This window comes from Nuphar pumila, chromosome 12 (genome assembly GCF_984573655.1).
Source record: "Nuphar pumila chromosome 12, dmNupPumi1.hap1.1, whole genome shotgun sequence".
Classification (NCBI taxonomy): Eukaryota; Viridiplantae; Streptophyta; class Magnoliopsida; order Nymphaeales; family Nymphaeaceae; genus Nuphar; species Nuphar pumila.
This window is the reverse complement of record NC_143260.1, coordinates 6841489-6913577: the sequence shown is the minus strand read 5'-3', so window position 1 is coordinate 6913577 and position 72089 is coordinate 6841489. Positions and strand designations below refer to the sequence as shown.

The following is a 72089-nucleotide window of genomic DNA, read 5'->3' as shown; positions in this document are numbered from 1 at the left end:
GACAAAAATAAATGAAAAATGATTGTACTGCACAACAAAAATGATGCATTTAAAAAAAAAACTCTACAATTTTTTACAATCTACCCCATGTCCAAAACCACAACTTTTTTTTTGTAAAATGACCTTTTCACCCTTCACACATAAGAATTTCCTTCATATATGTGAACTTTCCTCTCAAATATTCAAATATGTGAATTTTATCCTTTATTTACGATTATTCTCTCAAATATTTTCTCTTATACATTTGCAAATTTTCTCTCAAATTATGAGAATATGTGAATGTCCTCCCAAATATGCATATTTTATTCCAAAATATGTGAATGTCTTATTGTATTTTACAATTTTTCTTCTAAATACACGCTTTTGAAGCAGCACTAAAGGCTTTAACAATGCTTTTGAAGTGTTGCTAAAGGCCCATCACACTTTTGAAGAATCAATAAAGTCTTTAGTGATGCTTTTAAAGTGTCACTAAATATCCATCATGCTTTTAAAATGTCACTAAAGGATTTATTGGTGCTTTTGAAATGTCATTGGATGCTATCATGCTTTTGAAGTGGTGCTAAAGGCTTTAGTGGCACTTTTATAATGTCAGTAAATGCCATTGCGCTTTCAAACTGTCAATTTTTTTCAACAAACTTCTTTTACTAAAAATCGCATAAGGAGCACATGCAGGAGGACGTTCGCAAATGTATGAGAATATTCATAAATACGGAAGCATGTAGGAGGACATTCACAAATGTGTGAGAGAAAATTAGCAAATACGAAGGAAATTCACATATTTAGATATTTAAGAGGGAAATTCGCATGTGAAAAAGGTAAAAAGGTCCTTTTATAGCAAAAAATTTATGGTTTTGGATTCAGACGGATTTTCAAAAATTATAGGGTTTTTCGAAAAATACATTATTTTTGTTATACAGTATGGTCATTCTTAAAAAAACTAAAGTCATTTGTTTATTTCAGTCTCTCTTTATCACCAATTATTTTTTAAATTTAAGACCAGTGTAGCATATGTAGGGGTGGCAATGTGTCGGGTTTGGTTCAGACCCTAGTAGAACCAGATTTTCGGGTATGGTATTGGGTTTGTATCTGAGTCTAATCAGGTATGCTATAAGAGAAATCATACCCAAACCCGATATAAACTACATGAACCAGACCCAGACCATACCTGGTAAAATAATATTTATCATTTTTACATTGAAAATTTGTGGGTCTTAATTGGAACTCGGGTCGGGCCCGAGTCTGGTATAAAATTTCAGAAACTATACCTGGGTTCATGTATTAATCAGACCTTCGAGTCCGAACCTAAGTTGTAAGACCCACAAAATTTTAAAAAAGGAATTGTTGTGTTCAGCGCAAAATTTTTTATTTTTCCTGTTTAATTGACCAACATGAATGATTTGTGTTAAATTCCTAAGTTTCATGTTTAACTTAGATATAGTTGACATTTAATGTAATTATTAATTTATTGGTTGAATAAATTAAATTAGTGGGTAATTATCTTGTTAAATTATAATTAATTATACAAGTTAATTAAACCATGGTTAGTGGAAAATTAATGCCAATTATTGAATAAATAAAGTTAATTGGACTTATTGGGTTTAGATTGGACCCAATTGAATTTGGATCCAATTGGAGATCCAATATGTAGTTGACTTTGTGTGAGAGTTTCAAAATCAAATAAAATATGAATAAAGAAATCTAATAAATAAATAATAATATATGAAAATAAGGTATTGCAGTTAGTTTTGAACTAGACCAACCCAAATCCCTAAGGCTGGTCGGCTTTCATTAGGGAGGCACCTTGGAAACTGCATGAGGGGGTTGGAATCCAAGGATCCTTCCCTCATTCGAATTCTAAGGTGGATCAAAAGGGAATCCCAAGGTTAGTTCTAAAATGGATAACTCCTTTTGAACCTCCACTTAGCATATTTTTATTTATGTGAAAAAATGAAAAAAGAAGGATTATGGGAAGGAAAAAAAGATGCATCTTCTTGAAAATCGATTTTTGAAGAGGAGGGTATGACCTCATCTAAGCCCTTCATCTTCCTCGATCACTCTCATCCACTCATCTCACTCTAACCCTAAATCAACCCTATAAAGGGTCCGCAAAAAGTGAAAGGAGGTCATAACTCTAAAAAAAAATTGAAAATCCCTCTTTTCTCTCATCTCTTCCCTATATCTCCCTCTTCACCAATTTTGTCACTTTGAGTTTTTGGAGTTCTAATCCTTGGAGGTGTGCTGTGTGGATTCATTGCCATTACATTCATTGGTGTAGGGTGAGGTATCTAGTGGGACTTCATCCTACACATTTTTTAAGAAGAAGTACCTTGTTTCTTTGTATTTTTTTGTCTCCTAAGAAGCAAGTGCAATCACTAGCATTTTGTTATAATGGTTAAGACGTTCATCCACTATATGCACATGTGTTTTTGTAATACATGTATGTATGAGTGTTAATATGCATGAAAAAATTCATTAATATATTTTTAAATATTTTTAATAATCTTTTGTAAACTTGGAGGCATTTATAATGGTAGTCTTTATTATTAATGTTTGTTTAATGGTTAAGTTTCCACATAAATGCATTTGAGTGGATGATCTCTATTAGTAATGTTTCTCTAATGGTTAAGTTTTTGTATAGGTGTATTTTGATGGTTAATCTCTATTTGTAATGCATGTCTAATGACTAAGTTTTCATATAGATGCATTTTAAATGGTTAGTCTCTACTTTCAACGTATGATGTATTTTTTCCTAAAATGCAAGTGTGGTTTAGCTTTTTTATATATCCAAATGCATCTATGTGGCTCCTTTTTATTTTAATGCATTTTTATGAAAATTTTCCCCTAATGCAAATATGTGTTTGTGGTTTAGTCCAATGATTGTTATATATATACATTTGCTTAAATGACCCTCCATGAGCATTTCAAAGTATATGTATATATTGTGGGTTTTTTTTCAAATCTGGTATGCAATATGGTTAAAAAAAGGGGGTGCATATGCAAGCGTGTTCAGACCAAGGTCTGAACTATTGTGCATTCAGATCAAGGTCTGAACCATGCTCGGTGGGTTTACCCCACTTGAAATGGCACACCTTCTGTGGGTGCGTATGCCAGTGTGTTCAGACCAAGGTTTGAACCATTGTGCATTAAGACCATGGTTTGAACCATGCTCAGTGGGTTCACTCCACCTGAAACGACGCACCTTCTATGGGTATGTATGCTAACGTGCAAGGCTTGAACCATTGTGCATCCATACCAAGGTCTGAACCATGCTCAATAGGTTCACCCAACTTGAACTGGTGCACCTTGCGTATACAGTTCAAACAAAACTATATATACATATCTGCCACCATGTGCGTGCAGCCTAGCTGTTTCGTGTGCATGCGCAAGTAGGTTCAAACCAAGGTTTGAACCATCACATATCTAGCCAGGGTCAGAACAATGCATTTATGGGTTCAACCTAAATCTGAATTAGTGAACATGGCATGTTTTATTTCAACTTTTTATCAGAAATAATGTTGTGATTTATGTTGTTTCCAACATGGATTTTTGTTCATATATATATATATAATACAATTTTGGAAATATATATATATATATACACACAATATCTATGTGTACATTAATTATGGGTTTAGCCTGACTGGTTCAGGCTAAGGATTGAATCGTGTGCCTATTGAGTTCGGTCAGTGGAGCCATTCATGCTTGTGACCAGTTCGAGCTGAACCGAGTACTTGGGTTGGGTTCAATTTGACACGAATGGATGTGTTCAAATTTGACCATGGAACCTCAAGCATACTATTTAAAAAATATACATATTTGCATATATATATTTCAAAGTTGTGCTTATGCGCTATTAGAGGTATGTAAGCAGTTCAAGAATCTCTCTCTCTCTCTCTCTCTCTCTCTCTATATATATATATATATATATATATATATATAATTCAAAAATATGCATATTTGATGTGGTTGGGTAGTTTTAAAAATATATACATAATTACAATTTTAAGAAATACTCATGTATGCAGTCTTTAAAAGTATATACATGTATATACATAAGTTACTAATAGTATATACATATGTCTGATTCTAATTATAGTTATCAGAGGCAATGAGATGATGTATGACATAAATGCAAGAACTAAGTATGCAATAAGATGATGTATGCCATAAGGGAATGAATTAATTATGCAATGAGATGATGTATGACATGAATGCAAAATATATATAATGTTTTATGTATGAGATACATGTTTGCACTATTATTGCATGTGTTGAGCATATGGTTCAAGCAACCTTCGCAGTATCATTGGACATACTTGTGTGGTTGAATTTAACTTTGTTATGCATATGTGCCATGCTATATATTTGATAGCTCGAGTATGATAAAAACCCACGAGGTGCACAAGAAAGTATCATACCTCGTATATTACATGCATACATTCACACCCTAACTTGTTATACTTGTCTTTATCGGTGAAGTGTTCATATGGGCTAAAGGCACCAGAGCAATACAGAGAATGAGTTTGGGTACATATAAATGCGTCATGACATGATTATTGCCCTAGAAAGGTACTTGGGCTATTAAGTCATGTTATGTCTTATAGATCAAGGTACATGAAATGATAAGTCATTTAATTAAGAAAACCATGCAACTCATTCATACTCATAATCTACCATGAAGAAGGTAGGTGATTCAGCCTCGAGTGACACAAACACGTGTAGATTCATCTCCATGTTGTATTGAATGTTTTATGGGAGAAATGATGTCCCTTTGGTCTCTAGTTACTCAGAGTTAGGGAGACTGGGCATATTCAAGTGTCCTAAGTAATATATCCCTATTGTTGCAATTAGTCATAGATGTATTCTTACTGAATGTCTAGCCTTTGTAGGAATTCTCTCAGCCATAAGTTGCCCACTTTGGATATCTGATATGTTTGGCACTTCGAGAAAATGAGTTATATAGCATAATTAACACCTGTTGTGACCTAATCAAATATGAAGATGAATGAGTTATATAACGAGGATGTTAATTAAGAAAAACTTGATATGCATTAACACAATGAATGTTATTTATCCTCTAATGATGAGATGTGTGTTTTCTATTTGCACTGATGTTGAGATACATGATTGTTATTTACCTTGATGTTAAGATACATATTTGTTCTTTATTTTGCATCAATTATATTATGATATATTAAATTGTTGAATTGTTATATCATGTTTGTGATAAATGTTCTAACACGTGCAATCTTAATGTTAGTAGTATAAATTTATCAGTTTTCATAAGTGTGACCCTGTTTCATGGGGATTACAGGTAATAAATGATATGCAGTGTGGTGGCGCGATATAGGGACGATGCCAGTGGGCCATGTTTTTATTATTTTGTCGATCCTAAGATATTTGTGTCTTTTTGGATCTCAGTTAGACTAAGATATTTTTGGCTCTTATGTCTGAACATATCTTCGGTGTAAAGGATGATTGATACATTATAATTTATGTTAGAATGATATTGCATTTATTTCAATTCATATTGTCAGATTCTTGATGAAATTTTTTAGTGTGCAAACATGAATTTAAGTCCAAATAAGAATTGGATTCAGTCTGGTGTAGAGTTGTTAGTTTCTTTAACTCCCAAGGTTTATCCAATTAAAAAACTAAAACTATTTTCGTTGTGTGTCGATTCTCTCCTTTGAATTGGATTATAATAAAAAAAAATGGTTAAAAATTTCCACTTATTTTAAATTAAAATTTTTGGAGCGTTACACGAGTCTTAATTGGGTCTTCTTATTTGTCACCATACCCGGACCCTATAGGGTTTGGTCTGGGTAAACCCGACCCGTTGACACCCCTAAACATATGACACGCATTGACTATGTCAATAAAATACATGTCAAACTACATATCATACACGTGTCACAGTGATATAGAACAAAAGACACTTTTTAAAAAAAATGAGTGTATTTTACAACAAAATTGTTGCATTTCTAGAAAAAACCCTATAATTTTCGAAAAACCAAAACTTTTTTATTATAAAAGGATGTTTTTATCCTTCACACATGCAAATTTCCTTTGATATGCTAACTTCCTTCTCAAATATTCAAATATGTGAATTTCCTCCCATATTTCATACATTTGCGAATATCCTTCAATATATTTTCACATTTGCGAATGTTCTTACACATTTGTGAATACCCTCCTGCCTATGCACTTTATGCGACTTTTAGTAAAATTAGTTTGTTTGAAAAAACTTACACTTCAAAAGTGATGGACATTTAGTGACACTTCAAAAGCATGGTGGGCATTAAGCGTCACTTCAAAAGTACCACTAAATCCTTTAGTGACACTTCAAAAGCATAATGTACATTCAGCACCACTAAAGCCTTTAGCGGTGCTCCAAAAGTGCAATGGCCCTTTAGCAACCCTTCAAAAGCACTGCTAAAGCCTTTAGTATCGCTTCAAAAGCATGTATTTGGGAGTAAAATCATAAAATATGATACAATATTTGTATATTTTTTGAGAAAATCACATATTTGAGAGAACATTCACATATTTTTATTGTAACGCCCCAAAATTTTAAACTTGTGAACCTTTCAGAAAATAGGCAAGAGATTAGAAGAAAATCTCTTTCCTTTCAGAGTTTGTTTATGTAATCAGCGGAAGATAATTCTTTTGTTGAATTTAGAAAGGCAAGCTATCAACTTTGGGCACGTTAGCTAAAAGAACCAAAACTCACTATACATGTTATTTGCAAAACACTTGGAAACGCCACTTTCATTTAAAGAAGTTCTCAAATAATACAAAATACAGATATCCCAAAGAAAATTCATGACAAAACCCAAAAATGTCTAGGACGCGAGCTAAAAGTAGGAAAAGAAAACTTGAAGTTATATTGCAATCGCGCCATCGCCCGTGGTGTACCTAATCATCACATGTACCCATAGAATGTGTTAGTTTCGCGAACAACTAGTAGGTGCACAAGAGAGACTACAGAAATCTAAATTAAGAGCATTTAATTCAGCATGCTAAGCAGTTTAAAGCAGATCAACAGTTAAACAAGTAAGCAGTTCAAAGCAAGTAAGCAGTTCAAAGCAGGTAAGCAGTTCAAAACTCGATTGAACAAAATGTATGTGTGATTAAGCTTTTGTCTTCGCAAGAGTTTATACTGAGCCATAAAAAGGGTTTAGCAGAGACTATAAGAATGTTATCTTCTACTTTATTTGACACGGATAAAGAGACACAATGAGACATTGCTCTAGCTTATTTTCGTTCCTTTAACAGGGTCTTTATATTTAATCATTATCAGGTCATCGTTTGTCGCTCTCACTATTTCTAACAAACTCTTTGTCTTGAACAACCTTAATTTATTTCCATTTCTCAAGGCCTTGCGCGGCCAACTATCACCTGTTATGACTCACTTAAGGCGTCATATTTTCTCAGAAAAACTCACCCTTTCATAGAAGGTCCAAAACATGATCTAAAGTCAATAAAGATCTGATTCTCACATCTAGGTTAAGCATATAATCATGCTAAAACAGAAAACAAAATCTACAGATTCATAATTGACTATTTCAATCAAACTCAGAAGATCATCACAGCTCACCATAACTTTTTATGGTAATCAAAATTCACAAGTTCCACATCAGATCACCTGGTCTGAGAAATATACGACCTTATAAGGAATTGCCACCCTAGATGGTATACCTGGTCGTGGACAATACACTTCCTCACAGGATTTCACCATCTTTGCGGCTACTCGCTCTTTGACAATGTACTTCCTTACAGAGATTCTACTGCACTAGCCGATTACCATATCTTGATCATACATACCCTCATAGAGAATCCTTTGAGAACCCGGTCCTCAATAAATGCTATATTCAATAAAAATTATTGTGATACACGCATCAACACAAATAACCGCTCTCAGGGTCGATAACCACTATTATAATTAACAAGATCAACGCCGGATCACCTGGTCTGGGAAATGTACAACCTCACAAGGAATTACCACCCTAGATGGTATACCTGGTATTGGACCATACACTTCCTCACAGGAGTTTGCCGTATTTGCGACTACCCGCTATTGGACAATGTACATTCTCATAGAGATCTACCACTCTAGTCGGGTCACCTGATCTTGAACTTACACACCCTCACAGATAATCCTTTGGAGACTAGGTCCTCAAGAGATACCATACTCAGTGATACATGCATCAATATAATCGACTGCTTTGAATAATTGACCGCTCTTGGGGTCAGTAGCCACCAATATGGGCACAAGCATGTATACCAACAATATGCATCGTATCACTTCACATGGTAAATCAAATCACAAAATTACACATTCCTCCTATAAGGTTCCATGAACCATGAACATTTATCGCATGCTTTCAACATTTCTTATCACGTGGCATTTCAATCACATCATACATAAGCATATTATACCACGCATCGCAACATTGCCACAAGGAACATTGCATTCCTCAAATAGGACCTCAAAGCATGCAAAATTAAAGCATGAGTTCTATACATATGAGAACACATACATAATATATTATAAATCAACTAAACTTCAACATACATAACTCATATGTAGTTCAATAAATTCACATAAGATTCAAGTTATATGTGCAAAAATTCAGATCATTGCATCATCATATGCATTAACAATTCTTATATCAAAGCACATCACATTCGACCTTTCTAGCGTGTAACTCACACACATATCTTCAAGGCATTTTAATCAAATATTCATGATACTTATCAATCATGTTATACAAATATGATATATTCACACAAACAATCATAATGCAATCTTCTACAATACAACTATGTAGGCGTGAAACATCATTCAAAAACTAATTGTTTATAGTCGTGAGGTGTCATTCACCTAAATGGTCAAACTAATCATTTGTCGGCGTGATGTGTCATCCACCTAATAAGTCAGAACTAATCATTTATAGGGGTGACATGTCATTTACCTGCATAAGCATAATAATTACAAGAATCTCGGAGACACCAAAGTCATACGTAATTTTATCGATAAGCTTTTACTTGACAAAAAATACGTACCCAAACACATGAAAGTCTTATGACCATCAACCAGTGTGAACAGACTTATGTTTCGATATTACTGGCATGTAGATATGTGCAGATGAATCGTAGAAACAACTGAGACTAGTTCGGGCATCTGTTATTCTATGTATCTTTAATAACCCAAATAGCTAGTTGAGTTCGCTCCTAAAAGAACGACTTTCAACCGAGAAAGGATTCCCCAAAGGCAGTTACTTGACAACGAATGCATCCAACTTCTGCAGAAGTTCATGAGATCTACCACCTAGGATAATGTTTGTTAGTCCCTTCCCCTAACCCCGATGACTGAGGATGTTGGATCTTTGCCCGTGGGGTGATTGTTAACAACCCATCCATTAGAGTTTTTGTACCGATCCATCATCTCCATTCACAAAAACCAAAGGGCGAATGGGTGCGTTATGCGTTGCTTAACTAACGACCCATTCTACATGTTGTGGTCTTTCAGCCACTCGAGCATATTGCCTGTGAAGGCAATCCCATTTTTATGTGTTTACAATATTGTGCATTTAACATTGTTCGAGGTTGTATGACTGTCTCATCCGATCATCGCAGTACTAGTGTGCAGTGCACGACTACAAATACTCTAGGACGAAAGGGATATAGTTTCTCAATAGGAACCTCAACAGAAGTGTTTAACAAAGATGTAATACTTCTCAAACTTTACTTTTGACATTATTTATCTTTGAAACAACCAACAACTTGTGCAAACAGTTGTCATGCGATTTTCTAGAATCTCATGTGCTATTGTGATATCTATATGCCTCGCATGACTCGATACTGACCTCGATAAACAAGATACGAGTTTCTCAACATAAACCTCGCTAAGAAGTTCGCCCAAGCTCCAATTCGAAGTTACCCGAGATATGTCAGATAGACAAACAGAACCAACCAATCATATCCTTTCAAATACTTTAATTTGGGTAGTCTTTGATGTTTTTGCGCAACTTCCTAAATTCTCAAGTCTACTTTGCAGGACTGCTCATTCGAAAAGCCAGGATCCCTCGCTAGGGATCCATCTCCTTAGACGATGATGAATCGTTAAGCTCCCAATTCAACTCTAATTACAAGAGAGAGAGAGAGCGATAAATACCTCTTGTATCTTCCACGAGGATGCCTTTATAACGCATGCAATGAACAAAAACTTGAGCGTCATCTGCAATGACAAGGCAATAACGAAACATTTGCAAAAGCAGGAGCCTGGGTGCAAAGCGCGATGACAAAGTAAAGACTATAAGCAGGAGTGCAAACGCAAGGCCTCAGCGTAAAGCGCGACAACAAAAGAAAGACTGAAAGCAGGAATGCGTAAGTGAAACATAGGCACAAAGCGCGACGACAAACAAAAGATATGACAAAAAGTAAAGGACAAGGATCACAAAACCGCATCCTTAAGTTAAATGCGTACTCATATAAATATATATGTACATATATATATTTATTTAATTATCTTTTGTAGTTAATTGAACTCAATTCAATTGTTCAAGTCCTCCGTGCAATATTTCTCTACCTTGGGGAGTTGCGAGATTGCTGGCATCTATGAGTGTAAGCGATTGATGGCTCGGGATGCAGGGCATGAGCGAGATTCATCGTACGAGCTGCAAAAATGAGACATCAACATGCTATCTCAATCAGAAAGGTAGAGAGGACAGGGGCGTTGCCGCTGTCCTAACGTGAAAGAAGTAGATGCATGGGTATCGTGCCCCTGGGAACCTGCTGAACGCGAAAAATGGGGAAGCATGGGGGTTGCACCCCTGCCTAACAATGGTTCATATAGAGGCAGGGGTTGTGCCCCTGCCTTCCGAAAAATCAAACAGAGGCAGAAGCTATGCTTCTGCCTTCCAAAAGAGAGAGTAGGTAGGGATTGTGCCCCTACCTAAGAAGGTGGAAGAGATGAGGGGTAACACCCTTGCCTAACAAAAACAAGGGATGCAAGGAGATTCACCTCGGCTTGCTGAAGGAGCAAGGAGGCAGGGGCGAGACCCCTACCCGTCGATCACAAAGGGGGAGGCAGGGGGCTTCACCCCTGCATGCCGAAGTTAGTAGAGGCAGGAGCGACGCCTCTGCCTACTAAAAGAAGAAGTTAGTAGAGGCCCTGCCTGCAAAACGAGTGCACAGGGAGGGGCTTGGCCCCATCCCTGCCAAAGGGTACGCAGGGAAGGGGCTCAATCCCTCCCTTGCATACAGGGGGTACAGGGAGGAGAGCTCTGCCCCTTCCTTGTCTCTGGAGGGTACAAAGAGCAGGGAGGGGGTTCGACCCCTCCCCGACCATCAAAGGGAGTAGGCTGGGCCCCTCCCATGCTAAAGGTGGTGCAGGGAGGGGGTTCGACCCCTCCCTTGACCGTAGGAAGCACAAGGAGGGCTCGACCCCTCCCCTACCAAAAGGAGACGCAGGGGAGGGGGCTAGGGGTAAGCCTTCAAAGTTTTATGCTGCCAGGACAACGATTTTAAGTGCGGCAAGCAAAGCGAGCGCGACTAGGTCTATGATCATAAGAAAAACGTCAAGTCGATAATTACCATGATACAAGATGAATACATAAGTGGTGTATGAAGCCATTGTATGAAAACGAGTGCCAAAAAAGTAGCATGAAGAAGTGTGAAGTAGATTTATTTTGGAAGCAATCGTGGGAATGCATGAGAAGTGAAAAAAGAAACATGTATGATGCCAAAAATAATAAATAGTAACATAAGAAAACGTAAAAAGAATAGCGGGGGTTGGGATGGGGAGAAGTAAGTGAAAAGTGAGAAATGTTGTTTGAGAAGCGTGTTTCCTATAACATAAGAAAACTGCTTCCTACAAAAGAGAAGTTTCTTCGCTCTTCTCTTTTTTTTTCATGAAAACATGGCGCTTCCCGCTTCCCATTCATACAAGACGCTTCGGATGATTATGATGCTACCCATTGTTGTAATTGGTCTGGTTACAATGCTGTACCTCTGGTAAACGAGCCAAGCTTGAGCTGTTCGGGATCGGCTCGTTAAGGATATTTTCCAACTTGAGCTTGGTTTGTGAGCTCATCATGAGCTGAGCCCCAGCTCATTACGAGTCAAGCTTGGTGGGGCTGATCACGAGTTGGCTTGTTTTCTTTAAATTTTAAGTGTTTTAAGCTTGATAATATATAAAAGTATATATAATTAATAAAATAGATTATATATATATATATATATATATATATATAGAGAGAGAGAGAGAGAGAGAGAGAGAGAGAGAACACATATGATATGTATATTATATATAATATATGTATAATATGCCGAGCTGAGCTTGTCATGTTAACAAGCTGGCTTGTAGCTCGGATCGCTGAGCTAGCCGGCTGCTCCTCTCATTTTCCAGCCCTAGCTGTACCATGGACATGGACCTTTTTTTTTGGATAACCGAAAAAACCACCGCATTCACTCGCAAATCCATGCACATGTTGGTTTCGAGCTCATGACATCCCTTCAACCAAGTAAGTGTCCTCCAATTTCTCAGTTCCGATCAGTAACAGTTAAATACACGAAAGAATCGGATCCGAAATAGAAAAGAATTGCAAAACCCTCATCCTGGATTCAACCCATTTGCATTCACACCCAATTAGGGGTATAAACGGGTCGGGTTTGGTTTGAACCCATATAAAACGAGGCCTGGCCTCTATTTTTGGGCATGGTATTGGGTCCAGACCAAGGTCTAATTGGACCTACTATAAGATAAACCATACCGGGATATGATAAAAACTACATGAGCCAGACCTATGCCGTACCCAGTAAAATAATATATATATATTTTTTTATCATTTTTACATTGAAATTTGTGGGTCTTACCTCAGGTCTGTCTGGTATAAAATCTCACAAATTATACCCGACTCCATGTATTAATTGACCCGTGACCCGGGATTTAATCAGGTCTTCTTATTTATCATCATACCCGTACCCGTACCCATACCCAGACCCTACCCAGCCCTATAGAGTTTGGCACAGATCGAATCTGGCTAAACTCTTGACACCCTACACCCAATGTTGTAAGAATCTCTCGGACCGAATCGATTCTCACATCGATAAAGGGAATTGGGCAATTCCAATTGGGTGGGGTGGGGTGGGGTGGGGAATCGAACCTAGTCGGCTAATTTTTATTTTTAACACAAAAAAGACACATGTCACAAAAATATTAAAATAGTATAAAAACTATTTTGACCATTTTTTATTTATTTAAAATAAGCCACTTCAGGTCGGTTTCGTATCGATTTTTTGTCGATACGAAAACGAATCGTCCAATTCGCAATGATACGAGACAACATTGTTGGAATGGCACCTACCAAAGCATGAGCGGAGCCTTCGTGGCCGGGCAAGGGCATTTTCGTAAATGAGTTTCGCCTTTCTTATTCTTTACCGGCTATAGCCGGTCACCGGAACCAGTTCCCCGCGCTAAAACCATTAGGGCAAAGTTAGGGTTTTCTCCGATTCGGAGGCCTCCTTCTCTACTTCTCTTCTCTCCCTCCCCAGACCAAACAAAAGAGGTGGTTAGGGTTTCGCCTCCACGTTTCTTCGGGTACAATCTTTTTTTTTTTTGAAAAAAATTTCCTCATTTATCCGATTGCTTTGTTTGCCTTCTTCCTTTTCGTCTGTATCGATCAGTAAGAGAGGAATCACAGGATTTTCATTCAGGATTTTTTTGTATTTTTTTTGCTTGTTTAGAATCGCGTTTGGACGTGTTTCGGATTTCTCAACGCCTGAGGTTTTTGGTTTTCTTCATCGTTTTTCTTTTTCCCCTTTCTTTTTTGAACCCTAACAATCGGTTTTGTGTGTTGAAACGGGAGCTTTCGGAAGAGAAGTTAGGGTTCTTGCGTTATTCGTAAAGAAGTTTTTTTGGGTGTTAGGTATAAGGTTTTTATGTAAAATTTACCTTCGAATCGAACGTGGCGAATCGTGTATGGAGAAGAAGTTGGTTGGAAACGAGCCTTCATCTGTGAAGATCTATGCTTATCTGTTTAGTTTTGCAATTTGTTTTTCTTCTTGCTTTCTCTTTTTGAGAATTTCTTTGCTCGTCCTTTTTTTCTTTTTCCTTCTAGTCTTTTAGAAATTGACAACAGCAAAGGTTTTGGAAAAAAGGGGAAGAACTTGGGCGGAATAGACTTAATACGTGGGTTCATTTTGGGGGTGCGACTAAGTCGTGGAGCTGTCTGTGAATCTTTACTCGATATGTTTGAAGAAACTTGTCTCACTTCGTTTAGTTTTGCTTATTAAGAGCATTTTTTCCTGGGCCCAAAATGAGAATCGTTCTCTCACAATCGTGAGGGAACGATTCTCATTTGTCCCATTTCTCATGTGCATGAAAACATGAGAAAACGGGGCAGGGGGGGTATGAGAAATCACACTGGGTCCCGTTTTACTCCTCATGTTATTTGTAATAACATTGTCCATCATGTGATTTAGGATCCCATGAGTTTGAAACTCGTGTGATTTCGAATCGCATAGGATGCAAGCAAACATCCATAAGGGTGATCCATTGGCAATCATTTATGCTTTTGACTATCTGATGCATTTCAAATGTATGTTCCTATCCATGTCACATGGACACAAACACATACATAGATTTGACAAGGGTACGATACACAACACCATTTTTTTGAGAACCAGGACACGAGCACAATTTTTTTTTGTTATTGAAATATTTATGTAGAAACTATTACAAAATTTATAAAATAATGTTTGAACATGTCATTAGCGTGTCATGTTGTGTCCCACAGAGATAGGCCTGATATAATGCACTGCTGTAACATAGATTCCTATGCGAAAGGTTGAGGTTGAAAGAAAAAGCGCTATAAGTCCTATGGTTTAGATGAAGTTTTTAGAATGCTTCAATTATTCTGTTGTTTGAGAAAATATGAGTCTTTTGGCTTTTAAAAACCTCACGGTTTGTTCTTGGTGATACTATATTCATAAGCACTGCTAGATTAATGATTTTACCTGTTATCATTTGTTGTTTTTTATTATTTGTATGGTATGGTACACTGAGCCTGAAGGCTGGGCTGCTGAGTCAAGTCAGATGAGTCAAACTTCATTTGATTTCCTACAGTGAGGGATATGAAAGCAAGCTGATTCTGTGAAACAGTTTTTTTGGACAAAAGAAAACAAACTGCTGCATGGATTCTTGGTGCAGTGGAACACTCTTTGGCATTTTGCTGCAGGAGATTATATGCATCAGTTGAAAAAACAGAACTAATAGAGCAGTGTTTTCTTGGTCTCCTTCGTGAAACTTATGCTCCAACATGGCATAATAACAATTTTCTAACTTTCTATGGATTTGCTTTTTTTTTCACCATTTTCTCTTTTTTTGGTTGTAGATTTTCTTGATCATGATTGTGTTTTTCCCCCCACCAAAAAGTGTTCAATGCTCGGATAGAGAAGTATTCTCTGGGGGGGAAAGACATAGCATCATTTGTGGCAATCATGATTTTTGTGTTTTTTTTTACCAAAGTCGATCTTTTGTTGTTGATATCTGTATATGTGAATATGCTCTGCAGTTTCTCAGGTTTAGCTGCCAGCATAAGTATCAACATGTCAGGAAGAAATCGTGTGCAACCCCATTCTAACAAAGCTGCTCCACGTGGATTGCCACCACTTCATGATTTACCATATGGCCGAGGCCCTGGTCCAATGCCTCATCCGATGCTTCTTGAAGACATTAGGGACGTTCCATTCGGACGGGGCCCTGCACCACTGCTCCCTCATCCAGTTCTGATAGAAGAGAGGCTTGCAGCCCAACACCAAGAAATTCAAGGTCTCCTTGTGGACAATCAGAGGTTAGCTGCAACTCATGTAGCCTTGAAGCAGGAATTAGCTGCTGCCCAACAAGAGCTGCACCATATGTCTCATGCAGCTGGTAGATTGCAGGCTGAGAAGGATCTTCAACTGAGAGAAGCATATGAAAAGTCAATGAAATTGGAAGCAGATTTGCATGCAACAGAGCCTATGAGGGCTGAGCTTATGCAAGTCCATGCTGATATTCAGAAGCTGATTGCTGCCAGGAAAGAGCTAACTGGCCAGATCCAAGCACTTACTCAAGATCTGGCTCGTGCATCTTCTGATCTGCAACAGGCCCCTGCATTAAAATCTGAAATTGAAACCATGAAGCAGGAATTGCAGCGGGCAAGGTAACATGGCTCCCTTGAGCACAATGATGCATGCACATGCATGAATTCAAAGATATGTATAAAAGTAAACACATCTGTGTGCATGTGTATTTCTTGTGTGTTTTATCTATCATTTATGCACTACATGAGTTATCATTATTTTGCTGACTTTTGTATCCTATGTGTTTTTTTGGATATCTTGTGGTGGAATGATAGGGCTGCCATCGAGTATGAGAAAAAGAACAATGCTGAATGTCATGAACAGGGTCAGGCAATGGAAAAGAATTTGATCTCAATGGCTCGTGAAGTGGAGAAATTACGTGCTGAGGTTGTTAATGCAGAGAAAAGAGTTCATGCTTCTGCTGCTGCTACTACTGGTGGAAATCCAGGTATATTGAAGTTATTGTATACCTGGCCATGTGGATCTTATAGTCTTGGGCAGTAAAGTCACTAATTGTTGTTATTAATATTATGACTTTTAATTGTCTTCTTGTTATTTGGTTATGTGTAGGTAGCGGTTATGGTGGAAGCTATGGGAACCCTGAAATTGGTTACGGAGGGAACTCCTATCCTGCTGGTTATGGAATGAATCCTGTATGCTATTTCTTAAACATTTAATCTTCTTAACTCAATGTTTTTCTCATTTTTTTGGTTTGATTGTGAAAATGTGTTGTTCTCCCTATTAAGCTGTGCCATGTAGTGAAAATCTGTTTCCCATGCTTCATTTCAGGTTCAGGGTGGTCAAGAAAGTGGTCCCCAGTATGGATCTGGCCCTGGTTCATGGGGTGCATATGACGTGCAACGTGCTTATACTCGTCGATAAATGTGCGATGGAATGTTTCTTTTGCAGTTTCTGGTGTTGCTTATCTGCAATGGTATTTAAGGCTGCAATTTACAATTTACATCAGTCAGGGTTTGAAGTTGCTTGTCATGAACACCATCTTGGAGAAGAAATGCTTATTGCAGCTACTTTCGGCATTTTGAATGATGTTACTTGCACATATTAGTATTTTAATGATTACTGACATGTATGAGAGAAAATCTGGCATCACTATCTGAAGAATTTACTTCAATCCTCATTATGTTCATGGTCTATTTTCCTGGATTCTATCGTTTTCTTTTTATGATGCTTGCTTTTACAGTTTTAAGCCTCCCAGAAGCTGAAGATATAAAAATTGGGTTCTGTAGTTTTTAGGTTTTCTTGGGTTGTCGCCTCACCATGTTTTGTTGCTTAAGAATTCCAAGTAAAGAATAGTAAGCTTGCTGCCGTATTTGTCAATATATTTTTGAAATGGAAAACCAAATACTTCCAGTGAAGAACTGAGTCTCCAGATTCTGGAATACATGCATTGGTCCCTTTTCTATGTGGATGTATGAATGTGGCTGTTCTTGGATACTTCTGTTTTTATAAGTTTGTTGTAATCTCCACTTCACTGGGGCTATGGTGTATCATTCTTGAAGGATTTCTTGACGAGCTATTGTGTGCACCTGGCAAATTGCAGTCTACTTGTCTCCATCAGTCTCAATGGAAACACAAACATGTTTTTTCCACTTCCCTGGGCCTATGGTGTATCATTCTTGAAGGATTTCTTGACGAGCTATTGTGTGCACCTGGCAAATTGCAGTCTACTTGTCTCCATCAGTCTCAATGGAAACACAAACATGTTTTTTCCTTTGGTGCTTGCTTCTGAGCTTCTCAGCAGCTGAACAATACAACCTATTTTGCTTTTTTTAGGATAGTTCTCCTTGTATTGTCATGGATTACTTGGGGGTGTCTTTTTGGTTGTCAATGTGATCGTCAATGTATTTTTAAAGAGAAAAAGCCAAACACTTCCATTGGAAAAATAAGTGTCCGGTTTCATCTGAAATGCACACTTAGGAGTCTTTCCTACACATGCATGAAGGGATGACTTGTAATTGAATATAACTTCTGTTGCTGAAGTCTTGGAGGTTTGCTATGATCTCCATTTCCACAGGGATATGGTACCATTTTGAATGCCTTTCCTGATGGGCTAGTTATATTGCTTGTGGTGCACACTTGGCAAATTTAATCTATTATCTGTCTCTTTCCATCAGTCTACACCCAATCTCCACTAGGAATGCTCTTTGAATATTGGTAATAACTGAATGTGATAGCAGCTCCATATGCATAAAAACTCGGGAAATGTGTAGGTATCCAGTATCCACCTCCTAAATAACTCATAGAGGTCACTGAACCAACAGCAATCGACAAATAGGGGGTCACATATATGCTGGGTATGTAGACTGTGTAGTGTGGATTATTGATGTCATGTATGAAACCATTCTTGTTATGGAAGGAAGGTTGAAGTGAGCTGAAAGAGTGTAGCATGATCATGTTCCTAGCACAGACCAATTTAAAGTAACTGGAAGTTACTGATCTATTTTTTATTATCAGGATGAGATTAATTCCACCCTCTGCCTCATTTTTTCTGGTAATTGTTGGGGTTAAATTAAGATTTGTTTCCGTCATTTCTACCATTACTTTTAGATGTATTTCACCTGCACAGTTTCACTGACAAGATGGGGAACTTCTTCTGGCACTCTTTTGGCTTGTTATACTCAGCAGGGGAGGTTGATTAAATCATTTTTGCCTCATTTCACAGAAGCAGAGCTTGCACATTGTTGTCAATGTTAGATATCACCATACACTAGAATATTGGTGGGAGGTAGTATGCAACATGTATGAAAAACCCTTAGGCTTAGATGAATTGGATTGATTTTAGCATCTGCAGCAAGTTCTCTGATGCAACTTGTCTATTTGTTTACCGAATCTTGATATTAGTTGTTTGTTGGCTCATGCCATATTCACTTTTTGCTGTACTAGAGTCAATGGTTTGTGTAGGTAATGTTCATCCTGTTGGCTGAATGTGTAAGGCAAAGTGTTTTTATTTTATCTAGGACATACTGAGTGCGTTTTTCTTTAGAATATGGTTCTTTCTGGTAGAGTTTCTAGCTTCTTGTGGTGCCTACAGGCCCAAGTTTGTTTCTTTTTGGATTCGGAGCCAAATGTGCTTCCCAATGTGTCCTGTTTGGTTACAAAGGCATTTGGTTTTGGTTTCAGCCCTAGTACATGGTTTGGTTGGTTGGTTGGTTACTCATACTAGAGCTTAATGGAATCAGCCATGCTGGTGGCTGAAGAACATGTTAGCTTGGTCTTGCTGTTCCTCAGCAGGTTTGCTGTTGGTAGCAAATAGGTTGGTTAATAGCTGACTCCTTGCATGCGAGGAAGGTCATATGTCAAACTCATAGATACCAACATATAGAAACTTATGGGATGGGATTATGGGTATGAGAATGCAGTGGAGATCTCATCCCATAGACCAGCAAGTGATGGGAACATCTTGTCCACAGAAATGTAAAGGGAAAATTGGTCTTTGATGAAGCATGAGCGCTGCTGCAGCCAACTGGATGAGTTAAGTGGTCAAGTAAGTGCTGTTACTTTTCTGAATCTGTTGTATGTTCTACTTTAGTTAAACCATTGAGTTATTGTACTTGAGAGTCCATGTAATGTCTTCATGCCATTTTTTCAACCTGGTAGCAGTAGTTGTTGGACTTCTTTTTTGTAGTAGTCTACTGGTGCTGTAACCAGCTGGTCAATAATGGTTTTAAGAAAGAAATCTCTTATTTGAAAGTTTTGTTCCATGTTATACTATGTCTTGCTAGTTGTTATATTAGCCCATTATCTAGGTTAAATATTGCTGGCTATTTGGCCATTCTAAGTTTTGTAGTGTTTCACATTTTCATGTGTCAGTCAAGTTGAGCTCTCATTATAGCCATATAACAGTATCACCTGTATATAAGGAAAAAATGATATATAGCAATAAAATTTAAAACATATCTGATACAAATTATATAGGTAAAAAAATTATCACGATGCATAAAGTATGACTTCCAGTCTTCCACATATTTTTGCTGTTATTTTACCTATTTCAAAATTCTATTGATATTTCATAAAATTGAGCCATCAAACTCAATTAGTTTCTAAGGATTTTAATTGATAATTAATTTATTTAGCTTTAGATATATGATTTGACTATTATAACTTAAGGGGCCTTTTCTAGGTTTTGGTTCTGATCCAAATAGGTATAGGCGTAAATCTTAGTACAGAACCATGCTTTATTTTATTTGTAATATTAAAAGTTGGTAATATTAATCACATAATATTGTTGTTCTTGTTTGGAACAAGTACTAAATATATTTTTGTTCTCTACCTATAAATTATTAATAACTGTTAAGTTACTGATAATTTAGCATGATAATACATAGGTGATACCAATATTGATAGCGAATGATATGTTGCCTATATATTGGCTTGTGGCCAGGATTATAATACATGCTGATTGTAATTGGTACAAGACTTTCATGTTGTTAACCTGGAGTGCCTTGATTAAACCTCATGTTTTCTGTATTTTTAAGTCCTTTATGATGTGCTTAATTTTATTCTCTTGCCTTATTCCTTATGAAAGAATAAGTGCTTATTGACGGTCAAGCTCTGATGGGATTTCATCATCAGTTCTCAACTTTTTCATAAGCTAAAATGATTTGGGTCTGCTTATCTCTATTTTGCTTGTCGTTCTTCTCCTGTCCAGCGAGTGCATGGCAGCCCAACATTGCATGTCTTAGTTTTTCTCTTGCTTTCTAGGGGTATTCCTTTTTATCTCTATTTAGTTTTCCTCTTGCTTTCTAGGGGTATTCCTTTTTATCTCTATTTCCTTTTGTTTTATATCAGGTTGGTCTGGGAAAAATTATATCACCCTAATTGAGTTTTTGGCGGGCTAAGTCAAGAACTGCTTTAAGAAGTAAATCTCTTATTTGAAAGTTTTGTTCCATGTCTTACTATGTCTTGGTAGTTGTTTTATTACTAGCCCACTATCTAGGTTGAAGATGACTGGTTATTTGGTCGTTCTAAGTTTTCTGTGTTTCACATTTTCATGCTTTAAAATCTCATTATAACACATGCTGATTGAAATTGTTAGAGGATCCTTCATCGTGTTGACCTGGAATGCCTTGATTAAGCCTTTTTTTTCATATCTCTATGCCCTATATCATGTGTTTAATGTAGTTCCCTTCTTACCTTTACTTATTCCTTATGCAAGAATAAGTGCATATTGACAGTCGAGCTCTGATGGGATTTCATCATTAGTCCTCAACTTTATAATAAGCTAAACTGATTTGGGTTTGCCTTGTTTCTGTTTTGCTTTTGGTTCTTTTCCTATGTAGCTAGTGCATGGCAGTCCAACCTTGAATGTCTTAGTCTTTCTTTTGCTTTTTAAGGGTGTTCTTTTTTATTTTTTGTTTGATACTCTGAATTCTGAATAAAATTTTATAACCTGACAGATCAGCTTGGTTTGGCCATGAATCAGATTGATCTTGGAAAGAACAAGGTCACCCTAGTTGAGTTTTTTGACCAGCTATTCAAGAATGGATTTATGAAGGAAATCTCTTATTTGAAAGTTCTGTTCCATGTCTTACTATGTCTTGGTAGTTGTTTTATTATTAGCCCACTATTTAGGTTGAAGATCACTGGCTATTTGGTCGTTCTAAGCTTTCTGTGTTTCTCATGCGTTTGTCAAGTTGAAATCTCTTTATAACACATGCTGATTGAAATTGGTAGAGGATCCTTCATGGGGTCGACCTGGAATGCCTTGATTAAGCCTTATTTTTTTGTATTTCTAAGCAATGTTGGTATTGGCCCTGAATCGTTTGGCTCACGATTCAGGTGAATCGGCCGATACTGATTCTCAAGTGAATCGTTCTGAATAAAAATAATAGAAAAGGTATTTCGTGTCAATCAAAACATGAAACATGTTAAAACCATTAAAATAATATTAGAATAATATTAAAAAAATTAATTTTAAGCATTTTTTTACATTTATTAAAAAATAGCGGATTCAGGTTAGTATCATATCGATTTTCTGCCGATACAATATGTATCAGCCGATACAGGCCGATACTGACAACATTGTTTCTAAGTCCTATATGTTGTGCTTAATTTTATTCTCTTTTTACCTTTACTTATTAAAGAATAAGTGCTTATTGACGGTCGAGATCTGATGGGATTTCGTCATCAGTTCTCAACTTTATCATAGGCTAAAATGATTTGTGTCTGCTTGTCTCTATTTTGCTTGTCATTCTTCTCCTCATCCAGCGAGTGCATGGCAGCCCAACATTGCGTATCTTAGTTTTTCTTTTGCTTTCTAGGGTTTTTCCTTCTTATCTGTATTTCCTTTTGTTTTATACTCTGAGTTCTGAATAAAATTTTACAACCTGATAGACCAGCTTGGTTTGGCCATGAATCAGGTTGGTCTGGGAAAAAATTAGGTCACCCTAATTGAGTTTTTGATCAGCCAAGTCAAGAACGACTCTAAGAATGAAATCTCTTATTTGAAAGTTTTGTTCCATGTCTTACTATGTCTTGGTAGTTGTTTTATCAGCCCACTATCTAGGTTGAAGATGACTGGTTATTTGGTCGTTCTAAGTTTTCTGTGTTTCACATTTTCATGCTTTAAAATCTCATTATAACACATGCCGATTGAAATTAGTAGACGTTCCTTCATGGTGTTGACCTGGAATGCCTTGATTAAGCCTAATTTTTTCCACATCTCTATGCCCTATATCATGTGTTTAATTTATTTCTCTTTTTACCTTAACTTATTCCGTATGGAAGAATAAGTACAGAATAAGTGCTTATTGACGGTCGAGCTCTGATGGGATTTCATCATCAGTCCTCAACTTTATCATAAGCTAAAATGATTTAGGTTTGCCTTGTCTCTCTTTTGCTTTGGTTCTTTTCCTGATCTAGCAAGTACATGGCAGCCTGACATTGCATGTCTTAGTTTTTCTTATGCTTTGACCTCTATTTCCTTTTGTTTGATACTCTGAATTCTGAGTGAAGTTTTATAACCTGACAGATCAGCTTGGTTTGGCCATGAATCAGGTTGGTCTGGGGATGACTTTAAGAATGAAATCTCTTATTTGAAAGTTTTGTTCCATGTCTTGGTAGTTGTTTTATCAGTCCACTATCTAGGTTGAAGATGACTGGTTATTTGGTCGTTCTAAGTTTTCTGTGTTTCACATTTTCATGCTTTAAAATCTCATTATAACACATGCTGATTGAAATTGGTAGACGTTCCTTCATGGTGTTGACCTGGAATGCCTTGATTAAGCCTAATTTTTTCCATATCTCTATGCCCTATACCATGTGTTTAATTTAATTCTCTTTTTACCTTGACTTATTCCGTATGGAAGAATAAGTGCTTATTGACGGTCGAACTCTGATGGGATTTCATCATCAGTCCTCAACTTTATCATAAGCTAAAATGATTTAGGTTTGCCTTGTCTCTCTTTTGCTTTGGTTCTTTTCCTGATCTAGCGAGTACATGGCAGCCTGACATTGCATGTCTTAGATTTTCTTATGCTTTGACCTCTATTTCCTTTTGTTTGATACTCTGAATTCTGAGTGAAGTTTCATAACCTGACAGATCAGGCTTGGTTTGGCCATGAATCAGGTTTGTCTGGGAACTACTTTAAGAATGAAATCTCTTATTTGAAAGTTTTGTCCCATGTCTTACTATGTCTTGGTAGTTGTTTTATTAGCCCACTATCTAGGTTGAAGATGACTGGTTATTTGGTCGTTCTAAGTTTTCTGTGTTTCACATTTTCATGCTTTAAAATCTCATTATAACACATGCCGATTGAAATTAGTAGACGTTCCTTCATGGTGTTGACCGGGAATGCCTTGATTAAGCCTAATTTTTTCCACATCTCTATGCCCTATATCATGTGTTTAATTTATTTCTCTTTTTACCTTAACTTATTCCGTATGGAAGAATAAGTACAGAATAAGTGCTTATTGACGGTCGAGCTCTGATGGGATTTCATCATCAGTCCTCAACTTTATCATAAGCTAAAATGATTTAGGTTTGCCTTGTCTCTCTTTTGCTTTGGTTCTTTTCCTGATCTAGCGAGTACATGGCAGCCTGACATTGCATGTCTTAGATTTTCTTATGCTTTGACCTCTATTTCCTTTTGTTTGATACTCTGAATTCTGTGTGAAGTTTTATATCCTGACAGATCAGCTTGGTTTGGCCATGAATCAGGTTGGTCTGGGGATGACTTTAAGAATGAAATATCTTATTTGAAAGTTTTGTTCCATGTCTTGGTAGTTGTTTTATCAGCCCACTATCTAGGTTGAAGATGACTGGTTATTTGGTCGTTCTAAGTTTTCTGTGTTTCACATTCATGCTTTGAAATCTCATTATAATACATGCCGATTGAAATTGGTAGACGGTGCTTCATGGTGTTGACCTGGAATGCCTTGATTAAGCCTAATTTTTTCCACATCTCTATGCCCTATATCATGTGTTTAATTTATTTCTCTTTTTACCTTAACTTATTCCGTATGGAAGAATAAGTGCAGAATAAGTGCTTATTGACGGTCGAGCTCTGATGGGATTTCATCATCAGTCCTCAACTTTATCATAAGCTAAAATGATTTAGGTTTGCCTTGTCTCTCTTTTGCTCTGGTTCTTTTCCTGATCTAGCGAGTACATGGCAGCCTGACATTGCATGTCTTAGATTTTCTTATGCTTTGACCTCTATTTCCTTTTGTTTGATACTCTGAATTCTGAGTGAAGTTTTATATCCTGACAGATCAGCTTGGTTTGGCCATGAATCAGGTTGGTCTGGGGATGACTTTAAGAATGAAATATCTTATTTGAAAGTTTTGTTCCATGTCTTGGTAGTTGTTTTATCAGCCCACTATCTAGGTTGAAGATGACTGGTTATTTGGTCGTTCTAAGTTTTCTGTGTTTCACATTCATGCTTTGAAATCTCATTATAATACATGCCGATTGAAGTTGGTAGACGGTGCTTCATGGTGTTGACCTGGAATGCCTTGATTAAGCCTACTTTTTTCCATATCTCTATGCCCTATATCATGTATTTAATTTAATTCTCTTTTTACGTTAACTTATTCCTTATGGAAGAATAAGTGCTTATTGACGGTGGAACTCTGATGGGATTTCATCATCAGTCCTCAACTTTATCATAAACTAAAATGATTTAGGTTTGTCTTGTCTCTCTTTTGCTTTGGTTCTTTTCGTGATCTAGTGAGTACATGGCAGCTTGACATTGCATGTCTTAGATTTTCTTATGCTTTTACCTCTGTCTCCTTTTGTTTGATACTCTGAATTCTGAGTGAAGTTTTATAACCTGACAGATCAGCTTGGTTTGGCCATGAATCAGGTAGTTCTGGGAAAGAATTAGGTCACCCTGATTGAGTTTTTTTGACCCTTCAAATCTGTATGCATATACTGTTCTCTCTCCCCCCCCCCCCCCCCCCCCAAACCAACCAGCGAGAGACACATAGTGGCTGCCCCTATTAAAAAAGGCAAAAAATGTATACATAATCATACATGTATGTATGTACCATCATTCACTGTATATCATCCCAGTCCATTTTGTCTCCTTTCTGTAACAGGTTTTGCTCTCTTAATCCTGTTTTTCCTTTTTATGTTTCTGTTAAAAGTTTGTTACTGATGTCTTTATTTTTAAATGGTCTTGTCTTTGTCCATATTCAACTCAGCGTGGTCATTTGGTTTATCTTCAACTTTCTGCAGGCTTTCTCTTCTTCAAGGAAGTCTATTTTATTGGTTCGGCTTTTTAAATCATATTATTTTGTTATTTTTGAATGTTTGTATTTTTGCTGATCTGAAAGTTGGTCATTTGTGTTCTTGTGGAAACCAAATCGAAAACTATGTCACATGGGTGGGGGGTGCGGCAAAAATAAATTTTTTATATATATAAAATTTGTGCACGGGAGGGGCCGAGCCCCCTCCCTGTCCTCCCTCTTTGTGCAGGGGAGGGGCAGAGCCCCCTGTTAAGATATGTAAGATATGCATATACATGTGTATGTATATGTATGTTAAGACACAGAATTACATATACATATACATATATGTATATTTAAAGTGTTGTAAACCGAAATATCCATCAAGGGTATTTCGGTACTTTCACTGTAATAGGCATCAGCCCAATAGGGGCTGACAGTCCTTATTTCTTTTTTCTGTTTATTTCTTTTTATTTTCAGCTTTTGCAGCTTTTTCAATTTCTGTAACATTGGGAGCAACTCCAAGTGACTGTTGGAGCTGCTCCCAACGGTCATAATTCTGACCGTTGGGAGCAGCCCAACAGTCACCTTGGACTGCCCCCAATGGTGCCTTGCTCTATAAATTGGCCTAAAAGGCCTTGTAATCTCTAACACTCTTATGAGTGAATTTATACAATATCAATTATTGTAGGACCCTTGTGTGGGTATTTCGGTGATTCAATCAAGCATTCAACTTGATTGAAAGTTTGTTATTACATGTTCTTGCATGTGTATCGGATTCCATCCATTTCATTACACCCCCTCCCTGCACCCTCTTTGTGTTGGGGATGGGTCGAGCCCCCTCCCTGCGCTCCCTGTTGGCAGGGGAGGGGTCGAAGAGGAGAGGAGAGTAGAGAGAGTCGAAGAGGAGAGGAGGAGAGTAGAGAGAGTCGAAGAGGAGAGGAGGAGAGCAGAGGGAGTCGGAGAGGAGAGAGCGTACTTGAGGAGGAGTGCATAGGTAGAGCGGTTAGCGGCGTCGCCGGGGTCCGGTGGAGGCTTCAGGAGGAGAGGTCGGGAGGATTAGGGCAAAAAAATTTTTGCCCTAATCCTCCCTCAGAAGCAAAGTTCATCGGGCATAAATTTTTTTTAAGTCTAAAAATTAGACACAAATGACCCTGGGTGCGTTGACCGCACCAGGTGCATTGACCGCATCACGTTGTGTCGACACGGGTGCGTTGATGTGGTTTGCCGAGTCCCTGTGACATAGATCGAAAACATAAACTTTTGTTTCAGGACTTCTTTCTACTTGTAGTTGCTTAATTCTTGTGTTCTAGTTATTAAAGAACAGCTTCTAAAATCTAGATCCATGCAGATGAAAAGATCTGAAACTTTGAACATGCAACATGAGAACCTGGTCATATTCAGATTAGTTTCAGTTTAGAGTTAAACTTATTCAATTTTTCCATATCACTGTGTGATCTGGTAGGATAGGCCCAATTTGGGTGATGTTATTCAATTTAATAGGGTTTAGTTTTGTGTTGACAATGCCTTGACTGAGTAGGTCATGGGGAAAGGGCATCTTGTTTATTGTTGTCTGTTGCCGTCTGGTTCGTGTGCTATCCTTTGGGTCATTTATATTTATTTTATTAATTTGTGGTGATCAAATGTGATTATAAGACCACACAATATTTTTTGCGCAAAAATGTATATTTAGAATGACAGTTATATATCATATTGATATTGTTATCAAGCCATGTTGTAGCTATGTGGGTCAGCCCACAATCTGTTGTTCCTCCTCACAGCCTCCCTTGAGTCTTTGATGGTACCTTTTATAATTTTAGTCCTAATTCTTTTTAACTTCTTGTCAACCTTTCTCACTAGTGTTGTGATAGGTCTCTAAGGGATATGTCCAAACCCTCTTAGATGACATTCATTATTATTAGTATATTTTTTTTGACACGACTGCTAATCATTTTCCAGCATATTCATTTGTGCCCTCTCTTTTTGTCACATGTTAACTGCCCAACACTCAACACCATATAATGGTATTAGCTTATTATGTAACATTCTAATTGGCTCACCTCTACTTCATCTAATTAACACAAATCTCATCCATCATATCTTTATCAAAACCGCCATCTTGCTGTATAGTAGAGTTATTTATCAATATTTTTGCATTGTTGTATTGCAAGGTTTTCTATCTTTAATATAGCATCTACTTCTCTATATTTTGAGTTAAAGTTTATTCTACTAACTCTTAAACCATTTTTTGGTATTTTATTAAAGTGTTAGTTTTTTGTAAATATCTTATCTCGTCTGATCGACAATTGACACTAATTTGGAAACAAGCATCATTGAGCCTCATCTTGAATAGAGGATGTTACTTCATATATGATTAATGCAAATAAGCATGAGCTTGAAGCTGATCCTTGATGTAGTCCAATCAGATCATACTTATCCCTCCACATATAGCAATTATATCTGCAATAGATGTGTACTGAATAATTTTTGCATATTTCAAGTTGCATAATTCCATGTTAGTTCTCTCTTTACAGTAGATGCTCTGTCCAGGTTTCAAGTATCTTTAATGCATATGGGTATGAAGAAAGTCTCAGCAGCTATGCTGGAACTATGTTTAGATGCTGTATAATGTTTTGAGATAAATGTACTTTGGTATGTGATTGTCTACGTACTATACACTTTTTTTCCTGTGATGATTCTTTCAGAATGATTACTTATCTACTGCTAGTAAATAGGTATCTGTTGTTTATATGGCATTTCGGTGGATGGCGTGCATGTTTATATGCTTTCTATTTGTTTTAAAATGAAAGATTTTGTCTCTCCTGGTTTCCTTTTCTGCATTTGTGATTGCTAGGTTATGTCAAAATTTTAACTTATTTATCGGTGGTTAGATGCTGAATTTTGTTTAGTTTCTAGAGTGTTGGTATTGCTTCATCCAAACATGAAGATTAACTTTTCATGATGATCCAGTCTTTTTCATTGCAAGCAAGTCTTTCTTTACTACTTTTCACTGTAAATTGATCACTGATTATTGTTTAACTGTCAGGATATTGGTGCTAGATGTATGGAAAAGTGAGGCTCATTTATTTCTTCATGACATTGCGACCAATTATTTGGTATGCTTGTTCAAGTATTCTGATTTCTTCTGTGGAATTTTTGTTACTTCTGCATATGGGTTATGTGATGTGTAATGGGAAGCAGCCTATAGTCGCATGGTATATGGTCCATGGGTCAGTTTGAATCGAAGGGCCCATCTGAAAGATACATCCATTACTAGGAGCCTACTTTGGGTGGCTTTTCTAGTTAGCGGTTTGGACCTCTGTGTGTGTGTGTGTGTGTGTGTGTGTGTGTGTGTGATGCACAATGTACACATATGCTGATATGCAGGCATTGTATTGTCATGTCATCGCCATCTTTTTTGCATCATCATCAGTCTTGCCATAATCCTATTCATCATCATCGTGATCATCACCATCAGCATGATCATTAATTTCTTCCTGTCATCATCATCACCATCTTCATCATTCTATCTTTTTATTTTCATCATCATCATTTTGCCACAATTGCCACCTATAACATCATTATCTCATAATCATTGTGATCATTATCATCTTCTGACCCACCATGTCCCACATATTTGGAAATAATTTGGCAATTCTAAAATGAATTTTCCACAATGTCTTAAAATATGGCAAGATTGTTCCTTGCTATGAAAATCCGGAAACCAAGACTTACAACTATGATTTGATTCTGACTGGATTTGTATAAATGCAACTTTGAATGGTTCCATTCATGACATGCCTGAGAAAAAAACTGGGGGCATTGTGTGGGAATGTGTGCTCACACACTTTCTCACGATTATATGCATCTGGTTGTCTTTGGCTGACATTCTTCCACTTTCTGGTTCTGTAGGTCTGTTAAGTTCGTGTTGATCCTGGCATCGTCATCTCGACAAGCAGTGTGATTATATGGCATTGAAATTCGTTGTGTTCACGGTGTGTGATCAACCAAGATGTGCCAGACTGCGTATTCACCCACGTTTTCATGGTGCAAGAGATCGAATTATCATAAAATTTATTTATGGGATGTCAAAACCAACCCCGAAAGTGTGGTGCTTGTAATGCGGAATCTCTGATGTGTTCAGTTCACTGAATCACATGCCACTTGGAATGCGGAATCTCTGATGTTTCCAATTTGTTGAGTTCCAAGAGTGATCTAGATGGGTGATATATACCAACAGTCAGAAGCTGAAAGCTGTGAAGTCATCTGCATATGAAGATGCCATTGGTCTGTTTTTGATGGAACATCAAAATATCATCAAAACGTCCGCTTATACGACTGCTTTGTCTATGCTGAAAAAAGAAAAAGCATTGCAAAAGAGTTATATGTAATGGTCCACAGGATTGTGGGAGCAGCGCACTGTTGCGGTGCTCTGGTTTTTTCTCTGGGAGTTTAAGTCTGAGTTAACTTCCTTTATCTGCCCCAAGTATAATTAAGTCTTTGCCATGATAATGCTTAGGATCATTCCTACTTGTAATTGTTTGTGTCCGAGATGCTGCTGTATCTGTTCCTCTGCGGTAAGATTGTTCTCAAATGTTCTTTCAGTACTGTGCGTATCTATGGACTAGTTTGCAAGCTGCTAACTTGGTACTTTACATGGAAGTGGTGTAATGAAGATTTGTTATGGATGTAATGTCTCTGATTGAGAAGCTTAAAGCTAGAGTCATGTGCATGATACGGAGGAATTTGGCTGGCCTTGAATGGTTCGTGTTTATATATGATTTGCACTGGGGATAAGCTCGGAGTATTCAAAACATTTATAAGCTTAATAAGATGTGCAAATTCGTCGATACAGTATAATTAGTTGTACACAAATGATGTTGGTATCGATGCCAATCGGCCAATTCATATCGTATTGGCAGAAAATATATACGGGACCGACTTGATTTGCCTTTTTTCAAATGAATCTTAAAAATGGTCACAAAAAGTTATTAATATTTTAATGCATGTGTCATTTTGTTGATAAAAGTTGGCCAGATCAGTTGGCTTCAGCCCCAAATCGGTCCCTCGTTCGATTCAGGGCCCAAGAGATTCTTACAACATTGCTCTCAAAAACCTTGGTGCTTTTTGAGATCAGGACCGGGAATAAAGCCAGTATTTAAAACATTTTAAAGATGTGCAATTTTATTTTATCTTATTTTAGTTTTATAATAAGCAAGCCTTGCCTGGAAGCAGGTCACTTAATGGGCCCGCCCTCCCTACAAGGTAAATCCCAGTGTGGTTATGACACCCAAGCCCTTACAGAGCTCACCAGTTAAAAGCACTTGCATTATGGGGTGGAGTCATTATTCTAAACTAGGGTGGTCCCAATTGCATGGTTAAAAAATTTTTAAACCCTAAATTCTAACATGATTCTTATATATGTTAATTGAAAAAAAATATATATAAAACCTCTAAAATTCTAACCAAAATGAAACATGAATTCATGAAATCATGTTTAATGTTGATAAAATAAAAGACAGGTGCCTAATTAGATATTCAATGGCATTTAAAAACCAAATAAAAAACTTAAATTCTAACAAAAATCAAAGATTTGGAGGCTTGATAAGTAATCCTCAAAATTAAGCATTCATTAATGGAATCTTGCTTAATGATATATAAAAAGAAAAAATAACAAAAAAAATCCAAAAATTATAATCATTTGGTAAAATGCAAACCAATACCCTAATCTCTAAAAAATCATAGAATTACCTTCATGCTTATTGCTAATTAAAAAACAAACAAAAAACCTTAGAACTCTAATTAAACATTTATGCTATTTAAAAATAAAAACCTTATCATACATTATGCTAAAAAAACAAATAAAGCCCCTAAAATCCAAACATCCATGCTATTATCAGATAAATCATAAAAAAAAACACAAAAAAAAATTAAACCCTGAATTAAACATTTATATCATTTGAAAAAGTCCAAATCAATACCTTAATTTTTAAAAGAATCATAAATTATGCTAACTGAAAAAAAACTTGTCTAACAAAAATTAAAGGAATTATATATATATATATATATATATATATATATATATATAGAGAGAGAGAGAGAGAGAGAGAGAGAGAGAGAGAGAGAGAGGTGGGTATGTACTCGCCACTTGGCTCGGGGGTTGGGCATGAGTGGTGCCCACCCTGACCCGGGGCACTGCCCACCTGCAGTCTGGGTCAGGGTGGGCACTCCCCATTACCCCTTGGAGGTTTTTTCTGGATCATTGTAGGCACGTGCCCACCCTACCCAGAACGTGGCTTTGCCCCTGCTTGCACGCCCGGTGGGAGTCGAACATGAGATGAAGGGGCCTGCACCTTCAGTGATTTTTTTTTGTTTGAAAGGCAAGTGGGGTTATCCAGACCCCCACCAGTTATTATTCAATCGTACCACTGCGGTTTTGAACCTTCAACGTCCCACCACAGGGAGACGTGCACTGACAGCTCCTATTAGGCTATATATATCCTTATATAACCATTTGCTTCAAACCTATCATTTTTTCAAAAAACTGCCATGAAAGTAGGTACCATGATATATCACGGTAAAGTTTTGAACAAAACCCACAGGTAGTCCGCCTAACCCCAGTTTTCTACGTCCAAAAGTAAAAAAAAATACCCACTTTTGAAATATAGGAAACTCAATTCTCTTTAGAAGGGTTTCGCAAATCGATTCTCGTGTTTTTTTAATGTTTCCCTTCCTACATTTTTCACATTAGAAAATAAAAATTTGTTTGTAACAAACTTACATGTTGGTTTTATATCATTTTATATGTGTGTTTGAGTCATTTCTTATTTGCTTTTTCCCATGCTTCATATTTTTTATATGTGGGTTTTCTTTTAATTTTTCATGCATTTGCATTATCGCTTCATAACCCACTACCTTTCAGCACTCGCTTCCCAGCTTCCGCTTCAGGCATCGCCTTCTCTTATGGCTGCTAAAAAGCATATTTTTGTAGTTTTTTTTTGTCTTCATCGAAGTTCACAAGGCTTTAAACATATGATATCAAATAATGAAATTTAATGCCTCAAATTTATTTTTGTATATATTTTAACTAGGTTATCGATAAATTGACAATATATAAGCTATATTACTTCTGTCCGTCGCTGCCAACCCTAGCAGCATATTAAAGGTAAGGCGTCCTCCAAGGGGTTGTTCATGCACAAAAGGCTTTAGAGGGATAAAGATTTTTTCTTCTGTTATTTTTAGTTTATTATCAGTTAGTATAGCGGATTTCTTTTAACCGGGGAAATTGTTAAATTTGCTAGCGGTGTGAAAGGAGTAGCATTGAATCTTGAGAATGAGAATGTGGGTATTGTTCTTTGGTAGTAATACCGCTATTAAAGGAGATCTTGTCAAGCACAAGATGCACATGGGCTCTATTGTGCATGAAAGGTCATGTTAGGCCGTGTAGTCGACGTGTTGAGAGTACCTATTGATAGAAGGGGCTCTAAGCGATCTAGAACACAAATGTGTCGAAGTGAAAGCTCTTGGGATTATTGAACGTAAATTTGTGCACGAACCTATGCAAACACGACTTGCGAACTTTCTAAGGACTCCCCCCGTTTCACCTAAAGAAATTTCTCTATACTTGAAATAGAGAAGCCACATTTACAGATGCAATAAAATTAAAAGCTGAAAGGAAATAAAAAAAAAAACGCCATCATCATAATAATATAAATATAAGAATTTTATTACTCATTGGCCTGTATAGCTCCGAAGGATAATTTAAAAGAAACATATCTTAGAGGCTTAAGCGAAGCAACAGGTCCCAGTCCGCCCTTAACCAGTATTCTGCATTCCAGCAGCTATTCCCTTCATGGTCAATATGAGAGTATCCTCCAGGCCTGGTGCATACTCACTCGTCGGGTTCAGCTTAACCAGCTCTGCAGCTGGCTTACTCGAGTCCACAATCTCCTTCGATATGTGGGGCCTCACCTTCACCTGAAAGTTGGGATCACGGATCCGTTTCAGTGTGCATGCTTGGCACACATTAAGTGTTGTGATGTATGAATCTCGCAACTTCAGCCTTTGTTTCAAGTAAGGATCTCCTTCAAGAAGATCCTTGTGCCCAGCAACCTGCTCAAACGTGACAGTGTTCAAGTCATCAGAAGCAAAAAGTTTCAGATTTCTGAATGAAAGGTGAACAAGCATGTAAAAATGCAGGGCCAACTATTGAAATTTAAGGAATGTTGAGTCATGAACTCCACTTTGATGTATAATTTCAGCACGGCCAACACATGGTTTAAGATGAATTAGGCAAACAATCCGACCAACAGAATTGAAACTACAAAAAAGGAAAAGAATGCAACTGATCTTTACCTGAAGAAGTAGGCGTTTGGTTTCTTCATAGTTGGCTCGCAGGCGCTCCCCGAATGGCCAAAGTTCTTCAGACACTAGCAGCTTGTCATACAGAGCAGCTATGCCAGGATCTCCCTTAGCGAACACCATTTCAACCAAATCAAGCGTGACCCTGAAAAACGGCCATTCATTGTACATGGCTTGTAGCATACTAAGATTGCGGATATCCTTGTCAAGGATGTGCTTGAATGCTGCTCCGAAACCTAACCAAACGGGGAGATGGAACCTGGTTTGCGTCCATGCAAAGATCCATGGGATCGCACGAAGTGATTCTATTCCCCCACTTGGTTTCCTCTTAGATGGGCGACTTCCAATATTCATTCGGCCATATTCCATCTCTGGTGTTGCCTGTTGAATTCAATGCATAGCTAAATTACAACCTGGTGTCTGCACTGTATTATATAATTATAGAACTTCCTCTAGAAGGATCTAAACAGTAGTTAACTAAAATCACTGAACATTTGATAACAAATAAAATCCATCACCAATAATAAAAAACAGCACTACAAAACTCTTAAACATCATGGAAAATGTAGCCATTAAAAAAAAGAATACATTAAAGACTAGGGAAAGAATACTCACAAGACGGAAATATTCTACAAAGCGTGGTTCCTGGAATACAATGGATCGATACTCCTTGGTGGCTACTACAGCCATTTCATCCATTAATGCACGCCACTCTGGCTTAGGTGAGACCAGAGGATGCATCCCATGCTCAAGGGTAGCAGCAGTGAAACGCTGAAGAGTTCGGAAACATAAATGTTCCTCTCCAAATGACTGCTCTATAACTTCTCCTTGAACAGTGACACGAAGACATCCATGAATAGTATCAGGCGGCTGAGACAATATGGCAAGATGGGTAGGCCCACCACCTCTTCCGACTGTTCCTCCTCTACCGTGGAACATTGTCAACTTCACACCGTATTGCTTGGCAACCTTTACAAGCTCCTCCTGACTTTTGTACAACTGCCAAGCAGCTGACAGCCTTCCAGCATCCTTGCCAGAATCAGAGTATCCAATCATAACCTCTTGTTTCCCATCAATCCTATTCATGTACCAGTCAATTGAAAAAAGCCGAGCTAGAGCAGCAGGTGCAGCTTCAAGATCAGCCAGCTTCTCAAACAAAGGGACCACTCTCAAAGACTTCTTTACACGGCACTCACGTTGCAAGAGTTCAACAGCAAGAACATCTGAGGCAGCTGTGGCCATTGAGATGATGTAAGCTCCAAAATTGTCAGAAGGTAGTTCCGCAATTACATGAAATGTTTCCAGCACATCAGCAATTTCTTCAGTTTTGGGAAGGTCAGGACCAAACAATGGTCGCTTTCCACGGAGTTCTGACAGCAGCCATTCTTGACGCTGTTCCTCCGACCAATCACGGTATGAACCAATTCCCAAGTGCTTAGTAATTGCATCAATGACATCAGTGTGCCTATCTGATTCTTGACGGATATCTAGCCTTACAAGCGACAGACCAAATGTTGAAACTTGGCGTAAGAAATCCAGAAGGCTTCCATCAGCAATTGGTTGGTCACCACAAGAGCACAGTGATCTATAACATAGTTCAAGAGGTTCGAGAAACTATAATAGAAAGAAGGGCAAAAAAAGAAAAAGCAATCTGATCAGTATCTGAATTAACAGTAGGAAAGGATGCTGAAGCACAATCAATTCCAACTCTTTAGTTCCTTAATTTCATATAGCATGATAGATTGACTTCAATGACTTGAAAAGCCAATACAGGGCATTTAAAATAAAGGCCTACAATCAGAAAGAAGATCGAGGGAGGTTAGGAAACAGACCTGCTCAACATTTGTATAAGTTGCTTCCTCAGGAATATCAGAAATTCCATGGGCTAGCAAGTGGCGAGAACGCTCACGGGTACTATACAGCTTATCTCTAACATCTCCAAGTATTACACGATACGGCTCATTTGGAGGAACTTGTTTCCAAAATTCTGAATGCAAAAATATATAGACAATTAATAATTAGAAAATCTGGCAGCATCACAAAAGCCTCTTGTACTCTAAACAATAATATCACTTATTATGAAAATGACAACAAAGATGTCCTTATCAAGGAAACCACAGGTCCTAAAACGTCTTGAGTCCTTGATTAACTCCTATATAAAGGGTTTTCAGTTTGTTTCACTTTCAAGGACAAGCGAGAAAAATTTGTTTTCATTTTGTTTCTAAAAGAATTTTTAAACACAATGAGGTGCCTCCGAAGTAAACATAAAGTTTTTGATCAAGCAAGTCAATCTTGCCACAAGTAGGATTGGATACTACATTAAGCACCACTTTCTGATGCAGGGCCTCATGCCACAAGTACCACAATTTGCTTTGATCTGCATACCTATATAATGTTTTGCATCTTTTCGTGAGGAGCTATGTAGTTCATTTGCTCGAATACGAAGCTCATCACTGCAGCGCCACATAGATAACTGCAAAGAGATCAAATAATTTAGGGAATTACAAGTAACCAGTTCAGTCAATTGAGAGGAAATGTTCAAACGTGCATGCTCATATGCACATGTCCATGACAAAACTTCTGTTTCTTGGTTGACCATCAATCGAGTACCCTGCACAAACATATTGTTTTTTTCTTTTCTTATATTTGTAAAGCAAAACATCAGAACTCTTGACTCTCGGGATCATCTCTTCAGTGCTGCAACTCAAGCACCAACCAAGCCAAGCCCAAATAGTGAACTTCAGGACCAGCATCAAACTTTTTACATGTGTACTTGTGCATGCATGCATGAGGGTATAGAAGCATAAATAAATCATTAGTACCTCAAACATAAGGTCTTCTATTTTAGAGTAGTATAAATTTGCAGCCATCATTCTAGCCAGCAAGCATACATCCCTTGTCACCTCAGGAGTCACTCTAGGATTTCCTGCAACAGGACGTACAGAAGTTATTGAGGAAGTAAACAAAAAAGGGACCATCCATATAGTTAAAGAAATACTTTTGGTTCAGCTACTGTGCAATGTTTTGATTCCTATGACATGATTTATAAGTGGCCTTAAAGCTTCTTCTCAGGGATGATAACAAAAGGACCAGAAGGGCGTCATCATCCTGAAAAATAAACCTTGTATGTCCTAAAAATGAGTACACTTTCTGCAGAGTCCATCCATCAAAAGAGAGAGAGAGAGAGAGAGAGTTCTGAACATAGATGAGCACCAAAACGCAACCATAGAGAGGCATATTTGCGAAATCATATGCATCTGCAAACATATCAAGACGGAAGAAAGATGCAGGTGGCCAGGAAAAGGGGAAATAAAATCGTAGCAATATCTTACCATCACGATCACCACCCATCCAAGAAGAAAATTGGATAAGAGGAGCATTATAAGGCACACGCTCATCTATCCCTATGTTCTTTAAAGCTGTATCAACCCGACGTAAGAACTTAGGAACACCCTTCCAAATTGTTTCATGAAAATAACTCATCCCAGCTCGCATTTCATCTTGAGGTGTTGGTTGAGTACGCCGGATTTCATCAGTTCGAAATGCAGCTTGAATCTGTCAAATATTTAAGGAAACAAAATAAAAAGATTAATTACTGATGTCAGCAAGAAATAATTATGTCAAAGCAAGCACTAGGCTATCATGATTCATGGTAACATTTCTTTCACTGTTGAGTGCAATTGCACAATCATAAGATGGATGCGAGCTACAATTTTGGCACTGTTCAGTTACAAAATTTCAATACCTTCAAAGGGCCTTAGATGATTCAAAATGAAAGAACACTCTGAATGACTGTTAGGCTAAGAAGAGATGCTAAATGCAAAAATCCCTTTTTTCTACCCAATAGGCACTGCCTAGTTTTACTGCTAAAGAAAAGAAATAAACTCCCGAGGCAGTTGATCCTTGACTCCTGTTGATTCAGAGCAATATGCACTCCCAAGTACATATTGATAGGGCATATTAGGTCAAGTTGAATATGACATAGAGATAATAAGCACACTCTAGAAAATGATATCAAAATAACTGGTTTCAGACCAACATGTGTTCGGTGTCTTTAAGTTTCAAGAATCTATGGAGATTCATAAAATTGTATCTAGAAGGCAAAAGGTGAAAAATTCCAGGGCAAATTGACTTAAATCGATGACTAGTTTTCATGCTCTGGAGACACTAATGATAGATGTTCAGTTAGCATTTTTTATTGGAAAAGAAAAAAAGGAAAGCAAGATACACCCTTACCCATTAAAAACCTAAGGCTTTAAAATCAATGGCTCATAATCTTCATAAATATTTAGGCATTCAAAAATCACATTTTCCATTGAAAATACACGATCCAATGGTTGATTCCTAGCACATTCACCATGCCAAGCACATCCACAAGGATGGATTTGCAAAAAAAAAGTGTTGGAAATACCCATATTTCTAGTTCTCATATTTCAATTTTCATATTCTAGTGACAAGTTCGAAGTACCATTTGGACAAATAAGAATCCCCTTTCTTACATGATTTCTCTGTCACATAGATAGATATAGGATCAATGGAGCAATTACTTAGAAGTACATTTGTGCATCAACCCTTCCTATCTGATAGAAAAGGTTCTCATACCATGCACCATGGGAGCATACAACGACCCCATGGGCATGACCCCAGCATAACCTCGCCACCAAAGGGACAAGGTCTTTCGACCCTCAGTCTGAAGACAAGTAGTTGTTTGCAAGTCATAGCAAATAGCACTGCCCAGACTCGTTCGCCGACGTTGTGCACGCACTCGCACGGTCCTGTGTCACCATGCACGGTTGGGATCGCACCGCCACACCAAGGGCCATCTCTTCGTGCACCCAAGGCCAATGGCCACGTCACATGGGGGATTTGCACTACACACAAACACCCCATGCACTCTCAGTGCTGCCCTATGTCACAGGGATTCGGCTAACCAGGTGTCGCACCCTCGTCGACGCGACGCGGGTGCGCGTGAGGGTGCGGAACCGGGTGCGATTAACTAGATATGTAAAAGAAAAAAAGAAAACCCCATCGTGGGAGGCTCGCCTGAAGAAGAAGAAGACAACGAGGAAAGAGAGATGCGAGAGGGAGTTCACCTGAAAGGGGGGCAGAGGTCGCATCACTGGCACAGGAAGGACTGGCGTCGGGTGGCCAAAAATCCAAGGTTCGCCGGACGTGGGGCTTACCAGCGTCAGGTGGCCAAAAAACGAACAGGAGAGAGGATGCCTGCGGCAAGGGGAGAAGGCTGTTGAGAAACTCGGTTTTGATGTCACATAATATGATACACTGTCTTATTTAATTTTGTATGATATGATAATATGTTCTTTTGAAATAATGTTATATTATGACTAAATATGTTTTGCCTTAAATCTAACGAGTATTTGATGCAAGGATATCTCACCCAATAAGGATGGAGACTTCCTGTTCAAGTACAACTATGGTGCAATCATACTCCTTGAAGAAAAAGCTTGATGAGCCATGCTTTCCTAAAGTTCAAATGAAGAAATCGGCTACCTCAAGTTGAAGATTTTTTTTCTTCTTTAGAGTCATATGTAACAGAACCTTCAGGAACTTGCATATTGCATATTACATACTCATTCATACATACTATATCATAAAAGTATACGATAGTTTCAAAAAGGTTCTTTTTTGAAAACCAACAAGTGTACCTTCTTACAACCTTTTATGAAAAAGATATTTTGTCATATAATAATTGTACCTTCTTACAACCTTTTATGAAAAAGATATTTTGTCATATAATAATTGTACCTTCTTACAACCTTTTATGAAAAAGACATTTTGTCATTATACCTTACACTATATACAAGACAACATAAAATCGGCTACATAAGAAAAACAAATAAAATATGTTTTTGAAAAGACTTAAGTTATCTTCTTTAAAATGTTTCTTAATACAAGAAAAAGACAAAAACATAAATCGGCTACACAAAAGAAAAACAAATAAAATATGTTTTTAAAGGACTCTAGTTACTTTTTCTCATAACTATAGAATGTCGACTTACTTGAAGTCATCATTCTCTTTACAAAGCATTAAATGCCTTCTGTAACAAATCCCTTCTAAATATCCTTCCCAAAGAATGTCGACCTTATTTTTGGATCCTCATTCTCTCTGGAGACTTTAAAATACACTACATAAAGAACATACTTGACATGACTATGTACAAATTAATATCTCAAAGCACTCATAGTACTTACACTCATTTAAAGTAAAGAAGTACTAATGTACCTCAAATCATTAATTAGAATAAAGACAAAACTACAACCCAACGTTCAAATGTACTATTGTAAGAAATAGACTTTCTTACATAAAATATGTATTACCTAAAACACTACAACGACTAGTGTACCCTCTATCTTACTCTTCTAGAAAAAGGCATTCTCGATCTTCTCTAAAAGATATTTTTGAAAAGACATAACATTTCATATTTCAAAAAGTTACAATTCCAAAATGTAACGACTACTTTTTATAAGCTATATAAACACACACACACATAAACTATTCAAACAAGAGGAATGAAATAGACGTGTGAGCTTACAAAGAGAAAAATATTCTATTCGTGATTTGAAAAGAGAGCCTTGAAAAAGAAAGAGAAAAAGAAAAAGAAAGAAAAGAGAAAAAGTCAAGTCCAGCTCTTTGACAAAGAGTATCCTCTGAGTGACAAACAGAACATTCTTAGAATCCTTCATTCGTGCATTCATATCATTCTGAAGGTTCTATAGGAAGTATTGTAACTCTGTTTATTCACTGTACTCCTTCTTTGTTCAAAGAAGTAGACCTCTGTGAAAGAGGGTGTTGCCCTTCTCTGTTGAGAGAAGAAGACCTCTTGGGAAGAGGGTGTTGCCCTTCTCTGTTGAGAGAAGAAGACCTCTTGGGAAGAGGGTGTTGCCCTTCTCTGTTGAGAGAAGAAGACCTCTTGGGAAGAGGGTGTTGTACTATTTATCCGGTAACTCGGATGTTATAGTGAAATCTCAAGTGGTTTGCTTGGGGACTGGATGTAGGTCTGGATATTGACCGAACCAGTATAACTTCTGTGTTTTATGTGTTGTGCCTTATTGCTTAATTATTTTATTTTATCGATCATTATCATATTTCACTATTCACCCCCCCTCTAGTGGAATTTCATTTGGTATCAAAGCAGGTTTGCTGGTTTCGACGTAACAAGTCTTCCAGCACAAATGGCATCTACCTCTTATGCTCGTGATATTGAAGGTCAACACGCATCTCGTCCCCCCTTCTTCAATGGCTCCAACTATGGATATTGGAAGTGCAGAATGGCTATCTTTCTCAAATCCATAGACTTTGCTGTATGGAAAATTGTTGAGCATCCATACACATCTCCATCCGCAGACTATAACTTATGGTCTGATGAAGAAAAGAAAATGACAAACTTAAATGCAAAGGCTATGAATGCCTTATATTGTGCCATTGATCAAAATGAATTCAACAGAATATCTATATGTGAATCTGCATATGACATTTGGCATTCTTTGGAGGTGATTCATGAAGGAACCAACAAAGTCAAAGAAGCCAAAATATCATCTCTTGTTAGAAAATATGAGTTGTTCAAAATGAACAAAGATGAACCCATCACAGAGATGTTTACCAGATTCACCAACATCACCAACGATCTGAAATCTCTGGGTGTAACATATTCCCAGACTGAAAAGGTGAAGAAAATCTTGAGATCTCTCACAACTGATTGGGAGAGAAAGACCACTGCTATTGAAGAAGCTCAAGATTTATCTAAGCTTACATTGGACGACTTAATAGGAAATCTTATGGCCTATGAAGTCCACATGAAAGAAAGAAGGGAAGAAGAGCAACCAGTAAAGAAAACTCTAGCTTTCTCAGCCCTATCTGAGAATGAAGACTCAGATAAAGAATCAGAAATTGCGCTACTTACCAGAAAATTCCAGCGCTTCATGAGAAGGAACCGGCTTCCAAACAGGCACAAGGAAAGAAAAGATCTTAAAGAAGATCTCATGTGCTTTCAGTGTAATAAGCCAGGGCACTTAAAACGTGACTGTCCCCTTCTCAAAAGAAAGTCCAAGACTGAGGAACCAAAGAAGAGGTTCTTCAAGAAAAAGGCTCTGCATGCTCAATGGGATGATTCAGAACCATCCACTAGTGAAGAGTCAAGTGATGATGAAGCCGAAACTGCAAATATGTGCTTCATGGCAAACGAAAGTTCGGTAAGTGAAATCTCTGATTTTTCCTTTGAAGAACTTCTAGATGCTTTTCAAGAACTATTTGAAGAATCTAGAAAATTGAGTTTCAAAAATAAAGCTTTAAAATCTGAAAATTTAGAGCTTTCTCAAGAGAATGAAAAACTCAGCAGTGAAAATTCTGAGTTGAAAAAGAAAAATCTTTTGCTTATATCTGAAATTTCTTCTACTAGCTCCAAAACTAAAGATATGCAAGTAGAAATTTCAGAGCTAAAAAGTAAAACTGAGAACCTTATGAAAACGGTTTTCAAGTTTACTAAAGGTAAAGAGAACTTGGATAAACTCTTATCCTCTCAGAAGGTCTCCTTTTACAAGAATGGGATTGGCTATTCTCATTTCAAAAAACCTTCTTGTATAAATCAAAAGACCACATTTGTGAAAAGTTCATCTGAACCAAATAAGGAGTATTATATTAATAATCTTTTTTACTCCTCTAAAGAGATAGACAAACCCAAATCCAAATGGATATGGGTTCCAAAGTCTAACAAAAAAGGACCCGATTGGGTACCAAAAAGAAGATTTACTTAATGTTTTGCAGGCTCCAAAGAAGAACAGATGGATACTAGATAGTGGATGTTCAAAGCACATGACAGGACATCCAGACCTTTTTGTTGTTCTTCATCATAAAGGAGGAACCGTCACCTTTGGAGATAACAACAAAGGTTTGATAATTGGTATTGGAAATATTGGTAACATAGACAAACCTCTTATCAAAGACGTTCTCCTTGTTAAAGGATTAAAACATAACCTACTAAGTATCAGTCAAATGTGTGACACAGGTTATAATGTTAGCTTTAATCATGATGCATGCCTCATAGCTGACACAAATGAAAACATCATCTTAAAAGGTATAAGAAAAAATAATATATACGAACTATACCTAGAAAACATCACAGAACATTGTCTTATAGCTAATAATGACACTCAACATCTATGGCACATGAGAATGGGCCATGTCAATTCAAAATACATGTCCAAACTAGCTAAAAATAAATTAGTACGTGGGTTACCCAACATATCTTTTAAAAAGGATTATTTTTGTGATGCATGTCAATTAGGAAAATTGTCAAAATCTCCTTTCAAATCAAAAAATGTCATCTCAAGTAAAAGACCTTTAGAGCTTCTCCACCTGGACCTTTTTGGTCCTTCTAGGGTAGCTAGCCTTAATCATAATAGATATGTTTTTGTCATTGTAGATGATTACTCAAGATTTACTTGGGTAATATTTTTGAAAAACAAAAGTGACACGTTTTGTCAGTTTGAAATCTTATGTAAAAAATTACAAAACGAAAAATCATGTTCTATTGTTAAAATCCGTAGTGACCATGGAGGAGAATTTGAAAATGAACTCTTTGAAAATTTTTGTAACTTGCATGGTATTTCTCATAAATTTGCCTTCCCTAGAGCTGCACCTCAAAATGGTGTAGTAGAAAGAAAGAATAGAACCCTTCAGGAATCTGCCAGGACTATGCTCCAACACAATAATCTTGTAAAATCTTTTTGGGCAGAAGCTGTTAATACTGCATGCTACATAACAAATAGAGTTCTCATTAGACCCTTATTAAATAAAACTCCCTATGAACTATTCTATGACAGAACTCCAAGAATAGACTACTTCAAAGTCTTTGGATGTAAATGCTTTATCCTAAACACAAAAGATAGCCTAGATAAGTTTGATGCTAAATCTGTTGAAGGCATATTCTTAGGATATTCAAGTCATAGTAAAGCATACAGAGTTTTCAATAAGTGTCATAATACTATTGAAGAATCTATGCATGTTAGTTTTTGTGAATCTATTGATCAATCTGTTCATATACAAACTAATGATGATGTTGAAAGTACAGATTTATTTTTAGATAACACAGCTAAGTCTAATGAAGATGATCACCAAAGAACCTTTGTCGATATCAAAGATCATCCTCAAAAGCAGATTTTGGGAGAACTAACAAAGGGGGTTCAAACTAGAGCTCAGCTAGAACGGATTGCAAACATGGCATTCATTTCTCAACTTGAACCAAAGAAGATTGATGAAGCCATCATTGATGAGTTCTGGATGCTAGCCATGACTGAAGAACTGAATCAATTCCAAAGAAATGACGTTTGGGATCTTGTGCCGAGACCAAAGGATCATCCAATCATTGGGACAAGATGGATCTTCAGAAACAAGCTAGACGAAACAGGTAATGTTATAAGAAACAAGGCCAGACTAGTAGCTCAAGGATACAACCAGGAGGAAGGTATTGACTTTGATGAAACATTTGCTCCTGTTGCTAGACTTGAATCTATTAAAATGCTCTTAGCATATGCAAGCTATATGGATTTCAAATTATTTCAAATGGATGTTAAAAGTGCTTTCTTAAATGGTTTTATAAATGAAGAAGTCTATGTAAAACAACCTCCAGGATTTGAAAATGAACAGTACCCAAATCATGTTTTTAAACTCAAACGTGCCTTGTATGGTTTAAAACAAGCACCTCGTGCTTGGTACGAAAGACTTAAAACCTTTTTATTAAAAACTGGTTTTTCTGTTGGCAAAGCAGATTCTACACTATTTGTCAAAGTAGTGGATAATCATACCCTAATTGTTCAAATCTATGTCGACGACATCATCTTTGGATCTTCTAACAGCACTCTCTGTGAAGATTTTTCTAAGTCCATGCAGAAGGAATTCGAAATGAGTATGATGGGAGAACTCACCTACTTTCTTGGACTGCATATTAAGCAAACCAAGGATGGAGTTTTCATCAACCAATCTAAGTATGCTCATGAACTTCTGAAGAGGTTCAACATGAACTCAACTGCTTCAAAATCCACTCCTATGAGCACTACTACTGTGTTGGACAAAGATGAAGATGGTAAGACTGTTGATACAAAGGTATACCGAGGTATGATAGGATCACTTCTTTATTTAACTGTTAGCTGTCCAGATATAATGTTTAGTGTTTGCTTGTGTGCTAGATTCCAGTCAAACCCAAAAGAATCACATCTTAAAGCTGTAAAAAGAATAATGAGATATTTAAAAGACACAGTTGATTTTGGATTATTCTATTCAAAATCCTCTACATTTGATCTAATCTCATACAGTGATGCTGACTTTGCTGGAAGTAAATCTGACAGAAAAAGCACAAGTGGAACATGTCACATGCTAGGGCACTCACTGGTATCATGGTTCAGTAAGAAACAGAATTGTGTATCATTATCAACTACTGAAGCCGAATACATTGCTGCTAGCCTAGCTTGTACTCAAGTTATCTGGATGAAACAAACATTAAAAGATTTTGGTTTAAATTTTGAAAACACAACTATTTTTTGTGATAATACAAGTGCTATAAACCTATCTAAGAATCCTATTTTACACTCACGAACTAAGCACATTCAAATAAGACACCACTTCTTAAGAGAACAAGTCTTAAACAACATAATTAAACTAGAATTCATACCCACTAATCAACAGTTAGCAGACATATTCACTAAACCATTAAGACATGAAGACTTCACATGAATTAGAAGAGAACTAGGAATATGTAAACTAAGTGACTTATAAATTAATCACACTTAATATAATACTTCTTATAAGTTTTGTTAAAATCTTATTTTAAAAGTCTTTTTCTTCTTATCGATTTTTGTTAGTCAAACTAGGTTTCCATATTCACGTATACTCTAAACTCTTATAAGACACATTCTTTATGTCTTTCAACTTGTCATCTTTCAAGTACACATCCATAATGACTCTTTGTCCTATCTCCTTTCACTCATATCCATAAGAACTAATTATATTAAAAGCTATCATGACATTGTTCACATCACTCATCTCATATCTCCTTTATTATTTATTGTCCTTTTGTGAAAACTTCTCTTACGATAAGTTGATTCACCTTCAACATGATAACATATTATTTTATGAGAAATCTTACTTTTCAAATTTTAGTCAAAATTCAAATGATTATCCTCTCGTACCACCTTTTAAGTTATTATATTTCACATAAATTTTTACTATATCATCTATTATATCATAGCCTAAGAACAATCTATTATCATCTCTTCATGGTTTACATCTTTTACGAAAATTCTCTTTTCAAAAACATATACTCCACTCATTAGTACGTTTTGTATCACCATTTTAACTCTCTCTCTACATTATACGAAGTTCCTTTTCATCCGTGACCATGACTCTCTCATATATTTTATATCTCTCTCCAATCGAGATTCATTAAAACCTTGTCCTTCACTCCACTTTATGTCATACAATTTCTATCCAACTTCAAGTGATTGGTGTCCTTTATGACCACTCTCATTTCTTTTACATATCCGTATCACCCTCCTTTATATCTATTCACACTCCTTTCACGTATATCAAAATATACACTTCTTAAATAAGAAATTATTGCATTTTCTCATACTCTCATATTTGTCCTATTCCAAACTCCCTCTTCACGATTTTGGAATGCTTTCACATAAAGTAAATTCTTGAAAAAGTTGTTTGTTCTTATTAGGCCATTATTCACTCTCTATTCTTCATGATCTTCACGAAAAACTTTAAAAACTCTTGAATCATTCTTTCTCTTACGTTTAATATGACACTCCATACTCAATTCATGACTCTTCTCACTATCCAACAAGATTGCCCATAGTAAATTTGTTACATATATAGAAAAATTATTTCGAAACTATGTCCTTCTTAATATCTATGCTAATATAATACACTTTCTTCCAAAATTGATTTGATTTGTCATTCACAAGTCTCTTATTTTACAACTCACGCATTTCCTCATTTCATATCAACAATTATTTTCTTCCTTCTATTTAATCAATTGGTTCATCTCTTACCATTCCATTCGATCTTTTCTATCCTTATACAAATTTTCTCTCGGTTCTAGCTCCTTTCTCTCCTAGTGCTTTATTTTCAAGACACTCGAAAATGGCTTCCTCTTCTACCAATGTGATCACCTCCGCCGATCTAAGGTATCCTGATTTGTTTCACACCTACACCTCACTCTGCTCTCGCCCCATTCATGAAGGAAAATTGATCAACTTTGACGACTTCATGTTCTTCGACTTAGACACCTATCTCCCCGAACTCAAACCTCTCATAGGATCTTCATCCCCAACCGCCTATTATCCTGAACTAGTTCGACTGTTTTATACCAACTTCTCTTCTGATCATGAACAAACCTCAATCACCAGCAAAGTCCGAGGACAGCTGATGATTTTCAATGCTTCCGACCTAGGTAGAATTCTAAATCTACCTTCCACCGGTACCGACCTTAACGCCATAGTACCAATCGACCGATCGGTACTTCGAAAAATACTTCTCTGCACCAACTGCTACCAACTTCCGTGGCACATGAGGAATCTCCAACCTCAAGCTCAGCTACTTGCCCAGATTCTTTTCCACAACCTCTATCCCAAGCATCCCCGCCAGGGATTAGTTCCTCGAAAAATCTCTCTTCTTATCTACGCAATCCTTTCTTCTCTTTCGATAAATTGGTCATCCATTATTTTCGACCTTTTTATTCGTTATCAGAAATTTGAGCCTCTTCTTTTTGGGTGTTTTATAACTCCCATTCTCAAATACTTCCAAGTACCACTTCACAACGAAGTCATCCTCCGACCCTCTCACGTCCTCGATGCTACCACCTTCAATCTAAGGTCCTTGCACATGCCCGGCTCTGATGAAGCAGATCCACTGTCCTCCTTCAATTACTTTTCTGCTATGATGGATATCGAGCAAACTCAAGATCGAATCCTTCGTAATCAAGCCCTGTTGCAGCAGACTCGCAAGCGGAATCGTGCCAACCGGACAACTTCACCTTCTCCACCTTCGAGATAGACTCATTTTTTATTATTATATTTGGTCTGTAATAACTTATTAAATACTTTCGGTCTGTAATAATTTATTGCTCTGATCCCTCCTTTTTGTCCATGACAAAGGGGGAGAAAACCTGTCTCTTTAAACATTATTTCACCTTTTTTTATCATATTATTATTTCTATGCATAATGTCTTTTTGACAGGGGGAGCATATTTTGTCATCATCAAAAAGGGGGAGAATGTTGAGAAACTCGGTTTTGATGTCACATAATATGATACACTGTCTTATTTAATTTTGTATGATATGATAATATGTTCTTTTGAAATAATGTTATATTATGACTAAATATGTTTTGCCTTAAATCTAACGAGTATTTGATGCAAGGATATCTCACCCAATAAGGATGGAGACTTCCTGTTCAAGTACAACTATGGTGCAATCATACTCCTTGAAGAAAAAGCTTGATGAGCCATGCTTTCCTAAAGTTCAAATGAAGAAATCGGCTACCTCAAGTTGAAGATTTTTTTTCTTCTTTAGAGTCATATGTAACAGAACCTTCAGGAACTTGCATATTGCATATTACATACTCATTCATACATACTATATCATAAAAGTATACGATAGTTTCAAAAAGGTTCTTTTTTGAAAACCAACAAGTGTACCTTCTTACAACCTTTTATGAAAAAGATATTTTGTCATATAATAATTGTACCTTCTTACAACCTTTTATGAAAAAGATATTTTGTCATATAATAATTGTACCTTCTTACAACCTTTTATGAAAAAGACATTTTGTCATTATACCTTACACTATATACAAGACAACATAAAATCGGCTACATAAGAAAAACAAATAAAATATGTTTTTGAAAAGACTTAAGTTATCTTCTTTAAAATGTTTCTTAATACAAGAAAAAGACAAAAACATAAATCGGCTACACAAAAGAAAAACAAATAAAATATGTTTTTAAAGGACTCTAGTTACTTTTTCTCATAACTATAGAATGTCGACTTACTTGAAGTCATCATTCTCTTTACAAAGCATTAAATGCCTTCTGTAACAAATCCCTTCTAAATATCCTTCCCAAAGAATGCCGACCTTCTTTTTGGATCCTCATTCTCTCTGGAGACTTTAAAATACACTACATAAAGAACATACTTGACATGACTATGTACAAATTAATATCTCAAAGCACTCATAGTACTTACACTCATTTAAAGTAAAGAAGTACTAATGTACCTCAAATCATTAATTAGAATAAAGACAAAACTACAACCCAACGTTCAAATGTACTATTGTAAGAAATAGACTTTCTTACATAAAATATGTATTACCTAAAACACTACAACGACTAGTGTACCCTCTATCTTACTCTTCTAGAAAAAGGCATTCTCGATCTTCTCTAAAAGATATTTTTGAAAAGACATAACATTTCATATTTCAAAAAGTTACAATTCCAAAATGTAACGACTACTTTTTATAAGCTATATAAACACACACACATAAACTATTCAAACAAGAGGAATGAAATAGACGTGTGAGCTTACAAAGAGAAAAATATTCTATTCGTGATTTGAAAAGAGAGCCTTGAAAAAGAAAGAGAAAAAGAAAAAGAAAGAAAAGAGAAAAAGTCAAGTCCAGCTCTTTGACAAAGAGTATCCTCTGAGTGACAAACAGAACATTCTTAGAATCCTTCATTCGTGCATTCATATCATTCTGAAGGTTCTATAGGAAGTATTGTAACTCTGTTTATTCACTGTACTCCTTCTTTGTTCAAAGAAGTAGACCTCTATGAAAGAGGGTGTTGCCCTTCTCTGTTGAGAGAAGAAGACCTCTTGGGAAGAGGGTGTTGCCCTTCTCTGTTGAGAGAAGAAGACCTCTTGGGAAGAGGGTGTTGTACTATTTATCCGGTAACTCGGATGTTATAGTGAAATCTCAAGTGGTTTGCTTGGGGACTGGATGTAGGTCTGGATATTGACCGAACCAGTATAACTTCTGTGTTTTATGTGTTGTGCCTTATTGCTTAATTATTTTATTTTATCGATCATTATCATATTTCACTATTCACCCCCCCTCTAGTGGAATTTCAAAGGCGAGCGAGGAGAGAGAGTGAGCAGCATGGGGAGGGTTTCTCGAATAGAAACCCTACCCTGCGTGCTTATTTAAAGCATGTAGTGTATGTTTTATCGGGTTTGGATCTAAGTCGGATCCGAATCCGACCCGGGTCCTTTTTTTTTGCCGCATCCCCGCACCCATGTTTTTTTAAAGTGCTGCATCCCCGCACCCGTACCCGCACCCGCACCCATGTGACATAGGTGCTGCCCATGCGATATAGGGGTTGTCTGTGCCAAGCCGATGCCAAAACAAGCCAACCAGCTCACGCAGGAGGTCCCCTATATAGGTGTTCTGGGAGTTGAGCCCCCGCTGGTATGAGAAACCTGAAAAAACAACTGAAGAACCATAAATTTTTCAACTTTTGAATTCTTTGAATCCGACTTTATTTTTGTTCCCCATAGTCCATTTACATGGTGTAATTTCAATCTTGGCCCCAAACAACTCCAAATGCACTTTGACCTTCAAGATTTCGTACATGCTACTGCGCGTGCCACGCCCGTAGTGTTTATAATTAATTTCTTTTGTGTAATACTAATTGATAGGACCTCATTGGTAAGTGCTACAAGATCTCGTGCATTGGAACCCATGGTTATGGGCCCGAATCCATTAGTATGGGACATTTTCTTTTCCAAGCGGAATCCCCTAGTATATGAAAGAATGAAAAAGTACTTTCGTTGTTGTGGAATAAGAACCCTTCGTATCTTAATGCATGTATTTGATTTATTCGGTGGTTGATTGATTGTAATGAAGATGATAACAATAGTAAGCTCCAGCAAATCTGTCAGGGTCAAATATTCTTGCAGTGGTTAAATCTCAGAAAAGAATTTACACCTTTGCAGATTGATGCATAATGAACAATCTTTTAAAAGTGAGTCCCATTAAATGTGAATAAAGCTTCATCATGAATACCAATATATGCATGCAAAAAGTGCTGTTGTAGCAATACTGTTAATTATGGCCAATATGTACCATAAACCAAAACTAGCAAGCTCCCACACAAGGACAATAAATCATAGAATTTCTGAATGAATACTCAAAAGAAAAGCTACCTCTCTCTGCAGAGCTTCATCAAGTTCCTGCTTGTCATCAGGAGTAATGTCCTTGGCATACAATTGGGTCAGACAATTTCGAATCCTGCATAAGAGAAAATGTTGAGAAACAAGTTCTTCACTTTATTTTGTTTCAAAGCCAACAAAATGAAAATCAACTTTCCGATAACCATGTTTTCTGCTTGCCGTTTTTGTTTAACTTGGAACCCAATGAAAAGCAGAGAAATTTTCATATAAATGCCACACCATATCAGGTAAACAATAAAAAAATGATGGTAAGCAAAGTGCAAGAAGCCAACTACTATTTCATGTAGGGAGAGGAAGAAGGCTGCACATGGCTGCAATACCTTTTGTCTTCTGATAAACACACTCAGATCTCATAAGGTTTCAGGATTTTTGACAGATTGACTTGGTCTTTGTCCTACACAGTCAAGAAAAGCTAGGAGCCCAGGATTTGGGGCATATAACTTGAGTCTACAAAGGAATCAGTTTACTTGACCTGAACGAATCATTTTCATATTTGGATCCAGGAAGCATTCGAGAGTGCACATGAACTCCATGACCGAGTAAAGTCAGACAAGAACATAAAAGGCTCCTCTGTTCCAACGATCAGTGATTTAACTCATTTTTTGAGTTGCTACTATTGACCCCGAACCATCAGGCCCATGAATGCCCCAGATTCAAAACCAAGTTTCTTGGCTTTTAACCATGCCCACGAGTCTCTGGAAACAATTTCACTGTCTAAATAAACCAAGTCTATTGGAATTATTAACAAGCAAACTAAACACGTTCATGGTCTAAATAAACTGAGTCTACTGGAATTATTAACATGCAAACTAGGCATACGAACAACAAATCTGATTGAACAATGACTACACTTCATCAAAGAGAACTTGCACAATTCTGAAGTACCTTCCATGCTTTTGAAGCAATGACCTTCGAACTGACTGAGTTGGATGTGCAGTGAAGACCAAATCAACAGTTTGATTCTTCAGTGCATCAAAAACTTCTTCAGGAGACTTTTTCAACTGCACCACCAGTCTCTTGATAGTTTCTTCAATATCTGATTCAGTTGCAGCTGAATTCTCATCAACAAAATCACCCTTTTTAAGCTTGATCCGCCTTCTGTACGCAATCTGAACCTCTTCAGCCAGGTTGGCCAAGTTAAGCATGTGAGAAAAAGACTTAGTAACAACAATAGAATCCCCTGGATCCAAACTCGTTAGCATATTTCCAAGCTCCTCAAGCTTGTGAGGCTCATGCTTCCCCTCATATTCTGCCGAAAGCTCATAGCATTCTTGAACCTAAAAACACGAAATTCAGTTTCAAACCAAACCCATCATACCAACATCCCAACATGACCAATGAAATCTAACATCTAACCAACGCATATCATATTTAACAAAGAAATGACCAGCCTAGAGAAGCAGCAAACAGTTAGGTATTTCTACGAGTATGAATCATATCAATAAATTCCAAGAAGGTTTCTTCAATCAAAGAACATAAATAGATCAATAAATTGATGCATAACGTAAATGGATTCATATATCCATATGCTCAAGGAGAATCTACACATCAAAAAAGACCACCGTGCCCCAAGTATGTCATAAAAATCATCCCTGCTTCAAATCAGTGCTACTAGAAAATTTTCACATGTCAACCTCAAAATAGAATAAAAAATCTCCAAGTGGGGTATAAATGAACCGAAACTATTTTTTTTCAAATCAATCAATATTAAAAGGTTTCAATCTCATACAACAATAACAACAAAGAAACACATCAACAACACAAGCACAAGCAATCTGCAAAACAAGAACGAATTTAATAAGTTGGGCAATCTCAATTCGATACCGTCTCTCGGATATCGTCGCCATGCAATGCTTGAAGAATGTCAAGGAAGCGATCCAGAAGAAGGGCGTCGTATTCCACCAGTTTATCGTCTTCAGAGACCTTCCCGGGCACCAAAAGCCTCAATTGCGCATCAATCGACGCATGCTTCTCCAATTTCGACATAGTTTCTTGGCGAAAACCAGAAGACAACCACAATTCCGAATCCGCAGAAGAGGGTCGTCAAATGGAAGGAAGAGATATAAAGGAAAAGGTTAAGCCTGCATGAAGTTGATGGGCATCAGAAAAACCCACTAAAGATCGCGACCTTTCGCGAAAAGATCACTGCCCAACAAAGGAAAAACCCGGGAAAAAGCTGAAAACACCATTTGAAGCAGAAATCGACGTACCCACAAACCAAAAAGATTCAAAATCATGAGGTTCGGTAACGAGAAGACAGGACTCATAGTGAACCACGCACCCATTAACGATATACTACCTCAATAGTTACGCCTCAACTTAGATGAAGAAAGAAGAGCAAAAGCAGGGGATGGGTCTCTCACCTTTACCTATATTCTGATGAAGAATTTCACCAACATTGAAGAGCAAAAAATCGGTGGGTGTTGTGAATTCTGCTTTCTTCTTGCAGAGGCAGTGTTACTTGACCTAGGGTTGCCTATATATAAAGGTTTCCGAGCGCGTCTTTTTCCGGTTGAATTTCTTTTTCTTTTTTTTCTTGAAATGATAAAATTTAGAAAAGCTTCTTCTAATTTCAAATATCCACCAATTATGAGAGCAGACTAATTTAACTTTGGAGACACTAGGCAACTGAGTGAAATGATGGCAATGTATTATAATGCAATTGGAAAAGAAGAATGTGAATGTATCATTATGATATGTGTTGATAGTTATAATAATAATTTATTATAATTAATATAAAGGATGCTGAATTCGTGGAGATGTGAACTCCTACCTTTTATTTTATGTCAATTCACTGATAAGTAAAATGACATCAATTTGCACCTGCCTTGAAAGGGTATTAACCAAGGTTGTAAAAAATAATTAAAAATATTATTTATCAATCAGAACGTGACACGTGTTAAACTATTAAAATAATATTTAAAAAAGTAATTTTAAGCTCTTTTTTATATTTATTAATTGACAACACTGGTCTGAACTATATTGCTTTCATTGCACTGGTTGTATGAACTTCTCAATGTGGTGCACATGAAAGATGCACATTAGCACGGCTCTGATTTTAGTGATAAGTAGAAAGTTGAGACATAGTTCATTAATTCAACTTTCTCTCACTTAATTTTAGCCAAACCAGATATGATTTTTTCCCTGTATATCAGCTTGGAGTCTTCTCTGTGTTTGCTGAATAAGTCAATGAAAGATAGCGTATCAGTACGCATGGACAAGCATGCCTGGCTGAAAAAGGACTTGACAAGTCTTTTACTATTTATTAATTTAGCTTTTTTGTGGACCATAAATGAGACGTTGAACTTGGAATAAGACCAACTTCCTTTTTCATTGAACATGGCAGATGCTTGTTCTGTACATTGAATTTTGTTAAAAAAGACAACAATATTTCTACATTGAAGGAGGAAAAAAAAAGTTGGCCGCTTGACTTTTATACCTACTGTTAGGGGTGTCAACTGGTCAGGTTTGGTTCAGACCCAGGTAAAACCTGACTCAGGCCTGATTTGAGATGATGATATCGGGTCTAATCGGAACCACCATAAGAGAAACCATACTCGGATCCTATAAAAATTACATAAACCAGACCCGAACCATACCTGATAAAATAATATTTAAAAAAAAAAAATTTACATTAAAAATTTGCCGATCTTAGTTGAAGCTTGGGTTGGGCCCCTGTCTAGTATGAAAATTCACAAATCATACCCAGCTCCATATATTAATCTAACCCTTTGGGTCTGACTTGGATTCTAATAGTACCTTCTCATTTATTGCCAAACCTTGAGCCCAAAGGGTTTGGTATGGGTTGGGTCCGAGTCAAACCCAACCCATTGACACCCCTACCTACTGTCAGAACTTATGTTTATCATAAAAAAATCAAATCCACGAATCAATAAATAAATCATTATGGCTGTGGGGTTGCACATATGGCTATATTTTGAGTAGGTCTCTCATCGATGTCAATGAATCGGATTTTATCTAATATCTGACCAAATTTAATTATGTTTAGTTGCATTTGGTAAGCCAAAATCATATTCAATTATAATCTGATGCAGATGTTTAGATCTTTGTGACTGAATCCGGCAAATATCTGAATTTGGTAGATATCCCAATCTATTTACATGTAAAAAAGCAGATCTGACCATCAAGATTCTAATCTATTTAGTTAACAATCGATTAGTGGAATATGACATTGGTCACATCCCATTCGAATCCGAACTGTTTACATCCCTGGTCTCCTGACCCTGATCTAGTTCCTCTGACTAACAAATCAAAAAAGAAAATGGTTATTGTTAAAAACAATCCTCCTTGCATGAAGTTGAAACTTAATGTACTTCTTAGTGGGCTAGGGCTAAGAACCTCAAAGGCTTCACCAACTGGAGACTTGCCAATGTGCGGTTGGTGATGGAGGAGAGATTTTCCTTGCCTTAGGAAAGGAAAAAAAAATAACTAAAACTTTGTAATTAGCTAGTGATTAGGCAATTAACCTTATTAAGTTCCCTTGACCCTACACCAACGGGGGGGGGGGGGCTCTGCTTTGTCTGGTAGGAGCAGTTAGTGCAGGTCACCTTGTGGCAAGTTCAAATCCCAATGGTATAATTGTATAATTGGTAGGGTGGCTTGCCTTTAAAAAAAAACAAAAGTGGGGAGGAGGTCCCACAAGGTCTCCACCCTTGCCCCATTTCAAAATTTTGCCATTCATCCCAACCTTCATCCTTGCAAGGGTTTTGATTTTAACCTTCATTCCCGCCTTCATCCTCGTTTCATGTCCTCCATCGCGGGTCCAAATGGGGTGAGGCAAGGCGGACCCCCATTTCTCCTCGGTCCACTGTCATCCCTAAAGGTATTTTAGTTATTTTACTAATGGAGATTGGAGACGGGGCAGAGCAGGGGAAAACGGAAGTCTATCCCCACCTCCATCTCCGCACGAGTTTTGATTTTAACCTGCATCCTTGCCTCTATCTCTGTTTCATGTCCTCCATTTTTGTTCATTGGGGGGAGGGCAGGACTGGTTTTGCCCCAGTTCACTGCCATCCCTAATTAGAGGCCTCTTAGCCCTCTGATTAAGAGTTTCCTTAAGGGCCATTCTTATAACTAGCAAAATGCATGTGCACGAGTGAGTGCACATGGAAGAACAAAAAGAAAAAAAATTTTATACGCTGCCAGGACACTGGACAGCAACCGTAAGTAGGACATGCAGAGCCGGCACGAGGTTCATGATATTGGAAAATAAAATAAAATAAAAGTGCTTATGCTTTTTACCTTATAAACTACTGTTATTATGCGAGGCAAATTATTATATGCCTCATTTAAAATGATGCTCAGTTACTCGTTAAAATAAGTTAAAATATGGTTTTACATTCTTAGCTAGGCAATAGGAAAGCACATTAGATGACAAAAAGGAAAGGAAAGAACCCCATAAGAGAATTAATTATAATGGACAACACAAAGGAAAAAATGGTTAAAAAGGTCAAAAAATGCAAACTATATCAAATCCTCTAAAAAATGATCTAAAAAAAGAAGTTAAAAAGCATATAAAACACTGAAAATGTAATATATTAAAAAATGAACGAAGACAATACTATCGTATAACGAAAATAGAAAGATAAAAATTTGCATATCATGAACATAGAGAATAAGATACTGGCGAGAGAGAAAGAGACTAATTTTTAGAAAATAATTGAAAAGACCAAGGGCTTCTCAGATATATTTTCAGAGATTTGTGGTTCAAGAAAACATAACATTATTTTAGACAAAAACCCATAGAAAACAGGGAAACTTTAATTTTTGCACATCTTGGGAATGGTGGCCCCTTTACATATAGTACAGATTTGGATACAAGAGACTTGGAGTTGTTGCAACAATGCTACTCAATCTTAAACTTCAAAACCTCATTACATCTTAAAACTTCAAGTACCATTGCATGTCTGGGAGAAATCTTCACGAGTATCACCAACTTTAGAGCGTGTTTGATGACGATCGAATGTAGGCCTTTTTCTAGAGAGAGAGAGAGAGATAATAAAGTCTGGGCACTTTGGTGTAGAGTATCACCCAACTTTAGAGCGTGTTTGATGACGATTGAATGCAGGCTCTCTCTCTCTCTCTCTTTATATATATATATATATATATATATATATATATATATATATATATATATATATAGAGAGAGAGAGAGAGAGAGATGCATATTTTGCTCTTTCATAGCAATTTTGTTGCAGTAAAGGTTTTGCTTTTAACAAGGTGTATATTTGCCACAATTAATTGTATTTGCAATCTGGTTGGGATATCAAGATGCAACTGGTTTTGACAAAATCTAACCTTGTAGATGTGTTCAATAAAGTTGATATAGTGGGAATCAACTATGAGATAGTGTTTTTTATGATAAAAAATGTCTTTTTTAGGAAATAACAATTTGGTGCATTTATGACCATTGATTTTTGCATTATTTCAGAATATCCAAAAGCTGATTCCTTATAAATGAATCATAAGAATCACATCTATGAGTTTAAAATTACAAAAAAAAAAGAGAAATAAGTTTTGTTAAGTCAATTATAGGTACAATTGATTAACGAATACTTTTCACTTTTTTATTTATTCTTTGAGCTAATGGTGATCACTTCGTTTTAGGAATATGCAGCACATCATAGAGAGGCAAGAGTGGGCATCCACCTGGCTCAGGACAATTTATAGCTTGACCCATAAGGTTTTAAGTGTGGCTCGTGAAAGTGCAGTAGGATCGAGGCAACGAGCACTAGAGGAGGGTGAATAGTGCTTTAAAAAAATTGTCTGCGGAATATTGTCGGATTTTGCAATTTGAAAAGCAAACACACAAAGAACACAAAATTTATCCTGGTTCGGTCTTTCCCGACCTACATCCAGTCCCCAAGCAAAACCCGTTTGAGATTTTCACTATCAACCTTGTGTAACTACAAGTTCATACAGACAAAATCCGGTCCCACTTTCAGTAACACACCTACTGAAAACAAACAACTCCTTTAAACCAAGAAGTCTTTCCTTTTACAGAAAATAAGTAACTTACAATACGACCTATGAGCCATTCTTTTGAATGCAAATGAAATGCAATTGACTTTTGAGGTTGTTGAAATACTCTACTTACAAATTCACTATCTCTCAAAGAAATTTGAGTGAAAAACTGAAGTGAAAAATATCACGTGAGTGAGAAAATGAATATGAGTGAAAAACAAAGAGTAATTGATTCAAATTGATTGAATTAAAGTTATTTTTTAGTGTAAAATGCACTCATATTTATAGTTGAAAGTTTTCATACGTTGAGGGTATGAAAGAGTGTCAAAACACTCCATTTTGAACAATCAAAATGTTTGAAAAATGAAAAGACACGCCTTTTTGAAGTTTCAGGAAAAACGATAAAATTAGTCGACTGGAACAGTAGTTAGTCGACTAATAGTTAGTTATTAGTAGACTGACAATTATCGTCGGTCGACTGATCTGTTTATCGAGCCGTTTGAAAATTTGAACTTTTGAAACTTAGTCGACTATAGATAAAATTAGTCGACTGATAATATCATCAATAGACTAAAAAACCTTTCAGTCGACTGCTGCTAAAATCTTCTGAAAAACATACATTCTGTCTGGTCGACTGATAAAAGCATTAGTCGTCTACTGTTAAATTTCCAGAAAACACATGTTCTGTCCAGTCGACTCATAAAACCTTCGGTCGACTAATTTGACAAAAATGACTTTTTAGAAAATATGGCGCGAAAGGATTAGTCGACTGGTGAGTCTATTGGTCGACTAATAAACACAAAAATTTAAGAAAAGAGTTTTCTAAAAAGATTTTCATAAAGGGTTCTTTTACAAAAGTTTTTTTAAAGACTTTTTAGGTAAAATGCAACCTAAATATGCACTCTAAGTAAGACTCTTACAAGAATCTAAGACTTTTAATGAATTTAACATTTGCACACTAGTCTTCAAAGATTCTTCATTGAATTATTCAATGTCTTCATTGCCTTACCTGAAATGCAGTTGATTTCACTTGCTCATCATCAAAACCTTGTACTTGAAGTATCATGTACGGCTTCATTGTCGTAACAGCTCGACCCGCAAATGGCCTGATTCTTAACAAGCTTAGGTTTGAAGAGCAACTCATGACCTCGCCCATTGGCCCAATGGGCCAATGTTCAATGGGTCAGTCTAGTGCAACCCAAACCCATCTTTAGGTTATTTTCGAATGAAGTTCATAAATTTATTCCTATAATACCAAAAACAAATGAATTAAATAAAAGATTAATGCACTCATCTAATTATCTTTTTATTTTTCATGTAATCAACGCAACTAATTAGGTAAATAGTAATAGTTACCAAGTTACTATATAACCGCCCCAAAAGGGTTTGGTGTAGAGGGATGAGGCCTAGGCTGCTAGGCAGACAGTCTAGGTTCAAATCTCATGGGTGTCACCTTTTGCGCAAGCCAAAACATGGTGACTCCTTAAGGGCAAGGATAAGCCCACATAGTTTTACACTACCAAGAAAGTTTGATTCGAATAAAGAAAAGGAAACACAACATAAACAAACCTGATCAATGGGGTCCTCAACTATTTGGTAGGAAAAATTGTGCTAGTGTCTATGCTATGGGGCTTTGCAAGTTCGAACACCACTAGTATGAATGGTTGAATAACTGTCTGGTTGTATAGCCATCAGTAGGGCTAGTCTACTGGAAAAGAGGGGGGCTTAATTGCCCACCTTGATCATAAGATAAAAATAATAAATAAACAAATAAACAAACCCAATGTTGAAGTAGACTCAGACCATCCAGCTCTTTTTTTTTCTAAAATATATAATAAAGTAAATGAATAATATATATATATATATATATATATATATATATATATATATATATATATATATATATATATATATATATATATTGTTCTAATGTGCCTCATGTTCTTGAAATGGCACCAACTACCTTAATAAAATTGTTCTTTTTTTTGTTATGAGGGGAACCCATACCAAGAACCAGATCATTTAATGGCCCACCTCCCTGCAAAGTAAACCTTGGGTGAGTCCACAACCACCCTGCCCTACGTAGCCCACCTGTGAAAGACTTTAATAAAATTGTTATAAAACAAATTGGACAATCACTACTCGTACTTCAATTTTAACTCATGGTAGAGTATGTTTACTTCATGCCTTCATTTTTTCATAGATTTTTTTTTTATATAAAAAAATATCATATGGCCTAAGAAAACTCCATTCATTTGGTAGGGGTGACATGAATATCACCAAGCCGACAGGATGTTACAAGCTTGTAATCCACGAGTGTGTGACCTTCATAGAGATGGCAGTGGATCGGGGGACAAGGTCTCCACTCTTGCCCTCCATCCCTGCACGGATCTTGATTTTAACCTCCCTCCCCGCCTTCATCCCATTTCATGTCCTCCATCTCCAGTCCAAACGGGGCAAGGCAGGGCGGAGCAAGGTGGGGATTGGAGATGGGGATAAGGTGGAGTGAGAAAAAGCATAAGTCCATCTCCGCCTCCATCCCCGCACTGGTTTTGATTTTAACCTCCATCCCTATTTCATGTCCTTCATCCCCGGTCCAAACGGGGTGAGGTAGGACGGGAACCTGTTTTCCCTGGGTCCACAGCCATCCCTAGCCCTTCATTATGAGGCCTAAATTAGGTGTACTACAAGGTAGTCAAATAAGACTTGTGTTTGCATCATTGAACTCCAAGAGTAAGGCTGGTCTTCTTTTATTATAAAAAAAATGTTCATATGCAAAACATTTACAATTTTTTCTCTTATTTAATTTGCAAATAAAAAGCAATCCAAGGGTCCTAGCCTCAGAGTTTTATGCTGCCGGCACGATGACCGTAGGTATGGCAGGCAGATCCAGCGCAATCAAGTCTTCGTGTCGGGTGTGGTTTCTTCGGGTTATAAATCCAAAAAAAGTAATAAAACAATCTTATAATAAAACTAAGTTTTTTTTTAAAACACACCTAAAGTTTTGGAAATAATAAAAAATACAGTTTACTTTTTAATATTGTTTTATGCTCTGTTAACCAAAAACACAATTCTGTTCATTTAATATGGGTTATCACCAACCCAAATTTACTTAACATAATGAAGTTACTGATTTACCCTAAAAACATCTTTTATTTCAAAAAGATTTTTACAAAACGCATCCAAAGTTTTGACAATGATAAAAAATACACCTAAATTTTGGTAATTCTGACACATTTGATGGCAACTTTAATGGAAGTAAACTTTGGGCTTTTTTAATTAACCATGAAACAGTTTAAGTGTGTGCGGCAAGAAGTACCTCAATGAAGCGAGAAAAGCCTTAGATAGGACACCACAACCACCCTGCCTTACGTGACCCACAGACACACCCGTGAACCAGCAGGGTTTGTTCCGGTGCCGTATTGGCCTTATTAACTAGAGCGATTAAAAGAAAAATTAAAATAGTATTTTCATTATTAATACTAATCACATAGCCCACAACATCCATGTGCCTAGGGATGGCAGTGGACCGGGGGAAAGCGGAGCCCCGGTTCGCCCCGTTTGGACCGGGGATGAAGGGCATTAAATGGGGGATGAAGGTTAAAATCCATCGCCATGCAGGGATGGACTTATGCTTTCCCCCACCCCGCCCCATCCCCATCCCGATCCCTGCCTTTCCCCGCCCTGCCCCATCTCCAATCCTTCTAAGGGATGACACTAAACCGAGGGGAAATGGGGCCCCGCCCCTCCTCACCCCCATTTTGACTGGTGATGGAGGACATGAAACGGGATGGAGGCGGGGTGGATGTTAAAATCTATCCCTGTGTGGGGATGGAGGTAGCGATGAAGGTTCAGATTTTGAGATGGGGCGAGGGTGGAGACCTTGTCCCCCGCCCCGGGTCCATTGCCATCCCCACATCCCTCACACAAGAGAGAGAGAGAGAGAGATGCAAATCCTGCTCCCAAATGAAGTCGTGCTGATCTTATCTTTATTTCAGAGAATCGTGCTAATATTTTTCATTCGATTACCGTTTTATAATGGTAACAAATCTGCACGGCTGTTATAGTCGGTTACCATTGATAACGAACAATATGCCTTATGAAACTAAAAATTCAATTAATTGAAAGGAAAATAACAGTAGCACAGGAAATAGGGAAAAAGGGAAGAGAAGGGTTTCCAAAGAATCATATCAAATCTTTTTTTTTTTCACAAAATTCAAATAATGAGCATTGATAGGCGCATAGAAAACCCTAATCCTAAATTGGATCTAAGATAAATTCATTATACAATTAAGATCCAAATCTAAATAAAAACTCAACCAAAAACTGAACCCAACCATTTTTAGGTTTCACTGAGAACTACTTCACTTTTCTCCCGTGTCGTGTCCCTTTAATTACTCTTCTTAATAAAAAAACTAACAAAAGCAGCGTATCATGTGTGTCCGTGTTGACGTACCCATGGCAGCAATTCCTGTTAAAGGAAGATGATGACAACTGACAACAAAGTGAAGTCCACTTGAGTGATAAGGGAAAACACTGCTTATATAAGGCCACCACTTTTTACTGTTCTCTTGTCATTACGTGACGTAAAGGACAAAGGTCTAGAAAACATCGGAAGCTATGACCGGTCCCAAAAACTTGGATTCCCAAATAGCCTAAGTGTTGACATTATATGCAGCGTGGCTGCATGGTGGACATGCAGCGACCTTCTTGACATCAGCTCATCTAAGCATTTTTTAGATAACAATGAAGTTTTGGCTGGCCTCAAATTGGTAAAAATCCTTGAGCTTTTTCCTGCTCACCAAAGAGTACACCCGGCTTCAGCCTTGCAAGATAAAGTACGCCACCAGTGAGTTTCAAACTCGTGACGTCCCGTTAACTTAGTGACAAGTTCACAAGTTGCTCCTGTCAAATGAGCAGAGCCCTCTTGGGCATTACCCCGTGAGTTTTCTATTCTATGAGGTCATTTTTTTTTTGCATACAGCTCCACTAGTTCTTGACAGGGACACTACACCCAAATGGAGAGATGCCACTCACTGCGTGTCCACCATATAACAGCGCTGCATGTATTGTAAAATCATATTCTAAGAGCTCATTTTTTATGCAGTGGCGCTGCATGTTTGCTGCTGATGACCATCCATCCCATTATTTCTCCAGATGAATACCATTGCCATCTCCATAGATGCTAAGATGGGTGGCTGCCAAGGAAAGCGCTGCAAGCCCACCATGCAGCGCCGCTGCATATAATGTATAACATTATAAATAGACAAGAGTCGGTGTCACGAGAACTTGAATATTCCTTTCAATATCCGTATACAGGTTAGGTGCAGGCTAGTTTGTCGGGTCAACAATGATGTTAGGGTTTGGCTCCTCATTTCTAAAACAATAAGTGGTGGCCGGGGGGGCATGTCACTCATGGTCCTTTTTTATTTTTTAATTATTTTGAGAAAGGTCACTCGTGATACCCCCGAGACAGTGGTGGTAATCAGATCTGATATTTTACTTTCGTGACTTGGCTTAACCCGAACCTGGTCATTAATTAAATAGGCGGGTTCGGGCTAACCCTAACTACATTCTCGAAATCGCACAAAAAATTTGCATACACTATACTGAAGCATTTTTTTTAATTTTATTTTAAAAATATCGTGAGCCTTACATCCTTCCTTTCTTAAAAAAGATTTCTTTCGCGAAATCAGTCACATTAGATTATAATAAGATTGTGATATTCCTCTTTTATGCTCACTTTGTCTCTCGTATGTATTCTTCGATGCCATGGTGTTGTCAGCGTACTTTAACTAACGGTACAGTCTTTGTACGCAACACTTGATCTCGTCGATCAACTATCTCAATCAGACGTTCTATCATCGTCAGATCTTCTTGAACTTTCACGTCTTCATAACAAATGATGTGCAATGGGTCAGGAATGTATTTTCTTAGCATCGACGCATGAAAAACATTATGAATATGGGCACACTGCTGAGGTAGCTCAACCCGATATGCCACTTTACCAACTCTTTTCAAAATCTCGAATGGTCCAATGTATCTAGGACTCAACTTTTCCTTCTTACCAAAACGGAAGACACTCTTAGTCGGTGAAACTCTGACAAAGACCATGTCACCAACCTCAAAAGATAACTCTCTTTGTCTCTTATCGACGTAATTCTTCTGCCTATCTTGCGCTGCTTTCAAACGCTCTCAGATCTTCTGCACTTGTTAAGTGTAGTGCTGAAGAACAATCGATGATTCTCTGGGTATCTGGTCCAGACCTGGGTCTAATTGAGTTCACTATAAAAAAAACAATACCCAATAAGAACTACATGAATCAGACTCCGACCATACCCGGTAAAATACTATTTTTTATCATTTTTACATTGAAAAATTGCAGGTCTTAATCGAGCCCGAGTCTAGTGTAAAATTTTACAAACTATACCTGGGTTCATGTACAAACCTTCGGGTTTGGACCGGGGTCTTAATCAGGTCGTCTTATTTGTTACTATACCGAGACCCTATAGGGTTTAGTCCTGGTCAGGTCTGGGTAAAACCGACCCATTGACACCCTAAAAAATACCCAACTCAGATGATACACAAAATAGGTGGTTGAATGTAATAACCTACAAATCTAATTAGTTTTTTGTGAATAGTTCATAATTTGGTTGACTTTCTGTAAATTACTCAAATAAAATATAAGTGTCATCTTACTGCCGTCTATATTTCTGGAAGGTAGGAATGGCAAATCCCATTTTTTGTAAGAAAATTATCGCCTTTAGAATTCGAACCTTTGGTCTAAATAAATACAAAATCAGGAAAAGTTTTTCTCTTTTTTAATTACAGGAACAAGTGGTCGAACATGACACGAGAGTACATTGTTCATGGTGATTGAAGAGTTCTCGGATGATTTTTGCATTCAACTTTGAGACAATCGCCACTTATTTCATCGGATGGGCAAGTTGACGCTTAGGATGATCATTTATAATTAGGGGTGTCAATGGGTCAGGTTTGACCCGGACCCGACCCATACCAAACCTTATAGGTTCAGAGTTTGGTAATAAATGAGAAGGTTCGATTAGAATCCGGGTCAGACCTAAAAGATCTGATTAATATATGGAGCCAGGGATGGTTTGTAAAATTTCATACCAAACCCGGTACCGACTCGAGTTTCAAATAAGATATGCAATTTTTCAATGTAAAAAGGATAAAAAAATGATCTTACATTCGAGTATGGTTCATATAATCCTTATAGGATATGGGTATTGTTTCTCTTATAGTGGGTCCGATTGAACTCGAGTCCAGACACAATACCATAATCTCAAATAAGGCATGAGTCGGGTTACACCTGGATCTGAACCAAACCCAACCTGTTGACACCCCTACTTATATTATTGGTGATAAGCAGGTCCGGTGGATGATAAAGTGGTATTTGTCTATAGTGTAATTTCTAAAAAAAAAAAAAACTGCTTGAAAAATCTCTTGTTTTTTTTTTTTTTCATTTGTGGTATATGACTATTGAAAGTCTTAGTTGTCAAAACCATATGACTATGAATATTGTCACGAGTGGGAAGAGTCAAACATTCACACAGAACCTTTTCACATAGATGGCAGTGTGATAATTACTCTTGAGAAGCTAGTATATGTTTCATGTGGCACTGCTTCTTCACATGAGATGTCTATTATAACACAAAATTATAGAATGATACATTGTCATATTTCAAATGAGAAGAAACATCCAACCATTGGGATTTTGATGGTGTCTTTCACTATGAGAATTTCCTCACTTCTTTTTTTCTTTCTAACTCTCTTAATTCTTAACATTTTTCAATTTTGTTTTTGGGTTGGGTTATCAAGAATATTGATTTTTTATCAAATTCAAAGCTTATCAAGTGCTTCCTTAGCATATACATTGATGTTCTGAAAAGAAGTCATTTAAAGAGGGCAAAATGGTTATTGTATGAATATTTACTGGCTGCAATAAAAGGTGGGGGATGACTCTTAACTTGACATGTCTTTGCAAGCAAAAAGAAAGGCACGATTTGCAAAACCGCATAAAACAGGAACAATTTTGCTATTTCATCATGAGGTAGGGACTAATTTGCAAAGGACATTATGTTTTATAATAAAATTTGCATATATACTTTTATAAATATATTTACAATTCATTTCATGTAAAGAAGACATGTTTTAATGCATTTCTGTGTCATTTTCCACTTGTTTCTTGCATCTTTTTTACGCTTTACAATTTCTTCAAGCTTCACTCATTCAAGCAGTTCATAAATACTTGCTTCTGATGATGTCATGCCTCATGCACCTCCTTCATGTTCTTCTTGTAGCTACACATATACAGAGAGAGCATATAATTTTATCCCAATCACAACCGAGGGAAAATCAGGTGCAATGTGTTTGCACACTTTTAGTGTGCTGCTTCACCTGATCACCATCCATCTGCATCCAGCGTGAAAAGGAGCAAGAAAGAGAAAAAAGAAAAGGGCCGTGGAAGGATGTGTCCTCTCTCACTAAACAATTTGTTTACATTGACATCTTAAGTAGGGGTGTCAACCGGTCGGGTTTAACGGGACCCCCGACCCGTACCAAACCATATTGGGGTCGGGTATGGTGATAAATAAGAAGACAGATTAAGACCCGGGTCCAGACCCAAAGGTCCGATTAATACATGGATCCGGGTGTAGTTTGTGAAATTTTATACCATACCCGGGTCTGACCCGAGTTTTGAAAAGACTGGCAATTTTTTAATGTAAAAATGATAAAAAAAATTTGTTTTATCGGGTATGGCCATGATTTATCTTATGATGGACCTGGTTAGACCCGGGTCCAGACCTGATACCATACCTGAAAATTGGAGCCAGGTCTGGTTCCACCTGGGTCCGAACCAAACCCGACCCATTGACATCCCTAATCTTATGTACACGAAATCAATAACCAACAATTCCTTTGTTTTCTACTCACCAAGGCAAAAACAAAAATATTTTTGTTTTGGGATAAACAAAACAGAAGCAAAATTAATAAAACTATAGCTTGGGTTTCCGGTGGCACAGAAGACCAGTTTGGTGGTAGGGGGCTGCAAACGGCTTGGATATGGTAGGAAATCGGACCCGGGTCTGACATGATATTTCCAGAAATGGACCCTTTAAGTAAAATCAGAATGTGCATTCGGATAGGATTCGTATCTGTTCAATTGGATTATTTTCAGATTCGGATCAGCATTTTTAATCAGATATAGAGTTGATCCTAATCAAAATTCTGACCTGATTGCATTTTTTACATGTAAATAACTTGTTTATGTTCTATTTTTTCCAGATCCAGTATTACCATGTGTATTTTGGATTCAGATTCAACCTTAATCTGTTTCAGATCCGGATCTACTGGTTAATTTCAAATTCAGATTTGGATCTAACCAGATCCAGCCTGAATCCTACCTGTTTGCACCCCTACTTGGTGGGAACACTTTTTTCTCCCTACAATGAAATTTGGCCCACATTAAAAACATCAAAAATATTCAAGACCATGTTTTTAGGATCCAATATCAAACTCAGGCACATTAACTCCACCATTAGGGGGGTTTGATCCTACTAGTGTCAGTCCCAAGCATGGATGGAGGGGTTTGCGTCAGTGGCAAACAGCCATAAAACTCTAGCCACATCATATCTATGTTCAAATCCCATGGGCACGTAAGCCGAAGCTTGGTGACTCCCTGGGGTCGAGGGGTAAGCCCTTGGGGTTTTATGCTGACAGGACAGCGACCGTAAGTATGGCAGGCTGAGCCAGCGCAGCTAGGTCTCTGCGCCTGGGGTGGTTTCTCCGAGTAAAAAATAAAGAAAAAAGTTCTAAGAATGACGATGATGATGATCAAACCTAGACACATTCACGCGACTTGAGGACTGAGGTCATATAGTCAGCAACTTCTACTACTTAGACTTGGCACGACATACAAGTTCAGGCAGGCCATTGACAACGCACATGCAAATACAGCTTCAGGAATTCCCAACTAAGGTTCCACCAAGATTAGGACATGATAACCAACGGGGGCTCCGGTTGTCTGGTAGGAGCAGCTAGTGCACGTCACCTTGTGTTGGGACGTTGCAGGTTCAAAACCCAATGGTATAGTTGTATAACTGGTAGGGGTCTGCCTAACCCCAGCTTGCCTTAAAAAAAAAGATTAGGACATGATAGGGTCTCCATTGAGCCTTGTCCTATGGGAAGGAAAAGAAAGGTGGCCGGTGTGTTCACAAGATGGTGCACCACTAGGACCATCCATCTCCAACACAGACCATGGTCTAGTATCTACATTTGAAACCACATTCCATGCAGAGTCATGGATTCCATGAAGGGGTTATAACATTAAAGAAAGCTACATGACTGGCACATCCAAACTCTGATGATTACAGAACTTCATGATAAATTATGGACCTTGTGATAAATTCTGAAAACTGGAGGCCTGCAGTTTGTAAGATTCCATTAAAAAAAATCACACATTTAGCAGTTGTGCTTCGGACATGCAAAGAGTTTCCAACTCTGCATGTTTCATAGATCTTTTGAAATAACCTTGGTGATGACAATTAACACAAAACACAATAATGGTATTTTGGAACTTGGGAAAAAAAATGTTTGAACTTGTTTATATCCATTAAAAGGCATAAACAAACAAACAAACAAACACACACACACACACACACACACACACACACACACACACACACACACACACACACACACACACTTTTTAGTAATCTTGCACTTCAGTATTTTCCCCCTTCAACAGTTAAGTAATTCATAACAAGAGATGAAAAAAGTACGGAGTACATCTAAAGCATCTTTTTATTAGTTTTTTGCAGTAAAATCCCATTAGTGGTGCCATCTAAAAATATGTGGCAACATGGCTCAGAGTCCTATTGCAGTACAAGAATAAATAGTGAGTGAACTGTATTCAGCATCTTCTAGCCTTAAAATTTACCAAAACAAATACTCAACTTCCTTCTCATTGCTTTCTCATATCCAAGGTTCCAACCTATCAAGTACCCCTTTATTTTGGAACTGATGTTAATAATCTAGAACATTGGAAGTTTCAGCAACAAGAAGCTGCTTTGTGAAACATTGAGAACTCGTACTCTGCAGCTGGTGCTGCTGCTGTCAATGTATGCAAAAATGATGTGACCGAAATTTGACATATTTTTCTCCAAGGCAGTAAAGCAATTTTGAATGTTAGGAAGATAATTACTGTGAACAAGGCATGTAACAAATATATATTATATGAGGGACCTATTCACATATTTAACACAACCTGAGCTAACTTACAGATCATGGCAATCCTATAACAAGATACATGATTGAGCAGCTTCATGTGTGGGGAAGAGGGTACTCAATGGTATGTTGTATCACTGTTCACATGAAATTCAATCATCACTCCAATTTTCATCACTGTCACTTCCATCATCGCTACCAGCACAGGCCTGTTTAAAGCATTGCATGAGAAGATCGTCTAAATACCACTAACCATGGGCAGTGGATGAGCAATCTAGAACATAAAAACTGTGACAACCTCAGCACAAGGAATTGTACATAGATAGCATCCCTAAGGAGTGACTATTGAAAATCCAATTCCAGTGCTGCAAGAAAAAAAAAAGACGAAAACCCAAAGAAAAAGAAGCCTGCTGAACCTGGCGGATTGCATTTGCTTTCTCCAAAATAGCAGCGACATTGATGTTGGTTGCAGGCCTTGGCAAAAAGAGGCTAGGCCTTGTTGTTGTGACAGTGCGCCTCAATCTGAATGACTGGAAATTTGGAAACAACAAAAATGTAAACTAATCATGCAAAAGGAAAATTTAGGAATGTCTCTGATGAAGAAAATCCACGAAATTAGATGAAAAGCAACAGAAGACATTCATATGAGAAAGGCAAGCACTTAATAGACCAATGTTGCTTGCTAGAGTCCTTGCCCAGGTAGCCAGATCCAACTTGTGAAGCAAGTTCACAAGGCTTTTTGAGCCAGGTTGCTCTCACAAGTGTTCAGAAGAATGCAGTTTAGAAGTAGTAGATTAGTTTTAGAATAAAAAAAGTACACACACACAAACACGCACATGTGCATGCACTCACTCACTAATAGACTAGTTTCTAAACATTGTGTAGGATTTAGAGAACACTTGTCTAGTCTTATCCAAGCTAATGAAGCAGGACTAGGCTATCTATTTACCATCCTTGATGGTGTCACATCTTATGACATTCATGTGACGTAGTTATCATGTGAAATGCAAATGTGCATGCCTATATTGGGCATTCACTAGCTCGAAACAGTATACATTTACCACAAAATTTGTATATATTATAGCACAGACATTTGAAATGATTTCATTTTGTACCATTCTAATATAAAATTTCTGCTGAAAACCGCAAACATGTGTATAACCTAATTGCAATGATTATAATCAGAAAGCTATGTGATCCTAACTAACAAAGAAAGGGAACATCCAAATTGGGCATAGACAACTTATTGAAGTCCCGAACATGCTACTTCACACTCTTCTTCATTTTACACTCGCAAAATGGTGATTTCTATCATGTTATCCAAGTTAGTTGTCCACTTGGACATACATTTAATCACCCATCTCTAAAACCAACTCTCCTATAGTTGATTTCTCTTCACAGAGTAGTTGTCGTAGCGCACTACTTCACTAATTTCTGCTCAACATGATTCATCTAAAGGCAATCGACCAGCTGACAGTATTTTGGAGCATGTGAAAATTCCAGAATTAGTGTTTTATTTCCAGTGAATTACTGCTTCATTATATTCTCACTACTGTATCAGATCATCCTCATCCAATCTCTTTAGTTTCTTATCCAACCCTCTATATCAGGTCTTCTTGATCCAATTTCCTTTAGTTCCTGGACCAATCCATGAGAGAGATGCATTACAAGAGCATGATCATCGTTATCAGTAGACTATGCATGCTGGAGGTCGTATCCTGAAGCCCCTTGGCTGCTAGTGAGCCAACAAGTTAGAACCTCTTAAGTAAAATTTTGTATAGCGTCTATTTGCAATCCTTTCTTCATTTTTGCTCTTATCCAATTAACCACCCAAAGACCATATTAAGTATGCCTTCTACCTCTGAAGGTGTGAAATAGAGGCAGTCAAACAGGATTTGCAGCGTTTCTTAGGTTCTCATTATGCTTACCAAGCTTTGAATATCAATTCAAGGTCTAAGTACATCAATACAAACACACAGCTTGTAAATATGTGCATGAAATTTTACCATTGGAATATTTGGTTTATCCCTCATGTGACAGATAAAAACTGGTCTACCATGAATTTTCAAAATGGGTCCTGAACATAATCACTCTATATTTGGAAAATTTTCAAAACATGGAAAGGAAATGGTACAAACCTTTCCTCGTATTTGCTCCAGCAACATCTCTCGTTCATCTGGTTGCTGGATACGTGGACTCCTATTCAATACCAGAGGTTTCTTCGACTGTAAATTTGATGCACATTGTGTTAGACATCACAAATTCTAAGCAATAAATCAAACATGAACAAATCAAACTTCAAGAGACAAAACAATAAATATGGTGAATTTACCATGCTCTTGTCATGGGAAGCAAGGGACTCTGTTAGGGACAATGGTGCAGCAGGCTTGGACTGACAAAGAGCTACAGCTTCTGATGCTTGCAAG

The 72089-nt window shown here is 37.2% G+C and overlaps 3 protein-coding genes and 1 long non-coding RNA gene across 6 annotated transcripts in view; 2 read left to right on the top strand and 2 right to left on the bottom strand.

Annotated features, from left to right (window-relative positions):
- The first annotated feature begins 13477 nt into the window (after positions 1-13477).
- On the top strand, positions 13478-17281 carry LOC149819822 (protein FLX-like 1). Of its 2 annotated transcripts, XM_089983151.1 has the most exons (5): positions 13478-13606; positions 15582-16211; positions 16407-16579; positions 16702-16784; positions 16921-17281. In XM_089983151.1, the coding sequence occupies exons 2-5, from the start codon at positions 15616-15618 to the stop codon at positions 17011-17013; spliced, it is 945 nt and encodes a 314-aa protein (XP_089839277.1). In that variant the 5' UTR covers positions 13478-13606; positions 15582-15615; the 3' UTR covers positions 17014-17281. The 2 variants fall into 2 exon arrangements, with proteins under 2 accessions (XP_089839277.1, XP_089839276.1); XM_089983150.1 differs by lacking the exon at positions 13478-13606 and having other exon boundaries at positions 13621-16211.
- Positions 17282-26937: 9656 nt separating this feature from the next.
- LOC149819821 (uncharacterized) lies at positions 26938-30514 on the top strand. The gene is made up of 2 exons (XR_016426639.1): positions 26938-28937; positions 29734-30514. It is a non-coding gene; the product is annotated as an uncharacterized LOC149819821 (long non-coding RNA).
- A 2986-nt stretch (positions 30515-33500) lies between these two features.
- On the bottom strand, positions 33501-54016 carry LOC149819820 (phosphoenolpyruvate carboxylase 2). Of its 2 annotated transcripts, none has more exons than XM_089983871.1 (11): positions 53799-54016; positions 53254-53510; positions 52315-52706; positions 51403-51487; positions 37515-37737; positions 37005-37108; positions 36568-36655; positions 36015-36169; positions 34798-35796; positions 34177-34563; positions 33501-33933 (listed from the first exon to the last, which is right to left on the bottom strand). In XM_089983871.1, the coding sequence occupies exons 2-11, from the start codon at positions 53413-53415 to the stop codon at positions 33637-33639; spliced, it is 2892 nt and encodes a 963-aa protein (XP_089839997.1). In that variant the 5' UTR covers positions 53416-53510; positions 53799-54016; the 3' UTR covers positions 33501-33636. The 2 variants fall into 2 exon arrangements, with proteins under 2 accessions (XP_089839997.1, XP_089839996.1); XM_089983870.1 differs by having other exon boundaries at positions 53793-54015.
- A 15799-nt stretch (positions 54017-69815) lies between these two features.
- LOC149819819 (SCAR-like protein 2) overlaps positions 69816-72089 on the bottom strand; it is a 20013-nt gene continuing 17739 nt past the window's right edge. Inside the window, exons 8-12 of the mRNA XM_089983502.1 lie at positions 71996-72089; positions 71802-71888; positions 70080-70193; positions 69917-69937; positions 69816-69872 (exon numbers count right to left, since the gene is read on the bottom strand). The exon at positions 71996-72089 is cut by the window's right edge and continues 2970 nt beyond it. Of these exons, the coding sequence (XP_089839628.1) occupies positions 69816-69872; positions 69917-69937; positions 70080-70193; positions 71802-71888; positions 71996-72089 (373 nt within the window). The remainder of the gene's footprint in view (positions 69873-69916; positions 69938-70079; positions 70194-71801; positions 71889-71995) is intronic.

What these genes read in the sequence shown, in the direction of transcription:
- LOC149819820 (XM_089983871.1), bottom strand. Translation starts at nt 53,415, where the DNA reads ATGTCGAAATTGGAGAAGCATGCGTCGATTGATGCGCAATTGAGGCTT. An exon ending in GATGGGTGGTGATCGTGATG is followed by an intron (nt 37,109 to 37,514) that starts GTAAGATATTGC and finishes GTCCTGTTGCAG; the next exon opens with GAAATCCTAGAGTGACTCCT. An exon ending in TTGTAGAATATTTCCGTCTT is followed by an intron (nt 34,564 to 34,797) that starts GTGAGTATTCTT and finishes TGAATTCAACAG; the next exon opens with GCAACACCAGAGATGGAATA.
- LOC149819822 (XM_089983150.1), top strand. Translation starts at nt 15,508, where the DNA reads ATGATTTTTGTGTTTTTTTTTACCAAAGTCGATCTTTTGTTGTTGATA. An exon ending in CAGGAATTGCAGCGGGCAAG is followed by an intron (nt 16,212 to 16,406) that starts GTAACATGGCTC and finishes GTGGAATGATAG; the next exon opens with GGCTGCCATCGAGTATGAGA. An exon ending in TACTACTGGTGGAAATCCAG is followed by an intron (nt 16,580 to 16,701) that starts GTATATTGAAGT and finishes GGTTATGTGTAG; the next exon opens with GTAGCGGTTATGGTGGAAGC.